At 45.7% G+C, this 61087-nt stretch overlaps 1 protein-coding gene and 1 long non-coding RNA gene across 3 annotated transcripts; one reads left to right on the plus strand and one right to left on the minus strand.

Annotated features, from left to right (window-relative positions):
* Positions 1-30408: 30408 nt before the first annotated feature.
* Positions 30409-35246, minus strand: LOC311605606. The gene is made up of 3 exons (XR_014782026.1): positions 34651-35246; positions 31057-34536; positions 30409-30576 (listed from the first exon to the last, which is right to left on the minus strand). It is a non-coding gene; the product is annotated as an uncharacterized lncRNA (long non-coding RNA).
* Positions 35247-44969: 9723 nt separating this feature from the next.
* LOC311604739 (uncharacterized protein) lies at positions 44970-53777 on the plus strand. Of its 2 annotated transcripts, none has more exons than XM_084794802.1 (5): positions 44970-45009; positions 48350-48435; positions 51671-51763; positions 52204-52494; positions 53673-53777. In XM_084794802.1, the coding sequence occupies exons 1-4, from the start codon at positions 45003-45005 to the stop codon at positions 52456-52458; spliced, it is 441 nt and encodes a 146-aa protein (XP_084650928.1). In that variant the 5' UTR covers positions 44970-45002; the 3' UTR covers positions 52459-52494; positions 53673-53777. The 2 variants fall into 2 exon arrangements, 1 of the variants encoding a protein (XP_084650928.1); XR_014781640.1 differs by lacking the exon at positions 44970-45009 and adding an exon at positions 51337-51416 and having other exon boundaries at positions 48369-48435.
* The last annotated feature ends 7310 nt before the right edge of the window (positions 53778-61087 follow it).

Raw genomic sequence — 61087 nt, forward strand, 5'->3', positions numbered from 1 at the left:
GAAACCCTAAAACAACCCTCCTGGCATGGAGCACAGCTGCAGTCAGGTAGGCATGATGCTGGAGCAGAGCTGAGAGCACATGGTGGGGTGGGGGGGTGGGGGGTGGGGGTGGAGAGTGGGGTGGTGTGGAATGGTGTGGCCTTCTGAAACCTTAAAGCCCCCCCCAATGACACACCTCCTGGGGGTGGGGGAGGAGACCACACCTACAAATCTTTTCCCAGTAGTTTCACCAACATGGCACAAACATTCAATTGAATGAGCGTATAGGAGCCCAACTTTATTCAACCACAGTACTTTTCCATGCCCTGACAAAGAATAATGCATACATGTTCTAATAATAATTTGCTAGCCAGAGAAATTTATAAATGAATATTCATAAATATTGAATACAGCATTCAGATATTACTTGATAAACAATGGTGTTTTAAGTAATTTTTGGTCTCTGAGTCAGTTGGAATCAATTGGTGTCAGTGACTTTATCTCTTATAAAAGTCTTTTAAAGAATTCGGTAAAGTATTGCTCAGTCCTTCCCCATGTGATGCTTTCTATGATGGTCAATAAATACAGAGCAAAGCCCTTTGTTAGGTACATGCACACACACACACATACATGCCCGTGCACACTCACAGAGCAATTTTTCTGTTGCTGCACAAACGTGTGTGTGTGTGTGTGTGTGTGTGTGTGTGTGTGTAGCTTTATGTAAGTGTGTACTGTATGTTGTGCATATTCCCGACCACCCACACAATGCTATTGTTCTCCCTTTTCTCGTCTCTTCTGTTATTTCTTTTTATCCCTCAGGACATTTTTACTTTGTTCATGTCATACAGGCATTCATACTTTTACATATCTGTAAGAAATGTAGAAACACAGACACACACACACACACAGAGTATAAAGAAAATAAAATTTAAAAATAAAAAGCACTTGCAGTCTTTTTGTTCAATACTCATTAGCATATGCTTTTGCTTTGATTTTTTTTTCTACAAATTTTATGTATAATAATTAATGGTTAGTCAGCTTGAAATTTTTTCTTTATGTTGATAATGTCATTTTCAATGATCTTGATACTTTCATAAATGTTATAATATTATCTGCACGTAAAATTGATTTACCTCTGGCTGTTTTTGTCTTATACTTTTATATTAGTAAGTAACAACAAAAACCTTCAATATAATATTGTGTGATAGAACAGGGCTCCTTGTCAACTCGTAGTTTATATTAGTGACAGGAATTAGAACACTATTTTTCTCCATTCCAACCAGAACAGTGTTCTGTGGTCTTTACTTTGTAGGGCGTGGTAGTGGAAACAAAAGAGTGGTGTTGCTGCGACCTCTTCTGGCCAAAGGTGGTCACGCACGTCACCTGAAGAAATGAGAATGTGCAGTACCAGGTGTGGGGCGCCACCTTGTGGAAAGAAGAATGTAGTGCATCTGATCTGTGTCTTCCACAGTTGCCTTGGTCTGCAGCTACTTGATGACATCAGTCATCCTCTCCACAAGCATCTCTTCTCTCTCAAAAACAAACCCAACCTTAGTCATAAAGGAAAGGCACAGGCCTGGAGAGAAGGCTCAGAGGTTGAGAACATCTATGTGACAGTGTGTTCGAGAAGAAACACACAGTAATGTATATTTTTCAAGGCAAAGTCACTATTTTTGTGAAAAAAATGAAAACGCTCAAACCAGAATCGTGACAGATTCTCTCATTAAAACTAAGGTACATCAAAGGTCTGATATCCAAAATATATAAAGAACTCAAGAAATTAAACACCACCAAACCAAATAACCCAACTGAGAAATGGGGCTTGGAACTAAACAGAGAATTCTCAACAGAGGAATATCAAATGGCTGAGAAACACTTAAAGAAATGCTCAACCTCCTTAGTCATCAGGGAAATGCAAATCAGAACAACTCTGAGATTCCATCTTACACTCATAAGAATGGCTAAGATCAAAAATTCAAGCAAAACCACATGCTGGCGAGGATGTGGGGAGAGAGGAACACTCCTTCATTGCTAGTGGGAATGCAAACTAGTACAGCCACTTTGGAAATCTATCTGGTGCTATCTCAGAAAAATGGGAATAGGGCTTCCTCAAGACCCAGCTATTCCACTCCTTGGAATATACCCAGAAGATGCTCCAGCACACAAGAAAATTTGCTCAACCATGTTCATAGCAGCCTTATTCATAATAGCCAGAACCTGGAAACAGCCTAAGTGTCCCTCAGTAGAAGAATGGATAAAGAAACTGTGGTACATTTATACTATGGAATACTACTCAGCTATTAAAAACAAGGAATTCCCAAAATTTGTGGATAAATGGATTGAGCTAGAAATGATCATAATGAGTGAGTTAACCCAGAAGCAGAAAGACTCAAATGGTATATACTCACTTATATCTGCATAGTTGCCCAAGGGGCATGTCCCACGAAAGGCTTCACTTACCAGGAAACTGGGACAGAGGGGAGGACATCCTATTGGGACTCTAGATGAGAGAAGCATGGGGTAGCAAAGTAGAAGGATCCAGAGGGTCCTAGAAGCCTACAAGTAGAACATTATGATAGGCAGATTTGGGCCCAGGGGTCCTGCTCAAACTAAGGCACCAGCCAAGGACAATACAGGCGGTAAACTTTAAACCCCTACCCAGATCTAGCCAATGGTCAGAACAGTCTCCACAGCTGAGTGGAGAGTGGGGTATGACTTTCTCAAGTACTCTGGTGCCTCACATTTGACCATGTCCCCTGGAGGGGGAGACCTGGTGGCACTCAGAGAAAGGACAGCAGGTTAGCAAGAAGAGACTTGATACCCTATGAGCATATACAGGGGGAGGTAATCCCCCTCAGGAACAGTCATAGGGGAGGGGAATAAGGGGAAAATAGGAGGGAGGGAGGAATGGGAGGATACAAGGGATGGGATAACCATTGAGATGTAACAAGAATAAAGAAAGAAAGAAAGAAAGAAGAATAAAATGTCCTTTACAACAAGGTGGATACACCAGTATTGCATATTGTAAAACATCCCTTCAAGGCAAAAATCCTGTTTATCCCGAAATTGAATAATTTCATCCTTCACATTAAGAAGTTGTTTCTTTGGTCAGAAAAATGTGTAAAAACAGTCAGTTTTTGAAGGCACAGTACTTCTACGTGACAGTGTTTTCCAGAAGAAACACACAGTAATGCATATTTTTCAAAGCAATGTCACTATTATTGTGAAAATATGAAAACGCTCAAAACACACCAGACAAAGCTTCTCTCACTAAAACTAAGCTCCTTGATCATGAAAATGTGAGGAAAATGGGAATTTCACTAAGTCCCTAAAAACTGGGTGCATAGACCAAAAATAGTGTATTGTGAAGCACCCCCCTAAGGCAAAAATCCCATTTCTAACGAAGTTGAATAAATTCCTACTTCACCTTAAGAAGTTGTTTCTTTGGTCAGAAAATGTGTAAAAACAGTCAGTTTTTTGAAGGAACTGTACTTCTACGTGACAATATGTTCCAGAAGAAACACACAGTAATGCATATTTTTAAATTGCAAAGGTTACTATTTTTGTGAAAAAATGAAAAAGTTCAAAGCACATCCGTGCGAACTTCTCTCAGTGAAAATAATCTCTCTGATCATGAAAACATGAGAAAAACAGTGATTTCGCCGAGTCCATTACAACTTGGTGGATAGACCAACAAGACTGGATTGTAAAGCATCCCTCTTAGGGAAATATCCCGTTTCTAATGAAATTGAATACATTCTTCCTTCACTTTAATAAGTTGTTGCTTTGGTCAGAAAATATGTAAAAACGGTCAGTATTTGAAGGCTCAGTACTTCTATGTGGCAGTATGATCCTGAAGAAAAACACAGTAAAGCATATTTTACAAGGCAATGTTATTATTTTTGTGAAAAAAATGAAAACGCTCAAAACTCACCTGTGAGAGATTCTCTCACTAAAACTAAGCTCCCTGATCATGAAAAAGTGAGAAAAACAGTGATTTGACTAAGTAACTAAAAACGGGGGGGGGGGGCATGAACCAAAAATAGTGTGTTTGTAAAGCATTCCCCCAAGGCAAAAATCCCTTTTCGAACAAAATTGAATAAATACTTCCTTCAGGTTATGAAGTTGTTTCTTTGGTCAATAAATGTATAAAAACAGTCAGTTTTTCAAGGAACAGTACTTCTATGTGACAGTATATACGAGAAGAAACACACAGTAACGCATATTTTTCAAGGCAAAGTCACTATTTTTGTGAAAAAAAGAAAATGCTTAAAACACACCCGTCAGAGCTTCTTTCACAAAAACTAAGCTCCCTGATCATGAAAAAGTGAGAAAAACAGTGATTTCACTAAGTCCCTAAAAATGGAGGCATAGACCAAAAATACTGTATTGTAAAGCATCCCCCATTCGGCAAAAATCCCCTTTCTAACAAAAGTTAATAAATTCTTACTTCATGTTAAGAAGTTGTTTTTTGGTTAGAAAATGAGTAAAAACAGTCAGTTTTTGAAGGCACAGTACTTCTGTGTGACAGTGTGCTCAAGAAGAAACACACAGTAACACATATTTTTCAAGACAAGTCACTAATTTTGTGAAAAAATGAAAACCCTCAAAACACACCTGTGAGAGATTCTCTCATTAAAACTAAGCTCCCTGATCATGAAGAAGTGAGAAAAACAGTGATTTCACTACATCCCTGAAAATGGGGGGCATAGACCAATAATACTGTATTGTAAAGCATCTCTAGGTCGGCAAAAATCCCGTTTCTAATGAAATTGAATAAATTCTTCCTTCAATTAAAGAAGTTGTCTCTTTGGTCAGAAAATATGTTTTTTTAAAAAGTCAGTTTTTCAAGGCACGTGACAGTATGTTCGAGAAGAAACATGACCCGACCTGTGGGAGGGCAGTTACCTGTTGAGAATGCAAGACACAAGGAAGGAGAGCAAGTCTGATTGATCAAACTCTCAACTTCATTAGGCAGCAGCTTTTATAGTTCAGAAGGCAGGGAAGCATATTGCTATAGCAACCCAGCTGCAGGCTTTTCTCAAAACACAGGGAATTCCAGGCAGGGTCCTAACGTCCTGCCACACAGGGCATCTTGCTCTGTCCTCATCTGGCTTTAGTCTAGCTGCTAAACCACAACAGGGTCACTACATCTCTGGCTTTAGTCTAGCTGCTAAACCACAACAGGGTCAGCTAGTTTCTGGTGAAAGGAAAGCTCTGGGAAAGACAGAGACTTAAAGGTGCAGACTTGGACAAGATGGCTGAACATTGGCCATGTGGCCTATTGTCCCCAACACCCCATCTGCTTTACCACAGAATTAAGCTAATGACCATCAGTGTGTCCCGATGTCTGTCGAGCAATAACTGGGGACTATGACAGCAACACCCGGAACCTTAAACAAAACATGTGTTCAAATTCAGTGGAGAGGATTATGGGGAGGGCTTCCTTTTTTTTTTTTCTTTTTTTTTTTTTTTTGCTGTTTCCTCATTTTTAAGTCATTTTAGCCGTGTATAGTTCATAGGTAATACTTTGGTATAGTTAGAGAAATGGCAAGATGTATTTAATCTGGGGGAAAGAAGTTGCAAGCAGCAGCACCCCAGTTTCATTTGCAAGTAGTGAGCTGGTGTGTGCTTCAGAATCCTGTGAGTTTTCTGTCAAACTGTGAGGACACTAATGTCTCAGGCAATTGCTTCACTTGTACAAGTTAATTTCTACAAAATACAGAGCACAACATCTTGTGTTTAGGACGACACATTTACATACACATCCAGTAGACTTTAAACTCTTTCTATCCTGACATTTTTGTTAAGACTGTAGAGGCCCCTATTCCTCTACCCACAATCCTGGCCTCTAATCCTCACTCTTAGCCCAGCAGCAAGCACATAGCCTTCAGGAAACAAAGCTTGCATGATGCCATATCGCCCGCACCTGTCTCATGTGACAAATCATAAGCCACTAACCCCAGATTAACACCAAGGCATTCGGGAACTGTTATTACACACGCGTGTGGGCAGGGCACTCCAGCATAAATGGAACGTCATCCCTCTGCAGATAGTGCTGAGAACACACAGCATCTGAAATTGGCACACCCCGAGAGCTTGTTTTCACTAGAACAGCTGTTAGTGGGGAAGGGACAGGTACTCAAATAAGTAGCATAAAAAAGGGGATGGTTGTCTTTGATGTCTGTCGCTGTAATCACCTTGTCTGTTTGATTGGCTTGTGGGGTCTTTATTTTTGGAGGCAAGCTCCTGCTATGTAGCTCAGGGTAACCTTGAACTTGTGGCTATCCTGTTGCTTCTGTCCCCAGGGCACACACCATAATGCCTAGCTAGAAATTTGGTGGGGTTTTTTTTGAGACAGAGTTTCTCTGTATAACCACACCAGCTGTCCTGCTACTCGCTTTGTAGCCTCAAACTCTCAAAGATCCATCTGCCTCTGCTTCCCAAGTGCTGGGATTAAAGGCACATGTCACCATGCCTGGCTTATTTGTTTGTTTTTTGAGACTGGGTCTCTTTGCACAGCCTCGGCTACCCTGGGACTCACTCTGTATACCAGGCTGGCTTCCAGCTCCGAGATCTACCATTCTTTGCCCACGGGAAATTTTAAGCTGAAAATCCACAACATATGTAATGGAATATCTCATGCTTACATTCAGAAAAAAATAAATCCATGAAAGAAGAAAAAACATTACTGAGGGAAATGGATAAATTTTAATATGAGTTATTAAAAAATACATTATATCCACATTAAGTTCCCTGGATAATGTAAAATAGCATCTGTATTCTTGGGAAATTCATACTGAAGTATTAAAGGCAGAGTCTCTAATGCCTGCAACTTATTCTCAAGGGTTCTCAGAGAGAAAGCAAATACAACTGTGCACACACATAGGAGGAGAACGTGAGCACCTATGTAACAAGCTGCTAACATATGATCACCTGAGCGAAGAGAACATGGAGTCTCTGTATTCGTCTCAAAGCTCTTAAGTCAATTAAAATAATTTTAAGACAAAGAAATAAAACAAGGCTCAGTGGAGGAGTGTGCGCTTCACAGGAAAAAGGAACAACACAACAGCAAAAACAGCCAGTCATGGTGGAACATTCCTGCGACCCCAGCACTTGGGAATTCAAAACAGGAGGCTCAGCAGTTCACAGTCAGCCTCTAGCTCAAGGTCAGCCTGGGTCAAATGAAAAAGACAGAAACAAAGCAACCAGGCAGATGCGGGGTGCCACTTACAGGCAGATCTGGGGTGCCTCACCTGCCTGCACCTAGCGAAGCAGAGCCCTCACGTGGAGACGGCTGGGAACCCAAACCTCACGGCTTCTGCTCTTCACTCAGATGCACAGATTGACAGAATGCCCCTCCAAGGACTGTGAGGTAGCTCATGGCAAAGCTCACCAGAGAATTATTCATGTACTCTCCAAGTATACGCTGGCAACAGTCCAGCAGATGGAAACGAATGACTGAACGCACTGGTCAGAGTGGTCCACTCTGTTGGAGGAACGGCATTAAGTTGAGGCAGAAGGACAGGAAGGAGGAAGGGCTTGGCAGCTTGGGTGGTAGGACAGCCAGAACAAAAGCCCTGGGGTGGGCAAGTGGCGTGCGTATGCAGGAACCTGCCAACTTCTCTTTGCCTTTAGGAGGGAAAAGGACAGCGCAGCCCCAGGATAGATTGGACATTTGCAGAATGTTTGATGAGGGAACACAGGAACGGCTGGGCTCTGGCTCATCCCCCTCTTTCCCAGCCCTTAGGGTCCACAGTGCTATAGAAAGCACTGCACTTCTCTCCTCAGGGCACAGAGCTGGAACAGAACTCTCCCCACCACCCCCCAAAAAACCGCCATGTCTCCTGTTAGGAAGAAACAGAGCACAGATTCAGGGCAGACTTGCTGAGCCCCTAGGACCCAATGGGGCCTTGTTTTGTGCTTCCCCAGCCCCACAGTCTGCCCTGTTTATTTGTTCAGTTGTTTACTTCAGCCATGGCACAGCCCGTTCCGACTCTGGAACACTTAGGAGATGGGTCCATTTTTAAAAATCACACAAAATAAGTGATTTGTTCTTGGAGCTAAAGGGTGGGGCTGCCAGGGTGGGGGGCAGGTTTCTGGCCAGCTCTGGGCAGGGTTTTGGCTCATCCTTGGATGGATTCTTTCCTCCTCTTGCCCGTGGGAACCAAAGGGACCACAGTGGGATTTCCTGCCACTACTTCTCTAGACTGTGATGTGGAAAGATTGGAACATTCAACTGTAAGATTTCCGGTTCTCAACTCCACCCTCGTTAGTTCCATTCCAAAGCCTGGCTCCACCTCACTGTGCTCAAGCCACAGCCCCCATCTAATTGATCAGCCTCGGGACAGAGATGTCAGAACTAGACCAGGACCATCCCATCCCCTTGGCAGCAGCTTTCTTTCTCCCTCCTCTTATGAATTCTGCCTTCATCCTTCAAAGTCCAACTGTCATCTCATCACCTCCAAATCCTACTGTCTTCCTTGAACTAGCTGGCCAGCTATTAAAAATACTGTTTTCAAAGCCCAACAAGGATTAACAGGACAGCTAAAATGTCAACTTTCTTTGCTTTTTTTTATGACTTGATATTAACTCAGTATAATGATGTCAATTATCTCAGTTAACCTGAAACCTTTATTTGTAGCTATGCAGATATCTTATCACCAAAAGCCTAAAAATAAAAGATCAATTCATTCAATTGGGGGAACAAAAAAAAAAAACACCTTATTCAAACCTTAATTTAATCCCGCCTCTCAAGACTGAGGCAGGAAAACTGAGTGTTCAAGGCTAGCCTGGGCTATTTAGCAAGACTGTCCAAAAACAAAATCAAACAAAAACAAAGAAACAAAAATCCCTAACTAAAAAGCACAGCCATGTGATGAAAAAAATTGTTAAGTACTGTAGAGGATGGATAAGAGGAATCCTTGTGGTGAAAAGAAACGGAGAGGTCCCACCTGGCCTTTTGACACAGGCTTGACTCATTTCCCTAAAAGGCCAGGTGCACAGCAGGTAAGCTCTCTGTCGCCTGGACAGATGCTTGAGGTTGATGACACTCTCTGGTTCCTGGGATCACTGCAGCCTCTGCCAAGTGGCCTATAGTCCCATAAGAACCCTTTTAGGAGCTCACCCAACCTTAGGCCCTGGATGCCTAATTGATGACACAACCTCTTAGCACTCACTCGAGGAGCACAGTGGCTGGTGATGCCAAGAGGACGGGCCAGTGTGTCCTGGACTCCAATGCCCACACCAGCACCCTCTGAGGCAGCCCAGAGCAGCTCCCCCAGAAGCAAATCCTGACCGACCAGCTGTGGGAGCAACTGTTTCTTCTCTTCCAAGACTAGCTCGGACTTCAAACACCAACCCTGGACCTGCTCTCTGTGCCAGTGAAAACAGTATGTCAGGGGCCTGCTTAGGTATCTGGGAGGGCGGCTCCTGCAGCTCCTCCCTTCCTCACATGAGGTCATTGAAATCAGTATGACAAAGCAAACAGTGACCTGTGCTAGGACTTGTTCCCAGAATGATTCCAGGGTGGAAGGTCCTGGACAGACACTAGACTGTGCATTCATCTGAAGCTTCAACAAGCTTTCACACCATTCTAATTTGACGTGAGGTGTGTAGGAATTCCTTACCGACTCCTCAGAGGAGGGATGTAAGGACAACAGTTCAGCATTGCATTGCTTAGGCACACTCAAGCATGTAATTATTTGGTCAGTGGTTTTCTTACATCTTCCAGTCTTACCACACTTTCTTAAAACTCCACACTGGGAACCTCAAACTTCCACTCTTTGCCTTGCTGCATATCAACAACAGTGTCAGTATTTAATGTTTTCCTTTCCTTTTTTTTGAGACAGGATCTTATAGATACTAGGCTGGTCACAAGCTCCCTATCAACAAGGGTCCTCCTGTGTCCACCTCCTGGGTGCTGAGATTATGTGGTGTACTGCTGTGTGTTCCCAGGGTTTTCTGTGTTTCTGGCTGGCATGTCACCACTTGAACAAGCTACGGTTTCCAGACCTGCTCTTAATTGGACCCACACTGAAAGTTAACTTCAGGGACTGAGGGGATAGGGGTGGGGGAGGGGAGGCAGGGTGCACAGCATGTAAGGGCACTTGCTCTACAAACATGAGGACCCAGGTTTGAAGCCCTAACTGGGCACAGCTGCATGTGCCTGTAACCCCAGTATTTTAGGGGGAGGGCAGGAACAACAGATCTAGAGAGCTCATTGGCTAGACAGCTTAAAACAGGGTTTCTGGCTTAGCAAAGCAAACCAGGTGCGCCTTTCACCAAGTCACTTGTTTCCAGTATGTTTTCTTCAGCAGCAATGACAACTGCCCCCTTTTTGTCATTCAGGAATGACATATCTGGTGGAAAGGGGGTGTGAAAATCCCCCTGTAAACCATGAAGTTATAATAGCACTACGGGATGACCCAAATTCTCCCAGAGAGTGGTGTCACTGTAACTGAACAGTGACTCTCGGGGAGAAACTAAAGGCCGAAACAATGGGTTGGAAAGATTTGAGGATCCCTTGGACCTCAGCAATGTCCCTGGCCAGCGTGCTGCGTCCAGGTGTTGAGCTTGGGAAAACACTGCTGAGCTGAAGAAACTTGCTGCCCTTGACTCCTTCAGAATACTGCTTCTCTCATCCTTTTCTTCTGTGGGAATCATTTTTTCCAGACTTCAGGAGGCAGTGGGCTATTAGTGAGTCTCTACTGCCCTCGTGTGGTCGCTCCCTAACATTGCTGCATGGGCTTCTGAAGGGATTTGAGGGACAAAAGCCAACCTGACTTCGGAAGGCAAAGCCAACCCTCCAAATCAGCATTTCCAGGCCCAGCAGTAGACATAGGCCCCTAACTAAAGCCAGTGCTCCTCCATGGGAGGGGGCAGAGCTACTGTAGTGGGGGGTGTTGACAACAGTGAGGCCAGTGCTCCTCCATGGGAGGGGGCGGAGCTACTGTAGTGGGAGGTTTTGACAACAGTGGGGCCAGTGCTCCTCCACGGGAGGGGGTGGAGCTACTGTAGTGGGAGGTTTTGACAACAGTGGGGCCAGTGCTCCTCCACGGGAGGGGGTGGAGCTACTGTAGTGGGGGGTGTTGACAACAGTGAGGCCAGTGCTCCTCCACGGGAGGGGGTGGAGCTACTGTAGTGGGGGGTGTTGACAACAGTGAGGCCAGTGCTCCTCCATGGGAGGGGGCGGAGCTACTGTAGTGAGGGGGTGTTGACAACAGTGGGGCCAGTGCTCTTCCACGGGAGGGGGCGGAGCTACTGTAGTGGGAGGTTTTGACAACAGTGGGGCCAGTGCTCCTCCACGGGAGGGGGCGGAGCTACTGTACTGGGGGGTGTTGACAACAGGGAGGCAGAGGAGACTCTGGCCTATGGTCTGGTTCTTCAACGTTGCTGTGAACTGAAGACTGCTGTAAACATAAACTGTTTTTTAAATGACACTGTGAAAGAAATAATAACAATTTACCAATCCCAGCTGCAATTTTCTACTAATAAATACATCTCTAGATATAGTTGTTCCTTGTTAACTATGCATATCCATGATCCAAATGCACATGCTCAATTCCCTCTATAAAGCAACACTGTGTTCACCTAAGAGAGCCCTAAGAAAACAGTCTAATTCAAAAGAACAGGACTTTGGGAGGGGTGTGTTAGTTATTGAGAGTTTCACCAGGTAGGCCTGGTTGTCTTTGAACTCGCTATGGACACCAGGCTGGCTTCAAATCTGAGATTTACATTATCAGGCATACCAGATTAGATGGTGCAAAAGGCAGGATTTCCTGCATGTTGAGACATGAGGATCCAAAAAGTACAGGGAGCCTGAAAGGGACTTTAACGTCTCAAAAGAATTTCATAGTAGGTGGGAGGATCCAAGATGGCACCAAACATGCAGGGTATCTGACCTGCAGGACAGAGACCAGGGACCCGGCTTGGATCTACAGACTGTAAGACCTGAACAGCCTTAGGTGAGAGGAGTCTTCAAAGTACAGAGCACAGGTGGGTCCAACCTCGGGCCATCCAGCTGGGCCACGGAGGACAGGTGCCCAGTCCCCAGAGTCTGAACCTGTACTGAGAAACTGTAAAATTCCAGCCTTGCTTGCCCAGTGGCCTGAGAACCTCTCCCAGTTCCCGGAACTGCTAATCTCAAGAGTTCCACTCTAATTCCCAGAATATTTACATGCAAATTTGCAGATATCAGATGTCCGCACAAGAGATTCCCCCCAGGCCAGATGTCCTAATGTCCATAAGGATTCCAGTGATAAGCAACCCCACCTGCTTTGTGGTTTTTGCCTTTAAAACTAGCCTGTAACAGCTACTCGGGGTCCTTCACTTCCCGAGTGCTAAGGGACCCTGCCACATCAATAATTGTGACTCCTGGTGTGTCAGTAATAAATTTTACCTATACCTCTCAGCTGGTGTGACTTGAGTGGTCTCTCACGGCGACTCCCCTTTCCGAATTGGACCCCCAGGGTCCAACATTTTGGGCCAGGGTCCAACAGTACCTGCAGTATGCTATATCAGGGACTCGGTTTCTGAGACTGAACTGTGGGGTGGTGAAACACAAGCCTGGAGCAGCTGGCCTGGGGAAAACGGTTGGTTCTGACCTCAGACTGACCTGTGAGTCCATAGAAAGCCCCAGGATCTGGCGACCACAGGGGCATAGTACCCAACGCCCAGCGCAGCAGAGCATACATGCCTCACCTGCACCCTCTCTCCCCCTCTCTAGCTGGTTTGTGGGTCACACAGTAACAGCATCAGAGCCAGCAGGGCCAGGGAAACCCAAGAGGGTGGATCTGGGATAGATCTGACCACAGATCTCCCCACCAGACCACAGAAGGACCCAGTGTCCTGTCCCACGGGACAAATGGAACCAGGGTTCACCTGAAGGAGGGAGTGGGGATTGAAAGTAGGGTACAGAGACGTGGGAAATAACAAATCAAGTCACGAAATTTCTGATCAAGATTCTCTTTAATGTGGACAAGTAAGACTTTATATAGCAAGGTCAATAGGATCTATTCTGATGCCTCTCTCCCTAGCTCCCAAAGCAAGAAGACCGCAATAGCTCTCTGTAAGAACTTCCTATTACTGAGTAGCTCTCTGAAAGGGTTTCCTTAATCCTCCAGATGTTTCTCAGTAGGGGCTTCCCTACTTCTTTCAAAGGTAAATAGCCCAAGGATGGCCTGGAACACAAAGACCTTCTCTGGCAGAGCTCAGCAGCTGGAATATAAGGCGCAGCCGCACCTGTTAATAGTGCCAAGTATTCGCTGTGCGTAAAATAGTTGCTCCTGCGCATGCGCTAGAACCAGAGCCAGCCTGCATGCCCCTCCCGAGCAGGGACATGCTAATGAGCTATCGTGAATTGGCGATCCCTATCCAATACATTCCTATTTGCTAATGAAGCATCTAGCTGCAACCCATGAGAGGTCGATATGCCACACAAAGACGGTACTTAAGCACGGGCCCCCGGGCGGTCTTTTGTCTTTTCTCACCAAGTTTACAAAGGACGCTCCCATCCTTTGTGTCCTGCATTTTTCCTGCCGGTGGGAAAAGACGCGCCACTGGAAGGTCACAGCGTGCAACCTAAGCACAGGATTTCTGCCATGGGCCTGGACAGATAAGGCAGAATCCTAAACCCCCACAAGGCAGCAGGGGTTCCAGCACTCTAGGGTGGACTGAGCCTAGGCCCCCCAAAAAGCCCCAGTGCCCAAGAGCAGGGTTTTCAAAGCCCAGCCAAAGGTTGGATAACTGGCTTTATCTACACTACCCTGAACTGATCCTTGGGCTGCAGAGCACCAGCACCAGTCTCTGCTGACCCAGTGGGGAGCCCAGGGTGTAGAGTAAAGTACCCTGGAGCTGAAATCAGGCCACCTGCCTAACCCAGAGAAGGATACCAGAAACTATTCCCTATCTAGCTATTGTCCATCTAGCTAATGGACAGGACGTTCTCCAAAGTTATGTCGAGAGCAGGGACTGACTCTGACATGAATTCTGGTACATGCTATTTGACTATTCCCTCTTGGTGGGGAGGCTTGGTGGCACTCAGAGGAAGGGTAAGCAGGCTACCAGGATAAGACCTGATAGGCTGTGACCGTATGGTGGGGGAGAAAGTTCCCTTCTGTCATAGACCTAGGAGAGGGGAATAGGGTGAAAGTCGGAGGGGGCAATGGGAAGATAAAATTGAGGGGATAACAGTTGAGATCTAGTCTGAATAAATTACTTAAACAAAAATAAAGGCAAACAACAAAAAGAGAATTCAATACTGGAGAAGCTTCAGGTTTCAGAGAACTCTGCTTAAGGATGTATCTGACGTATGAACAGAGACGCAGAGCAGACAAACGAAACCTGGGAAAAGCCACCAGCTGAGGGCCATATTGTCCCGTCCAACAGGACCAGTAATTACGGGGTCACAAGGGGAGCCATACCTGAAAGACGGGACGGAAAAGAAGGAGGCAAGACCAAGTAGCGTTCCTATCAAGGTCTGTTTATTGAATCAAAAGCAAAAGCTTATATGGGGTGGAGGCAGGGGCCAAGCAGCAGGGATGGGGGCCCGAGAATGCCTCCAGATGATGCCAGCAGGGGAACATCCTGTGGTTCATCTCAGAACAATTCCTATCTTATCTTAGCTAACTATCTCTTGGAAAATCCCAAGCTAACCTGCTAAATAACATCTGCAGGGGGGTGAAAGGAGGAAGTTAGCTAACCTGCTAAACAACATCTGCAGAGGCTGAAAGGAGGAAGTTAGCTTTGGAATGGGGCATCAGTATCTTGCTAGTAGATTCTTTTGGCCTTGAATGACCCTGGGTTGGCACCAAACACCATATGAAGCCTTTGCATGAACAATCTAAATCGGGTGTGAGGGATGAAGAAGCTGCCCTCAGTGGGAGCCGCTTCCCCCTCATGACATGCTGGGTTGGTTAGCTATTCTCATGACGCCAAGTACTATGGAGGAGAAAGGTTTCTAACCTTCCAGCTCGGTCCCACCAGGAGGCACAGTGTCCCAAACCCCTAACCCCAAAGCGGGGCAGGGTCTGCTTAGGGACCAGAGAAATCTTGAAAATTTTTCTCAATGCCACATCAAATGAGGAATCTCAGGATGAGAGAGTGGTTAGTCACGAAAGGAGACCATGACAGCTTTATGCCTCACCCTACCCGCAAAGGTCAAGGTGCTTTATGTAATTTCCCTGAAGTTTAGCATCTGGTTGGACCAAATCCTGTATGGGAACTCAGCCCCAACTCCCCCAGCCCCGCCTGCAGGCTTTGATTCCTGCCATAGAGCTGCCAGCTGCCCTCTGCCTTTGATTCTTTCAGGAAGGCAGCTACAGCTCCTGGCCCCTGTCACATCCTATGAGGTGGGTGCAGCAGCATTTCAACAGATTTCGGGTTCTGCTAAGGGCTTCAAAGTAGTTCAGAAATGTGTTGTATTTACAAAGAGGGCTATTCCCTCCGGTTCTAGCAATGTAGTGATGGGTAAGGCCTTAGACTTCAAGGGGACTAGCTGCCCTCCAATTCCTATTTGTTTTGGAACAATTCTAGGAAGAATGCTCATGGCAAGTGATCAGCAAACACTACCAGAATGTGCTAGGTGCTTTATGTAGCAAGAACTCTGTTCTAAGAGTTTTGATCCCAAGAACAGGAGACTTGTCTTGTGTCAGTACCTCTTTACTCCACTTTTTTCTTCCCAAAGCTTTGCTGATACCCATCTACTTCACTGTCCTGTCATTTCTGCTATTAGATGCTACTGCCCTGAAGTAACACCAAGCTACTCACTGGGCTGAAGCAAACAAAACAAAATGTGGACATAAGCATGGGGCGGTGTGGCTCAGCAGTTAAGAGCACTCACTGCTCTTCTAGAGGGTAGGAGTTGAGTTCCCAGCAGCCACACTGAGCAGCTCACAACAGTCCAGAATCCCAGGTCCAGGGGATGCAACGCCCTCTCCTGACCTGTGCAGGCACCTGCACATGTGGCATACACTCACACAGAACAGATACACAAACCATACCTTTTGTTTGTTTTGGTTTTTTTTTTTTCTTTTGAGACAGGGTCTCTCTGTGTAGCCTTGGCTGTCCTGGACTCGCTTTGTAGACCAGGCTGGCCTTGAACTCACAGAGATCTGCCTGCCTCTGCCTCCCAAATGCTGGTATGCATTTTCTAAAGTGACCTTCCAAAGAGAATGTGCCTTCTAGGGACTAGCTGTAAGGGAAAATGGTCTTCATCAAGGCCTGCCCCCCCCCCAAAAAATACTATGTAGGCAGTTCATCTGTCTCTATACAAGTACATTGTAATCAGAGGAGCCACCCTAGCTGGAATATGGAGACACCTATGAAACAGATATAGTAACCCTGACCCTGCCATCTGGGAGACCAAGACATTGGGAAAATCGCTTCACTCCTTGGATGGAGATGGGATGGGGGTGGGGAAAGGTGTGAATACAGGAGGGAAGCACCAAAGAGGGGAGGAGGAAGGAACACAGCGCACAGATAACACCTCAGCACTTTATACAAACTGTGGTTTTCAAGGCATCTTCATGGACACTCTATGGTCTCTCAACCATCCTCGGGGACAGGAGGGGCATATATTTTTATATCGTTTCCAGTTGAAGGGAATCCTACCGTGTACCAACACTTACTGTCATGACCCTTCAGAGACAGGTGATGACTGGACTGGTGAGCTACAATTTGGCAAAGCTCAGGTTTCTACACCTGAGGAGACAGGAGGGCTGGCTGAGGGATCCTGATGATGCCCTCTGTCATGACAGCATGTCCTCTTTGTTTGTGGTTTCCAGGCTTGGTGCTTCAGTCTCACAAAGCAAGCCTCTGGACTTAGGGAGGCTGCTCTTTCCTTTATAACACACCGACAAGGCCTGTGCTAATGATAATGGAGGTGTTGCCCTGACATGAGCGTGAAGCTCTAACGCCCACGTGAAATGAGCAGAATTTTTGACAACTGGCAGGTTGTGATGACACTAAGGCTTCTGACGTCGCACAAGCAGGTGAGAAACTGTAAAATTATAAAATGTAAGATGCCTGTTTGCTTGTCCAGCCTTAGAGGCTTCTCCCTGTTCAAGAGTTCCACCCTAGTTCCCAGAATAGGAACGCAAGCTTCCAAATATCAGACGTCCCCAAACGGTTTCCAGGAACCGCCCTAGGGACCCACACCCAAGTCCCCACAAGAGGTCTCCCAACACCAGATGTCCTAATGTCCATATGGTTTAACTTGATAAGCAACCCCACCTGCTTTGAGGTTTTTGCCTTTAAAACTAGCCTGTAACAGTCACACGGGGTCCTTTACCTCCCGAGTGCTGAGGGACCCTGACGTGTCAGAAATAAACCTTTGCTTTTGCATCAGCGCTCCGTGTTTCGTGCCGTCTCTCGCAGCGACCCCCTTCCCGAGTTGGGCGTGAGGGTCCAACACATGCCACGGCACATGCGTAAGTCAGAGGACTACCCATGGAAGTCAGATCTCCACTTCTACCGTGAGCCCCTGGGGTTGAACCCAGGTGGTCAGGCCTGGTGGCGAGTGCCGTTCCACACTGAGCCATCTTGCCCACCCTTTCTTACCTTGAGACATGGTATCTACCTGCAGCTCACAGATGCAGCCAGGGTGGCTGGCTAATAAGCTTCAGGGACACATCTGTCTCTGCCTCCCCAAGGCTGGCATCACAGGCACAGTGCTGCTGCCTCACCAGGTGTGACACACACCAGGTGGGACTTGAGTGTTAACTGTCAACTGCACAGGAGACCAGCCTTTAGGCACATCTGTGAGAGACCATGTGAGTTGAGGTGGGAAGACACACTAAAGCAAGTGCCACCATTTCCTGAACATGGGTTCTAGACCATATGAAAAGAGAACATGGCACTGGTGAGACAGTTCAGTGTGTGAATACGCTCGCCGCCAAGCCTGAGATTAAGAACTGAGTCTCTCAAATTGTCTCCTGACCTTCACACCCATAAGAGTCTCTGCTCAGTTACAAATTCCCAACGGCCACCTTCACCTTTTTCTGTTTTTCAGCTGGTGCTCTGATGCCGGACAACTTAGCTTCTATTGTTTCTTGGCAACAAAATTTAAAAAAAAAAGAAAGAAAGAAATTTCTCCAATGAAATTCATGGTGATATACTTACATGAACGGATCAGATAGAGAGATTCCAGCCTACATTACAAATGGGAAGCCAGACATCTTAGCTTATGTGGGCTAGGACCTGGCACCCTCAACTACATCAAAATCAGAGGATAATTTGTGGGGAGGTGTGTTCTCTCCCTCAACCATGTGGGTGCCAGGGAGGAACTCAGGTTTATAGACTCACTGAGCCATCTCACCAGCTGATCCTCTCAGTCATGGAACTGAATTAGCTCTGTATCCATATGGATGTCCGCTGTGTATATCTGTCCTCATTATAAGGAGTAGATCCTCTTACCCTTGGTTTGACAGCTCGAGTTTAACGACCCACAAGATCACATCCTCCACACATTAACTCTCTGACTCACAGTCAGTCTGAGAACTCAGGTCCATTCCAGGGGAGTGTCACAAGGGTAAATCACTCATCTGGAAATACTCATCCTAAGATACTCTGAGATCTGCTGTGATAAACGCTCTGGAGGAAAATTTTCCTGTATAGGAACAGAACACACGACACAAAGAAGTGAAAGACCCCCGAAGGGAGACCCTCACTCAAGCCTCGGGATGGCGCGCACCCAAAGATACACAAACGACTGTCTTGCTGTAAACGCACGAGGTAGTTTATTGGCGGAGCTCCGGGTCGACACGTATCTCACGCAAGAGACAGAGGGGTTTGGGGTTTATATAGGCAAGGGTCGGGGGGAGTGGGAAGTTTTGGCGCGGCCACACACGATTGGTTGTTTCAAACATTTGAACATCAGCAAATTGCGTAGGCAGATCTGGGGTAAGCTCAGACTTAATCATATGGGAACAGTCCTTGGTTCCTGTTTTTCTTGAAACCTGAGGGTAGATGTTTTATCTGAGCTGATAACACATCTGGTTAAACTCAAACCCCAAGGGTAGATGTTTTATCTGAGCTGACAACACATCTGGTTAAACTCAAACCTGGAACATTGTGTGCGGGCCTCAAGGAGGATTAAGCAAACACCATAAGATTGGATGAGGGGTCTTGGCTCATTACTCACTCGACCATGTTCGGTACCTGCTTCTCTCAGGAATTTGTCCTTGTGTATCCTCCCTATCTTTTATGGCCAGCTGGTCCCTGGAACACTCAGTAGGCCTTTGTCTCTTATCTCTGTATTCTTTGTGACTTATCATCTGGGACCTTGGGCTAGCATACCTGTCGACCTGCACTTATGAGTTAGAGAGCTCTGCTGTTCTGGTTGCTTTAATGCTAATTAAAATTTTCCCTTTCAGAAGGGGGCAAGTCTGGATTCTGATCAAACCCTGTTTATTGAGAAATTTCACAGAATTTTTATAAGGCAGAGGGCAGGGAAGCATATTGCTACGGCAACCCAGCAGTAGGCTATCTCAAGATGCGAGGAATTCCAAGCAGGCCACAACTTCCTGCCACACCAAATATTCTGCTATCTTTATCTAATCTAACTGTTAAACTACAACAGGGTGGCTCCGTCTAAATCTTATCTTTAGTCTAACTGCCAAACCACGACAGGGTCAGCTGGTGTCTGGTAAATGGCAGACTGCAGGAGAAATAAGAATCTAGGCTCTGACAAGATGGCTGAACACTGGCTATATAGCCCGTCCCCTGCAGTAAAACAGCAGCATGAACCATCCCTCTCCCTTCCTAGCCTTACACACACATGCCCTGCACCAGGCCCGTGTGACCTCTGCTGCAGGCTCCACCCACTGCAGCTAGTCAGAAGATTCTTCTCAACACTGCCAGCTGGAATATCAAGAGGGAGTCCTTACCACACCTCCCCCCCCCCCCCAGGGTCCTCTCAATTGTGCATTTGATCAGAGGGGCCTATGCTGCGTTGTTATCCAGGGTGAGACGTGAGAGCACTGCTCCAACCCTGGCAGTAAGAGACACTGAGGCACGTTACTGAATCCGTGAATGTCATGCCTCAATGCCTGGCAGCCTAAGGCAATTAGCATGACTACCTCATGGATGTGTCCCTACAAGTCTCAAGGAACGTCTCTCTTTTGTTGGACCCAACTAATACGGTACACAAGAATAGAAGGACAAAGGTCAAGTGCAGGGCCGGGAGAGACTGCTCATCTCTTTGGAACATTTGTTTCTCAGAGGACCCACAAGGCTGCTAACAAGCTTCTGTAACTTCAGTTCCAGGTGGAATCTACTGCCCTCTTCTGGTCTCTTGGGGAATTGCATGTATGTAGTCCACAGCCCTAAGAGGGCAAGACACCCATACGAATAAAAGAAAGACAATATTTAAAAACCCAAAAACAAAGCTGGGCGTAGTGGCGCACGCCTTTAATCCCAGCACTCGGAAGGCAGAGGCAGGCGGATCGCTGTGAGTTCGAGGCCAGTCTGGTCTACAAAGTGAGTCCAGGAGAGCCAAGGCTACACAGAGAAACCCTGTCTCAAAAAAGCAGTAACAAAAAAGGCGCCAAATACATAGTCAATGCCAATGGCACAAAAAATCAACAAAACAAAAACAAACAAACAAAACCCCATGACTTAACAGGTCTTGGAATTCATTGTCTCTGCAGGGCAGTTATCACATTTCCAGGAGACCAGAGGCAGGTAGTTCTGGGTTCCTCACTTCTTTTTTTTTTTTTTGGTTTTTCGAGACAGGGTCTCTCTGTGTTAGCCTTGGCTGTCCTGGACTCACTTTGTAGACCAGGCTGGCCTCGAACTCACAGCGATCCGCCTGCCTCTACCTCCCGAGTGCTGGGATTAAAGGCGTGCGCCACCACACCCGGCTTCCTCGCTTCTTTTATACTTCCTCAAGGAACATTTCCTGAGAGGCATTAGAGCAATACTGTTGTGTTTTTCACTAATTTGGCCCACATGATCACCCACAGAGCACCATATTTTAGCGGTGGCCAAATATTGGCCACAAGGATACAGTTTCCATCATGAGGCAGGTATCCACAGTGTTGAGCACAGTATGCAAATTGAAAACCCAATCCCCCTGTGAATCCCTGGCTGGCTGGGAATTCACTATGTAGCCCAAGCAACAAGCAATTTGCAGATATCCTTCTCTGCCTGTGAGTTCTGGGGTTCCAGGATGGCAACACCTGATTAAAGAAAGGTGTTTAGAATGAAAAGCTATAGATGACTTTTTTATTCATTAAAATGTGTTCATTTAACTCAATAGAAGCTAAAGGAGGGGAAGTCATTATATATAGTGTATAGCCTTAGCAAACTAATAAATCAATAAGAACAACAATTAACAAATAACAAAAACCTCAAACAAAAACCAAGAAAACCAAAAACTCAGAGCAAACAAATTCAATCAAAAAAGAAATGAAAAAATTAAGCTAATCATCAGTTTAGTGCTGCAGATTTGGCAGCACAGACCTACAGATTTTGGCTGGTCTTGGAAACATGGTGTAAAGTCAGTCACCGATTGTAATAACCATTTCAAGATGAGTGTAGTCATACCTCTTTGGGGCTTGGTACAAGTCATGTTACAGGCTTTGGCTCAAGGTCTTTCCAATGTTCTTGACTGATCTCCATTAACATATCCTTGATGACCCATCAGGACAAGCACCAATTTATACTCTCAGACTTCTCCGGAATGTCCAGCAACTCTTGATGTGCCTCAGCACTTCTGTGAAGTCCTCCCAGGAGCACAGTCAGCATGAGGGCGTCCCAGTGTGAGGCCCTCCCAGGAGCACAATCAGCATGAGGGCATCCCAGTGTGAAGCCCTCCCAGGAGCACAGTCAGCATGAGGGCGTCCCAGTGTGAGGCCCTCCCAGGAGCACAGTCAGCATGAGGGCATCCCAGTGTGAAGCCTTTCCAGGAGCACAGTCAGCATGAGGGCATTCCAGTGTGAAGCCCTCCCAGGAGCACAGTCAGCACAAGGGCATTCCAGTGTGAAGCCCTCCCAGGAGCACAGTCAGCACAAGGGCATTCCAGTGTGAAGCACTCCCAGGAGCACAATCAGCACGAGGGCATTCCAGTGTGAAGCCCTCCCAGGAGCACAGTCAACATGAGGGCATCCCAGTCTCTGTGTGGAAACCCTTCCCTCGTCTCCCAGGGCCACAGCATATCCTCAGCTCAAGTCTTTCCATCCCAGATGAGGTAAACATTTCAAAGTTCATCTTTTTGATGTCATTTCATAGCATACAATCTCTAGCAGGCAAAGGCTTTTTCTCAGAAACCCACAGTTTTGTTTTGTTTTACAGATGCATCCTGCATATAGCAGTGCTTGTGTGGATACAGTGTTGCTTCCTCCACTCTGAACTGGCTCCTCAGTGTTCTGCACTTTATACTTTTTTTCCATTCACAAGTCTGTGCTGTTCACATTAAGCTGCTGACAGTGAAGTTTCTTAGGTCCTTAGCTTGAAGAACTGTCAAAGATCTTACGGCCCTGGCACAATTATGTCCAATAATGACCTGGACCAAACCCACAAGCTTGAGAACTGAGCAACTGCAGCCACACGGGGTCAAAATTGAGCCAGTAGAATTCTCTGAAGTGCTCTTTTACATCTGGACTCACTTGTTGCTGTTTTCAGGTCAGTCAGCTTAAACTTTACAATGTAAGCATCCATCCTTCACAGAATGCTTTATGGAGAAAGGAATAGGAATCCTGAATTCCGTGACATTCGGTTTAACTTGTTTGTGGAGGATAAACTTCGTATCCTGGATAAACCCTGCATGCCGCACACAACGCAGAGCCAGTCACGGATGTATAGGCTATGTGTGGGAGTCTAGAGTAGTTCCTGGCACCTCAAGCTCCACGTTTTTGCAGCACACATCTTCAAAGATAGCATGACCTCCTCTCTTTTTACACGCTTCTTAAGCAAACCTAATTACTTAAAATCCCACCATGTGATAACACCACTGAGGAACAGATTAACCACATAATATCCACTATTGTTCTCTCCGCTGGGACTCAGTGGATAATCTGTGGGGCCCTCACTTTTTTTTTTTTTTTTTTTTTTTTTTTTTTTTTGCCAAAAACTCCCCAAGTGTTGATTGCTCTGAAAACTCAAATTTATCTTTGATCTTGATGTTTTGGCCATCTGAGTTTCATGTCCAATCCTCATCGGCTGCAGGCACAGCACTGGTGGCAGCTCAGGCCACGCTCCCTGAAGGGTCTATTTGATGCCACCACCTAGTTATTGTACCGTCATATGATGCACAGTGATTCCCATGTATCTTTCCTTTATACCCAGCTGGATCTGATCAGAGTCTACGGAGCTTGGAGTCAACCACTTTGTATTCAATGTAGGCTGCCACACTGCCTCTGGGTAATTTTGGAATGGCATCTTTTAAATGATTTTTTTTTAATGACTTCACATTATCTGGCAATGGTGGACATAGCTCTAGAGTACCATATTATCTGAAGTTTCCCAGCCAAATGATTGTTAGAATCTTCTGGGCATGAGCTCTTTGTGACCCACCGCTGATGCACCTATGATACACAGCGTTTTACCTGTAAAAAAGGATAAAGTCTGGAGCAAGCTGACTCTGTAATGTGTTGGTCACTGTTTGACTATTTCAGACAACAGAGGCCTGTGAGTGTTTGAGACCCAAATAGGGCACGGGGAGCATTTGTCTGCCCCAAACTGCCAGCCGTCTATTGTCAGAGCCAGGCACTTGAGTCCAGGCTTAAAACAGAAGAAAACAGCCATTTTCCTTATTGGAGGAAAAAATGACTAACATGACCAACAAGGCACTGCCATCATCTCTGAAGAGCACTAACGTCAGCATCACATGTGTGTGACATGGAGTAGTTTCAACACTCTCCTGGGGAAAGAATATGATGCCTTGGGGTGTGGTATGTCTGGATAACCATGTGGCATCAACACAGTCTTCCACGACAGATTTCTTCCCACATGAGGAGGGTTGAGGACTCAGTCAGCTTGCCCCAGCCCCTGATAGAGTGACTATTGCTCATCAGCATATCCTGTCTGGTCTTGTGCCCCTCACTGAGACCACTTGCTGGTGAGTGTCAGGGTTCTGAGTAATCCTTGTATCGGGTTTTCTGACTTTCTAGATTATTTTTATGCTTTCTTTTCTCCTGTTATAGTGAGCCAACAGACACATTGATAAGACTGTGGCTGCATCACCTGGAGGGTGGTTGGGTTTTGCCTCATTTGGTGAAATCACAATTCCAAGTAGGTGTTTTTCTGAGGAGGCCTTGACTCTAGTTAGAGAATGCTGTGTTCAAGTTGTCTGTGGCTATTTTGGCCTCCTCAGTTTTTTCAAAGGTGCTGTCAGAAAAGAAAATGACAGTCAACAAGACCTGGAAGTACTCTTGCTGGGCCACTTGCTAGATAAATCAGGGCCCATGTACAGTAAGGAAACCAAAGTCAAGGCAGAGAGTCCACCCCAGGATTGCCATAGCTGCTGAGGATGGCATGTGGTGGTGGCTGACTTGCCTGGCACACCCAGTGCCCCCCGCTGCAGCACCTCTGTTTGCAGGGAGCTCTCATCCTGGGCTGTGGCCTGTTTCACATTACACTGGAGTATTTCAGACCTAGGGGAGGAAGGAAGACAGGCCTGGTGAGGGCCTGCCATGTCAGCAGGTCTGCCCATACCAGATCTTTTCACCTCAACAATCCAGCATGATAATTCAGTGGAGGTCATTCCTTCCAGCATCGGGACATGGGTGTACACTGCAGAGAGCCTGTAATCACCAGGAGTGTGCTGCATGCTAATCTGCCCAAGGGTAGGAACTGACCTCTAAAGGTGATGTTTCCTTAGGGAAAAGACAGTGGCACTGAACTCACTGTCTTCCACAAGTGATGCTCTCCCTGGTAGGTATGGGACTAAGAGTATTCGTGGGGAGACCTAGGGAACAAGGTACTCAGAGCATACTTACCAGAGAGGTCAGAAGGGAGGAGGGGTGCACAATCCCCAGAAACACTGAAGATCACTGTTTCCTGAACAGAAGTTCCTGGTGACTGGACCAGCGCAGTACTCTGAGTTGTTCCTTCCCTGGCTGTGCCTGAGTGGCACACAGATGGCCGGGAGCCCAGAAAGACAGAGACACAGGTACAGGGAGCCCACCTGGCTCCAACCCTCCTCCCAGCCTGGTCTCCTACCTCACCTCAGAGACATCACAGTGATGCTGCATATTTTCTGCCGAGCCCCTTTGCTGGATGCCCAACGTGTTCTGCTTCGGCTGCAGGAAGGTCTTGCAGTCCTTCCTGTGCCTGCTCATTAGAATAAGGGTTCTCAGTGGTGTGGTGAATGTGCACACACAAAAACTCCTGAACACATAGAAGTAAATGTTTGCACACATGCAAGCATACTGCATTGCAGAAACATTTAGTTTCCCACTTAATAATAATGTTAGAGATCACCAGGGATACTATAGAGAAGAAAGCCAACTTTCCTTGGATGGGATAAGAATATAGTGGACATGTGACGTAGACAGCTCAGTCAATGCAGTGTTTGTCCTGTAACTTTAATGGAGAGACAGGTAGGCTGCTGGGGTCTTGGCCTATTGGCTAAGCCTGCTTCACCAGTTCGCAAGGCTGTCAGTGTTTTCTTGGTCCCCTGCACATGACCACTGGATCACGGTGGACCAGCTTCTAGCTCTTTCTTCCAAGGTGAACAGTTTCTCCAAATGGAGCTCCCTTAACTATAGGCTGTCTCATTTTGGGCCCAAAACAGTGAGCTCAGAAAACTAGAAGAGCTCCGTAACCAGGGATTTTTTTTTTTTTTTTTTGAGTAAAAAGAAGCTGACTAAAAGAAGGCCAGATTATCGCATGTATTAGTTCATGAGGAACAATATTCCACTGAAGGACTGGACCACATTGGACTTTTTTACTCATCTACTGATGGACATCTGGGTAGTGTAGGCTCTGTGTCTTAACAATTAAACTTATTTTACAACACAACTAGCTTACACAAGAGGGAAAAAAGGTTAAAGAGAAAAAAGAGTGAACCTTCTGGTATCCATTCCATGGGACAGGTCCCTAGGTGTCTCTGGCCTGTGTGCTGGTCCGGCCTGTTCGCTGATCCACGTGTGCTCAAGCCCCTTCTGAACCTGCTGCTGCTCTCTCCTCTCTGCCTCTCTGTGTCACGTGCGAAGGACAGTCTCCTTCTCCCACTGAGGGATGATTGGAAAAACAATAGTCCAGGTGGAATTCCCAGGTCCACTTCCTGAATTCCAGGCCCAGGATGGCTCCACCCAGTCTATCTCAGGGAATATCCATGCTGTATCCAAGGGTAAAGCCCACCAAGACTGCTTTCACCTGTGACAAAGCTTTCAGTCTTTCCCACAGGATAGGTTCTACTTTGTGGAAGTTCTGAAGAGTCCTGCTGCAGTCCCGATGTCCCCTGGTTTCTCTGTCTACACCCACCACTTGCTTTGGAATGGCTGGGCCACCTGAAGATCATCGCTCAGCTTTCTGAAAAAGTGTCCATGGCTTCTCACAAGGCTAGCCCGTTTTATAGCATGAGCAATGTCTCAGGGTCCTCACTTCTCCCAACACTCCTTGAGGTTGATTTTAACTCAAGAGTCAATGGCTTTGAACACAAGCAGATGCTGAGTGCTACAGACACAGTGCAGGGTGAATGCTTTAGAGCGCCATGAGCCTAAGGGGGCTGCACTGAAACAGCCCTGTTCTCACACCTCAGCATGGTTGTGGGCTTCTGCTGAACTGAGACGCAGCTGCAAGCAGCTCAGAATCTCCCAGAAAATAAAACCCATGCCCAACTCCAAGGCCATGGTTTACTGAGCCAGGTTCAGCAAAGGTGGAAAGAAAGTGGCTGAAGGTGATGAAGATAACAGCAGGATGCAGGGAGACAAAGCAGGTCACTTGAAGATCCAGTGTGCAGTCAGTATTCACCAAGAGCAGAGAGGGGCACAGACCCTTAGCCAGCCTTTCTTTTCTCTCAGGCACCATGATTTGCCACAGCAGCCTCCTCCTCACATTCACGTGCCCTACTCCTTTGCTTTCCTCCAAAGGATATTTTGCAGATAAATAGTTTTGTCTCTACAAACACCTGAAACTGATTTGAATTTACATCAGTTTTTTGTGTCCTTTAGTTCTAGGAAGTCAGATGGGAATACAGAAAAATTGTCAGCTGCATGTGATGTTTGATCCGTGCAAAGTGAGCTGACCCAGTGCTTTCTCCTTTTAGTTGGTCGCTATCCTTGTTTAGGAAGATCCATGAGCAAGTGAGCATACATATATGCAGAAAAAAAACACATGGATGCACATATGCACATGCACACACACACATGCACATACAACAACGCACACCCACAAGCTCACAGAAACACTTACCCCTATTCAAACATGCAATGAAGGCACACACATGCTCAAGCAAACCTAGGCACATGCACACACATGCACACACTCACTCACACACACACACACACACGCATACGCACAAAACACTCATTTGGCATTTGTACTGGACTCTAATCCTGCAAGTCGCTCATACCTGTGACCTCACATGACCCCTGCAAAGCAAATGAGCTACAGACCCCTGACCTCATCCCTCAGAGCTCTGTGCTACTCCCTAAGTGGCTCTGCACACAACGCCCCTCCTATCATTGTGGCGTGTGGGTGTGTAATGTGGTGTGATGAACCAGACTTTCTCAATGGACTGCAACATCTGGCAGAGCAGGAGGGTTTGCATGTCAATTATCAATTTCTCAAAAGCATCTAACTCTGCTCAGTGATTTGGAAATGACCATAGAAATGAACAATTACATGAGATGTAGGTGAATGGCAGGATGGGTGGACGGTTACATGGGTGTGTCTGCTCATGGTGTGACAGGTGGGCAGCTTGCCCCTGCTGCTTCAGTCTACCTGCTGCTGCTTGGCAGAGTGGCCACAGAACTCCTCACAGGCCTGTGGCAGCACAATCTGTTCCCTCTGCATCGTTCTGTTCTCCACCCTTGAAGTGTCAATTTCCTGCTTCAGCTGAGTCCATTCCTCAGGCACCAACTGTGAAGGATTCTGAAGCACAACCAAAATCTGGTGAACACCAGCCAACCTTTATCTGCCTTCCCCATCCAAGGACCATCATCCCTGCAAGGTCCAGAATCCCCAGAGACTTGGGCCCGTAGTCGCCATGCCAGCATCACCTAGATGGAGGCCAAATTCTGAGAACAGCCAAATACCAGAAAGACTCAAAGTCCCTCTGAAAATCTTGACACCAAAGGGATCCATGTGCCTTCCAGAAATGGATAGACACTTTATTTTTCGTGATTCTATACCAATTAGGACACAAGGTATGAGAGGAATGGAGGGGCACTGCTATCATGGGACCATACTTTTATACAAACTCCCTGGCTCTTCCCCTTCCCCACATCTGTGAATAGCGATACTTTGACTCCTTCCTTTCCAATACGTATCCCCGTGATTCCTCGCATTCGACCCTGCACTAGGTCTCTAGCTTGTCCTAGAGATGCTCCCCCTTGGTTTGTGTGCTCCCTCTCCCAGCCCTGTCGCCTCCCACCCATGCCCTCCCCACATCTGATCCCCACCCTCGTTTCACCCCGTTCCACTTCATCCACTTCCAATGTCTATTCTATTTCCCCTTCTGAGTGGGATTCAAGCATGTACCTTGGTCCTTCCTTGTTACCGTAGCTTCTGTGTGTTGTAGTATGTTTATTCTGCACTATGTGGTTAATAACCACTTAGGAGTGCATCCCGTGTGTATCTTGCTGGGTCCATATGCCTGACTCCTTGTTTTTAATAGCTGATAGCATTCTATTGTGTAAATGTACCACATTTTCTTTATCCATTGTTCGGTTGATGGACATCTGGGTCTTTTACAGTTTCTGGCTATTACAAATAAAGTTGCCAATGAACATAGTTGAGCAAGTATGAAACTTTAATGACTGCTTCTATTTCCTGAGGGGGTTGTATGTCTCTTTAGATTGTTTACCTGACCTTGATTTAACTTTGGTAAGTGGAATCTATCAAGAAAGTCATCCATTTCATTTAATTTCCAGTTTTGTGGAATATAGGTTTTTAAAGTAAGATTTAAGTATTCTTTTATTTCTTCCTTGTCTGTTCCTCCTTCTCATTTCTGATTTTTTGACTTGGATATTGTCTCTCTGCCTTTTGATCAGTTTGACTAAGGGCTTCTCTATGTTTTTTATTTTCTTAAAGAACCAGCTCTTGGTTTCATTAATTCTTTGTATTTTTTTGTTTCTAATTATTGATATCAGCCCTGAGTTAGATTATTTCCTGCCATCTATACTCCAACCTGTTTATCCTTTACATATAGGAGGGCTACTGATTTTTTTGTCTTCCACTCAATTCAATAAAAATCTGAAAATGCATCTTTTCATTGAAAGAAGATCTTCCCTGTGTGGAACCCTCCATGTACATGTGCAGGAGCACACATTATACACCATGTCTGCTCCTGCTCAGCACAGTGGCCATACTTTTTTCCACACTGGATTGGAACTCTCTTCCCTCAGAGGTCCTACTGCATTCTTATTTTCCCCCAGGAAGAAACCATTATCCATTCTCAGGTCCTGTGCAACAGCACTGTGTAACTGACACTGAACAACCCGGCTTCTGACAAAACTCATCACAGAAAATGATCCCGTGGAACGGCAAGATGACCAAGGCACAAAGAGTGCCAACTGTAATTGCAGAGGACCTGAGTTTGCTTCTCGACACCCATATCAGACAGGTCACATTTGCCCCCAACTCTAGCTGCAGGGGATTTGACAGCCTCCTCTAGACTCCATGGGCACCTGCATGCTAATAAAAATAATTTTTAAAAAAGCTCTAATCTCTGCCACTAACCTGAAGCCACCTCAGAGCCCCTCCCTTGCTACCTCCCCCAGTACCTCCAGTCTGCCCTCCCGACATCTTCCCATCCTTTCTCTCACCATCCCATCCTGAACCAGCCATACTCTCCCCACAGATGGCTCCAGTTCTGCACCTATCACCTTCGTACCTTCCCTCCTAGTGAGAAAGTTTTTAGGAGCTACACTAGTTATTCACTGGCTATGTGCCAACGCTGTTTACTTACCTTTCCTCAGTCTCCAGTTCTATACTACGCTTGGATGTACAAATCACTCTTTAGGAAAATTAAGTGATAGCACTTCTACAAAGGCCTTTACAAGGCCCAGCAGGCACAGAGAACTCGCTAACACAGCCCTCACACAACAACCTCTGCTGCTCAAGGGGCTTGATTGAGAGGTTGGCTTTGCAGTACACCAGCAAGGTGATGTTGTGTAGCCCTCTGTGCCTCAGTTCTCTTGTGAGCAAAACAGAAGTGACAACAAGACTACTATCCGACCACATCTCAGTCTAAGATGGCTGCTCTTCCAGCCTTCCTCTGAGAGACAGACCGCACAGCTTCAGGTGGTGAAAGACTGTCCGGAGCCAGCCCAGGGTCATTCAAGGCTAAAAGAATCTACTGGCTGAGGCAAAATTCTGATGCCCCATTCCAAAGCTAAACTTCCTTATTTCAGCCTCTGCATAACTTCCTTATTTCAGCCTCTGCATAACTTCCTCATTTCAGCCTCTGCATAACCTCCTCCTTTCAACCTCTGCATAACCTCCTCCTTTCGACCTCTGCAGATGTTGTTTAGCCCGGTTGGCTCGGGACTTTCCAAGAGATAGTTAGCTAAAGTAAGATAGGAATTGTTTCAAGATGAACCACAGGATGTTCCCCTGCTGAGATCACCTGGAGGCATTCTCAGACCCCTCCCCTACTGCTTGGCTCCTGCTTCCACCCCATATAAGCTTTTGCTTTTGATTCAATAAATAGACCTTGATAGGAGTTCTACTTGGTCTCGTCTCCTTCTTTCTCGTCCCATCTTTTCAGGTATGGCTCCCCTCGCGACCCCGTAATTACTGGTCCTGCTGGACGGGACAAGTGGCGCCCAACGTGGCCACGAGGTACGAGCCCTCTACCACGACAGAGACCCTTCATGGGAAATCATTCAGAAACGCCGCGGTCAAGTATCTCGCCGAGGTCAAAAGTACCTCCGATCGTCTCGGGTGCGGGCCTGCTGCTCACAGGACCTCTCCGCACTTAGGTAAGTGTTCATCTCTGTCAATAAGATGGGTTAAAGTCTCTCAAAGGAGGCGTAATTTATTCGCCACCTTAAAATTTTTCTCAGGGAAAGAGGAGTTAGAGTTTAAAAAACCCCTTGTAAGCATTAGCTTTTCTTACAGAGATTCAAACAGTCCTTCAGGACACAGGGAACTGGGGTATTGCTTTATAATCGTCATGTCAAATTTTATGTCTATGTCTGTAAATTTGTTTACTTTTTAAAATACTGTTTCATTTTTCTATGTCTTGATAGAGGGCTAAGCTTTACTCGCTGGCCAATTTTCTAAAACAGTGCAGCACAACATGGCACACACAGCCTATGAGACAGTAAGAGTATTGCCTCTGAGGCAGGAACAGGCCTGCCCTATCCAGGGCCTGAACCCAGGCACAGTGGCTGCCTGTGGGGCTTGCCTCTTACAGAACAGGCATGGCTGCAAACATGTGACAAGTTGAAAAAGCACAATCTAAGAAATAGAGTTTATTGCCTAAAACTTAGAATTTTCTTGCTTAATTTTTTTGCTTGTAAGTGACTAACAGTTTTTCAAATTGGTCTAGCAAATAGAGTTAATTCCAAATTCCTTAGCTACAAGGAGTTTATAATTTTCTTGTTTATTTGCTTAATGTTTACTTGAAATATTTCTAAAAATTTTTAGATTCTCAAATAAGAGATATAAAGAAGTTTCGTCCTTGGAAACAAACATTTACAGCTGAGAGTTTCCAGCTTTGATCCAACTAACTAAATAAGTCCAGGGCTAATATTTCCTTGAGCCAGATAATTTTACAGACACTGCTCCTAGTTATCTGTGGGCTTGACTCCTACAGAGCAGAGATGGCTACAGACACGTGGCTAGTTGGAGAGGCGGAACTAGGAGGCTGATAGATTTCTAAACTAGGCTAGGGAATGTAGTTAACTACCTAGGACTTAGAATTTTCTTGTTTTCCTGATTAATTTTTGTTTGAGATGTTTAAAATTTTTTTTAATAAATTAGAATAAAACAATTAAGCAAGTCATGGTGGCACATGCCTTTAATCCCAGCACTCGGGAGACAGAGACAAGCAGATCTCTGTGACAGGGCATGGTGGTGCACACCTTTAATCCTAACACTTGGACATTAACAGAGACAGAACTCTTAAATTTCAACCTGATCTCCACAGAGCGTGATCTGCTGATAAGCTAATTTTCTTACAAAGATGTAAGTTTTTAAACTTATATTAGACTTAAGGATTGTTTTTTCACTGTATCCCCTGCACCCCAGGCAGATAAGATCTCTTGGAGAAGTGATGCCCCTGTCTGGGTAGACCAGTGGCCTCTGACACCCCCTAAATTACAGGCTGCCCTAGCTCGCGTTGAGTCTGCCATTAACAACCAAACTATCTCCTTTTTTGACCCTACTAAACCCTTACAATTCATTGTCCTTCCCACCCCTTTTACGCCCACGGAGGTGTTTTGGCAGGGCGCCCCCCTTTACTGGGTACACCTCCCTTCGGAATCGTCTAAAGTTCTTGCCACCTACCCATCTCTGGTGGCCCAGCTCATAAAGGATGGCCGCTTACAATTGAGAAAAACCTTTGGAAAAGACCCCGACATTTTGATCCTCCCCTATACCCCAGCTCAGATTAATTGGCTATTTATCAATTCTGATATCTGGGCCATTAATTGCATAGATTTTCAAGGCAAAATCGATAACCATTATCCCCCCGATAGGTTGCTTCAATTCCTTTACAAAATGCCTATTATTTTCCCTAAAAGGACGAAATTGTCCCCTATCTCCCAGGCTAGTTTAGTTTTTACGGATGGATCTTCTAATGGTATAGCAGCTTATTCCATTGATGGAGTAACCACTCGTGTGTCTTCCCCTTTTCTTTCGGCACAGCTAGTTGAGTTATATGCTATAATACAGGTATTTACAGCCCTCCCAGACCATTCCTTTAACCTATATACCGACAGCGCCTACATTGCCTGTTCGGTCCCCTTGCTAGAAACAGTGCCTCACATAAAACCTACCACTAATGCTGCCCCATTATTTGCGGCATTACAAAGCCTTATCCATCGGCGCACCAAACCCTTTTTTGTTGGACATATTAGGGCTCATTCTGGACTCCCTGGACCTCTTGCCGAGGGAAACCGGTTAGTCGATGCCGCCACCCAGATGGTCGGGTCAATTCAGGTTCAAGATTATCCCTCTGATCTAATTTCCCAAGCCCAACAGGCCCACAAGCTCCACCATCTTAATGCCCACACCCTTAGTTTGTGGTTCAAAATTACCAGAGAACAGGCTAGACAGATAGTTCGTAATTGTAAGAGTTGTTTGACTTTTCTCCCCGAAGCCCACTTCGGGGTCAACCCTCGAGGACTGGTCCCAGGCGAATTGTGGCAAATGGACGTTACCCATGTTGCCTCTTTTGGAAAACAAAAATATGTCCATGTTACCATTGATACGTATAGTGGCTTTCTTTACGCCTTCCTTCAAACAGGAGAGGCCACTAAAAATGTCATCAACCATGTAATGACCTGCCTCTCTGTCATGGGACAGCCTAGAACTATCAAAACAGACAATGGACCTGGATATACCAGCGCCAATTTTAAACAATTTTGTGCCCAATTAAACATCAAACATATTACTGGCATTTCCTACAACCCGCAGGGACAGGGAATTGTTGAGCGAGCTCACCAAACGCTTAAAAATATGCTGCTGAAATTACAAGGTACAGGGGGAACACTCTTCCCCACATTGGGCAATAACAAAACCCTTCTGTGCCATGCACTTTTTGTCTTAAATTTCCTTACCCTAGACAAAAATCACAGATCAGCAGCGGATCGCTTATGGCACGCTACAACCTCTCAGACTTATGCTCAAGCCTTATGGAAAGATCCATTCACCTCCCGGTGGCAGGGTCCTGACCCTATTCTTATTTGAGGAAAGGGACATCGTTAACTCCTCTTCCTCTTTCACTCATCAAACACCGTGGCCTACTTTGGAAGTGGACTTATGTATGCTGGCCTTGGGAGCCAGCGAGGCCTGGGGAACCCCCTCCTATTATATGCCCCAAGATAAGCCACTGGATCTTTGGCCTGAGGGTGTCCAAGCAGGATGTGATGGACAAGTGCCCAGGTACTTTTTGGGAGAAATACCCATTTATGTGTGTCCCGGGGGACACAGAGATCGCTCCCTTGGTCACAAATGCGGCTTCTCTAGTGACTTTTACTGTGCCGCTTGGGGATGTGAGACTACGGGAGATACCTATTGGAAACCTTCATCTTCTTGGGATTATATAACTGTTAAGAGAAAGGATCTCCCAGAGACAGTTGGCCCCTCTGGCACGCGTGACTGTAGTAATTGGTGCAACCCCCTTGTGATTACCTTCACTGACAAAGGAAAGAAAGCCACATGGGAGAATCGAGGCCTAGAGTGGGGACTTAGGTTATATACAATTGGATATGATCCTGGCTTTACTTTTAAAATTAAACTACTCAAGACCATTCCCAATTCAAAACCGGTGGCCATTGGCCCAAATCAGGTCTTACAGAACCTGCGGTCTGATTTACGCCACCCAACAGCCACTGGTACACCCCATACCACCCTGTTTCAACCCACCGTACCTCCCGGTCCCTCACCTTCTGTTAATATTATCCTGACCATGGTTAATGAATCCTGGTCTGCCCTGCACGCTGTTCGTCCCAACCTTGCAGATGATTGTTGGTTATGTTATCATGCTTCCCCACCCTTTTATGAGGGTGTTGCTATCCTTAACAATCTTACTGCTACTAACGACTCCTCCCTGGTTCGCTGGAACCCAGAGGCCAGGGAAGGCATGACCCTGGCCCAAGTCTCAGGCCTGGGGCTCTGCATCAGGGGGCCCAGGATGCGTTTACCCTCCGTTATTTCTCCTCTGTGTAATCAGACCCTTGAGGTCAGTGGTGGCTCCACCTACCTGGTAGTCCCAAATGATACATATTTGGCATGTTCCACTGGCCTAACCCTGTTTATCGTGGTACAGCCTTTCCTACAACAATATGATTACTGTGTGCTTGTTCAGCTACTTCCTCGATTAACAGTTTATTCTACAGATGAATTTCTCAACTTCTGGACTCCTCCGGGTACACCATCCAGAGTCAAACGCGAGCCCATTACAGCCGCAACTATCGCGGTTCTACTGGGGCTCGGGGCTGTCGGAGCCGGGACGGGTATTTCATCTTTAGTGATCTCCAATCAAAACTATCATCAGCTTAGTGCAGCCATAGATAAGGATATTGCTAAAATACAGGTTGCTATGTCAGCTTTAAAAGATTCGCTTTCCTCCCTTGCAGAAGTGGTACTGCAAAATAGGAAAGGGCTAGATTTGTTGTTTTTACAACAAGGGGGATTATGCGCAGCACTCAAAGAAGAATGCTGTTTCTATACCGATAAAACCGGGATCGTAGAAGATAGCATGAGGAAGGTCAGAGAAAGTCTAGAAAATCGCAAGCGGGAGCGAGATAGAGCTGAATCCTGGTATAAAAACTGGTTTTCTGCTTCTCCTCTTCTGACCACCCTCCTTCCTTCATTGCTGGGACCTCTTATAGGGTTCTTGTTACTAATATCTTTTGGACCGTGGGCTTTCAGAAAGATTACTGACTTTGTCAAACGCCAAATAGACTCTGCCATACAGGGACCCACCCATGTGGAAGTTCATTACCACAGGCTCGAACCACCTGACCCTGAGGCAGAAGACTGTGCCGTCCTTGATAATGCGGCTAAAAGTGGCCTCGACTTCAACAAGCTGAGACCTAAGGGCTTGAGTCGATTGTTCACTTGAGAGGGTGCGAGGCTAAGCACTGCAGGGAACCATGCCAGACACCTCGGTAGGTTCCTGAGGAGCACGCCTGACTGCATACAGGCTGATGCGCATAAAGGATGTTACTATCCTTTTCCTGTCCTCCGCAAACGCGTCTGGGAGGTTGGGGACATGTGTGACCTGAAAAAATGGCCATGCAGTGACCTCTTAACGCAACGCCCATCTTCAGGAGGGTCAGGCCTCTACTCCCCCCCCCTCTCTCTCTCTGCTTCTATTTAATAAAGAAGGGGCAGATGTCCGGAGCCAGCCCAGGGTCATTCAAGGCTAAATGAATCTACTGGCTGAGGCAAAATTCTGATGCCCCATTCCAAAGCTAAACTTCCTTATTTCAGCCTCTGCATAACTTCCTTATTTCAGCCTCTGCATAACTTCCTCATTTCAGCCTCTGCATAACCTCCTCCTTTCGACCTCTGCAGATGTTGTTTAGCCCGGTTGGCTCGGGACTTTCCAAGAGATAGTTAGCTAAAGTAAGATAGGAATTGTTTCAAGATGAACCACAGGATGTTCCCCTGCTGAGATCACCTGGAGGCATTCTCAGACCCCTCCCCTACTGCTTGGCTCCTGCTTCCACCCCATATAAGCTTTTGCTTTTGATTCAATAAACAGACCTTGATAGGAGTTCTACTTGGTCTCGTCTCCTTCTTTCTCGTCCCATCTTTTCAGGTATGGCTCCCCTCGCCACCCCGTAATTACTGGTCCTGCTGGACGGGACAAAAGACCCCTGAAGGGAGACCCTCACTCAAGCCTCGGGATGGAGTGCACCCAAAGACACACAAACGACCATCTTGCTGTAAACACATGAGGCAGTTTATTGGCGGAGCTCCGGGTCGACACGTATCTCACACAGGAGACAGAGGGGTCGACCCAGAAGCCCAAGGGTTGGGGGGAGTGGGAAGTTTTGGCGTGGCCACACACAATTGGTTGTTTCAAACATTTGAACATCAGCAAATTGCATAGGCAGATCTGGGGTAAGCTCAGACTTAATCACATGGGTACAGTCCTTGGTTCCTGTCTTTCTTGGAACCTGAGGGTAGATGTTTATCTGAGCTAACGACACATCTGGTTAAACTCAAACCTGGAACATTGTGTGTGGGCCTCAAGCGGGGGAATTAAGCAGACACCATAAGATCGGTTGAGGGGTCTTGGCTCATTACTCATTTGACCATGTCCGGTACCTGTTTCTCTCAGGAATTTGTCCTTGTGTATTCTCCCTATCTTTTATGGCCAGCCGGTCCCTGGAACACTCAGTAGGCCTTTGTCTCCTATCTCCGCATTCTTTGTGACTTATCATCTGGGACCTTGGGCTAGCATACCTGTCGACCTGCACTTATGAGTTAGAAAGCTCTGCTGTTCTGGTTGCTTTAATGCTAATTAAAAATTTTCCCTTTCAGTGACATGTAGCAAAGATTTTGCAAACATGGTTTCAGTTTCATGAGTGAAAAGGATTCCATTTAACTTATTTTTCAGAGGGTTGGTGTGTCCATAGGGACCTTTTGCCTTCTTCTCTGCCCTGGGTCTGATTCCCAGCACAGTGAAGAAACAGCAATGATAATAAATATAGTTATCAATTAAGCCAATACAGGAAAGGAAACCACCAGCAAAGGGAGAATCAGATGAGGGGAGCTAGGCCATCCCCAAGCTTTCTCAGAATCCCTGATAACGGACAGACAGAACTTTTGTTCTGTGTCCTTGTCCAGGAGTGCCCTCGGTGAGAATGTTCTAGAGCTGGAGCCAAGGCCTCCAAGGAGTCAAGTTTGTGCTTTGGGGGGGAGGGGGAGGTCCTGACACTTCCACTTGGGCTGTGGCTCTCAGGACTTGGGCAGCTGTGTCTGTGCTCTTCCACATTATCTTTGCGACCCTTGTCAGACTCAGCTCTGCTGACTGATTATTTCCCCCTGTAAATAATCTACATGATGCTGTACTTCTTAATAAACTTGTTGGGTCTGAGACAAAGTTTGTGCAAGACCCACCTGATCAGCTTTTATCTTTTTCTATCCTTCGAACCCCCTAGCACCTCCTATCCTGCCCCGGTCACTAAAGAGTGACCTATTGGTCCAGGTCAATCCGAAACAATGGGAGAGAGGTTCAAAACCTCTCTCGGATGTCCCAGGAAGTAGTGGCAGGTTAGAGGCTTGCTATGGCTCCAATAATTATGCCTGCCTCAAATCTGCTGCCCCCTGGGGTTCAACCAGAGCAGCTGCACTCCCCTTCCCTACCTCCCAATGCAGATGATGATGGTGGCTGATGAGTCCCTAGCTAGCTAGTGCTGTGAAGAGACAACATCACCAAGGCAGTCCCTAGGAAAGACAGTATGTAATTGGCGGGCTTGCTTACATTTTGGCGGGTTAGTCTCATGATACACATGACAGAAAGCCTGTAGAAGGCATAGTGGGGGAGAAATAGCTGAGTGCTGCAGTATCAGAGAGCTGTTGAAACCTCAAAGGCCACCTGCTGTGACGATGCACTTCCTGCAGGAAGGATGCTTTGTCTCCAACAAGCCACACCTCACAATCCTACTAATAGTGCACTTTCTAACAAGCATTCAGATGTATGAGCCCATGGAGGAGATATTTTTATTTAAATAACCACAATGTTCCTGTTCAGAGTGCTGGCCAGATGTGAGCCTCTGCAGAAGCATCCAGGCATTGCTGTATGGCTCAGGTGTCTTCTCTGGGAAATAGGAGGATAATTCTGAGCATAAATCCTCTAGTACAAAGATGCCTTGGGTAATTGGGGAGCCACCTGGTTTTTTTTTTTCCCAATCCCCAGGTCTCACCTCAGTTCAGCTGCCATATAACCCACTTCCTCTTACTATTGGCATCTCTAGGTTCTGATTTCTTCCCTTTTTATTCAAGGAAGGAGCCTAGAATGAAGGCAGGAAACGTATTTGCTTATTCGAAGAGGGCTTCTCCAGAGGTCTCTAAGAAAACAGATTTGGTCTGAGCTTTTCTCCCTCCTGGATGGCCAGAGGCGAAAACTCAGGAACCTTTAGGGAAATTCTGACATTGCTTCTTAGCCCTGTGATGGGCAGCAAAGGGATCAGAGGCCTGCAGCTGCTTGGTCACTGGGCTTCTGTGTCGTTTGATTCCTCTAGTTTCAAGGCTTGTGAGCAGCACCCTACCTGAGCATCCTGCATTTCCGGTGGCCTCTTTTCTCTCTCTGGCATGACTTCTACGTAAAACTGCCCTCCTCTTCCCCACCAGACCGGAGCAAAGGTCCTCAACTCTCAGCATGTGGCCCAGTGCAATCACTCTTCCAAGTTGCCTTTCAGTCTGCTTGCCATGCTCTGAGGTATGTACTATTATCAGTCTGTTTACTGAACAAATAAGGAAAACTGAGTCATGGGGAGTTCAACCTTGTTGATGAGAAGGATTAAATTTGACCCATGATAGAGTTGTTGTATAACATTCTCAAGGCCCTAGGTCCAACTCTGGGAACTGAAAATGAATTCAATCCAAGTACACGCTCACACACACACACACACACACACACACACACACACACTTGTATGAGCCACAAAGATTCAAAAGCTCAAAGTCAGCTTTTTCTGCCAACACTGTACCTTCCTGAAATGTTTCTAAAGGAATATCCAAACTGTGTTACAATGTCCATGTGCATGTCTGAGGAATGGTAGATTCTCCCTTATTCTATTCTGAGTCCATTTTGTTCTTACAAATATTTAGAGTTTCCCAGACAATGAGATACAGCTTTCTTGAGCCCAGAGCAGATATATTCCTGTACTATGCATGTGCCACTAAACGGTCTTGATACATCCAGACTCCTGGGCTTTGGCCCAGACTCTCTGGCCTCGCCCATGTGAATACTTCATGTGCTTTTACACAATTCTCAATCTTACCAAGAACTCCAGTGAGCCAAGCCTCATGACGAGCCCTCCAGGACGCACCAAAGGTGCTTTTGATTGCTTGCAGTTAAGGGAAGAGAGCTGTCCCTGTCTTATACCTAATGCCCTCTTGTCGCCTGGCCTAGATGTCTCCGTGGCATTGAATCTGGTGAGTGATGAGGGAGGGGGCTGCCTGCTCTAGGAAACCTAGGCTGGGCTGTCAGACGGAACCAACTTCCACCTTCCCTACTGCTATTTCTTTTGGGAACCAGGCCCTTAGGTCCACACAGGACCAAGCCAGGCTATGTTCACAGATTTTACTCTAAACCATCTCAACACTGTCAAGTCAGACTCTGTTTATTTTATTTATATTAATTTTTTATATGTTCTCATGTTGCTCAGGCATGCCTCAGACTCCTGATCCTTCTGCCACTATGTCCATGGTATTGGATATCAGGCATGTCACCCCACTGCCATCCCAAGTGTCTCCTCTTTTTGGGATAATCCTGTCAATAATGTCCTCTCCTGCCTGATGACACTTTGGGAACATTTCGTAACTGTCAGGTGAATGAACAAATTAAGGGCAGAGGAAGACAGACTTGTGCGCACCTTCCAAGCAGAAAGGAATGAATGCTAAGTGCTCCCATAATGAGCTGCAGAAAGCAATGAAGGAAACAGGGGGAGACATTGTATCCCTGCTGTCACAACAGTGTCAATGCTCTCTCCCTTCGGCCTATGTCCATTCAGAAGTCATTAGAATGGGGTGTGTATACAGTCAGACACTGACCCTTCCAGAACCTCCAAAGCCCTCTGTAGTCTCCCCTCTAGCAGCACGGCGTTCGCTTGCCTACTCTGATCAACCTCTATCTTGAATCTGGTGGGAACCTTGCCTTTCCTACAGCCTTTGGCCATAAATGCCTTAATCACTAGACAATAGTGTTGAGAGGTTCCTGGTTTTGAAATATGTTCTCAAAGTTCTTAAGACATTTATTTATTTGTGTATGTGTTGGACCCTAAAGTCCAATTCAGGAAGGGGGGGTCGCCACGAGAGACCACTCAAATCACACCAGCTGAGAGGTATAGGTAAAATTTATTGCTGACACATCAGAAGTCCCAATTGTCGATGTGTCAAGGTCCCTCAGCACTCGGGAGGTGAAGGACCCTGAGTAGCTGTTACAGGCTAGTTTTAAAGGCTAAAACCGCAAAGCAGGTGGGGTTGCTTATCAAGTTAGACCATATGGACATTAGGACATCTGGCATTGGGAAGCTCCTTGTGGAGGCTTGGGTGTGGGTCTCTAGAGCGGTTACTGAAAGCCGTATGGGGACATCTGATATATGGAATCTTACATGTAACTATTCTGGGAACTAGGGTGGAACTTTTGAAGTTAGCAATAACGAGAACTGGGAGAGGCGAGCAAGGCTGGACAAGCGAACAAGCATCTTGTATTTTACAACTTTACAGTTTCTCATATGTATGTGTGGGGAGGGGCAAGCTTACACTGGGGCATGTGCATGGGACCGAGGACAACTTGCAGGACATGAATCTTTCAACCTACCATGCCCATCCCTGATGTCCAACCCAGGCTGTCAATCCTGACAGCCCCTTCACTCACTGAGTCACATCGACAACTCTTGGGTTTGAATGTCAAGCATGTACTTTCCTTTCTGTGTTTAGGTTTGTGTGTGTGTGTAACATGTTTGGTTGTTTCTGTGTTGTAGAGTTTTACCCATGTGGCTGTTTCTGGTGCCTTGCACACTCATTCTATTGTACAAATACATCACACCTTTCTTAGCAATTCTCCTAATGACAGTCATTTGAATTGAGCTCCATTTTTTTTAATTTTTAATTTTTTAATTTTAATTTTATTAATTTATTCAGATTACAACTCACTTGTTATCCTGTCATTTGTATCCTCCCTCTCCTCCCTCCCTCCTGCTTTCACCCTATTCCCCTCCCCTAGGTCTAAGTCCGAGGAGGACCTCCTCGCCCACTATGTGGTCATAGGCTATCAAGTCTCATCTCAGTAACCTGCTTATTCTTTCTTTGAGTGTCCTCAGGCCTCCCCACCAAGGGGAGGTGGTCAAATATGCAGCGCCAGAGTTCATGTCAGAGTCAGTCTCTGCTCTCCACATAACTGTCCATTGGCTAAATCAGAGTAGGGGTTTGATGTTTAATACTTGCATTGTCCTTGGTTAGTGCAATAGTTGGACCAGACTCCCCTGAGCCCTGATCCACCTATCACGGTGTTCTTATTGTAGGTTTCTAGGAAACTCTGGGTCCCTCTATTTCCCCATCTCCTATATTTCTCTTACCCAGAGTCTCAGTAGGATGTCCTCACATCTATTCCAATCTCCTGGTAAGTGAAGATTTTTGTGAGACATGCCTTTTGAGCTAGTGCCCAATTATAAGTGAGTATATACCATGTGAGTCTTTCTGCTTCTGGGTTAAGTCACTCATTATGATCATTTCTAGTCCCATCCATTTGTCCACAAATTTTGGAATTTCCTTATTTTTAGTAGCTAAGTAGTATTCCATAGTGTAAATGCACCACAGTTTCTTTATCCATTCTTCAACTGAGGGACATTTAGGCTGTTTCCAGTTCTGGCTATTATGAATAAGGCTGCTATGAACATGGTTGAACAAATGTTCTTGTTGTGTGCTGGAGCATCTTCTGGTTATGTTCCAAGTAATGGAATAGCTGGGTCTTGAGGAAGCTCTATTCCCAGTTTTCTGAGAAAGCGCCAGCTAGATTTCCAAAGTGGTTGCACAAGTTTGCATTCCCATCAGCAATGAAGGAGTGTTCCTCTTTCTCCACATCCTAGCCAGCATGTGCTGTCACTTGAATTTTTGATCTTAGCCATTCTGATGGGTGTAAGATGGAATCTCAGAGTTGTTTTGATTTGCATTTCCCTGATGACTAAGGAGGTTGAGCATTTCTTTAAGTGTTTCTTAGCCATTCAATATTCCTCTGTTAAGAATTCTCTGTTTATTTCTGAGCCCTGTTTCTCAATTGGGTTATTTGGTTTGGTGGTGTTTAATTTCTTGAGTTCTTTATATATTTTGGATATTAGACCTTTGTCAGATGTAGGGTTGATGAAGATAATTTCCCAGTCTGTAGGCTGTCACTTTGTTCTGTTGACACTGTCTCCTGCCTTACAGAAGCTTCTCAGCCTCATGAGGTCCCATTTATTAATTGTTGACCTTAAGGCCTGGGCTGTTGGTGTTCTGTTCAGGATGTTGCCTCTTGTTGGGCTCCATCTTTAGTTATGACTAACTGTTTTGCCCTAAATGACTTCTTGACACACTCTAGAATATTTTAGAGCAACTCCTTAGTCAAAGCATTGATGAGTTTCATTTTTCCACTTAATGCCTCCCTGTTTTCTTAAGGGACTGTGTCTGCATCTGGGAATTTTCATCTGGAGTTCATCTTTTCCCTGGCATTGGAGGCATCTGTTTTAACAGGGCTGTAACATCACCTGACTCCTTTACCTTCATCACTGTGGTTCAAAATGGAGCAGCGAGGCTGCAGAGAGGAGCTAGTTCAAAGTTTAGTTGCCACTGCTACTGTTAAATTATGTTCTGTTTGAGTGAGGGAAACCCCCATGTAGTAAAACATAAGTACATTCTTTTCCCTATGTAAGTGAAATCCAGGCGTCAGCTCCCCAGGCTACTCTAATCATCCAAAGCTAAAGCATCCTTCATCTTTGTCTCTGTCCTCTGTGCACAAGGTGAGCGGCTTCAGCTCCAGATGACAGAGGCGTGTTCTTGATCACCGCGGGAGTCAACAGGCTGGACCATTGGCTCACAACCTGTATCACTGTACTCATGAGTCTAGGGTAGTCTGATGAAGTCTAGGCTAGCCTGGGCTATAATGGGAGACCCTGTGTTAAAAACAGAAAGGAGAGAAAGAAAAAAAAGTGTTTTTTTTTTAATTTTTGATCTTTGAGGGCTTGAAAGACAGGTCTAGAGTTAAGATCGTGCTTCCGGAGGACCTGGGTTAGGTTGGCAGCACCGATATGGCAGCACACAGCCTCTGTGACTCTAATTCCAGGGGACCCAAAGCCTTCTCCAGGCCTCTGCGTGCGCCAGGCACACACTTGATGCACACATAGACATGCGAGCAAAGTGCCCTAATATAAAGTAAAATAAATGAACCTTAAAGTTTTGTCACTTGTATACATTTTCAGAATGTAACCACAATGATCTTTCCCCTCTGTCTCTTCTCACTCTCTTCTCTTCCCTCTCCTTTTCTTCTTTCCAGACTCTCCTCTCCCTCTTCTCTCTCCCATCACTTCTATTTTTCTATTTCCCGTCTCTTCTCTCTTCTCACTTCACTCACCCCTCCTTCTCTCTCTACCTTTTCTTTCTCTCTCCTTCTCTGTCTTTCCCTCATTTCACATCTTCACCTCCCTTATCTTCTTCTTCCCTTTCCTTTGCTTAATGAGAAAAAGAAGAATATTCTTTTTTCATGGCGGTAAATTAACACTTACCTCAAAATAGAGAAGCAACCTGTGAGAAATTTTTGCTTAATTCGAGTAGAAGTAACATAGATGATGTAAGTTGAACATACACAGAGATATGTACCATACTCTACATGCATGTACACACCATCCTCACATATACATAAAATACACTTATACATACAAACACACACACAGAGTCAGAGACAGACAGACAGACAGAGACAGAGAGATCAATCCCCACTGATGGAGGGATTCTATTTATTGCAAATCTGTGACTGTCACCATGGTATTCTGGATGATGACGTGAGTACAGTCCTGCATATGAAGAAAAGATAAAAAGCTCTTAGCTATGCTGCAGGGGTATGACATGACATCACGGCCTGACACTGAAACAGTAAAAGCAAGCTACCAATTAAATGCTTTCTGTTCAAAGAGTTGCCTTGGTCATAGTGGCTCTTCATAGGAATAAAAGAGTAAATAAAGCACTCACTAAAGACACATATGTGCTCCTAACATATTCTAATGATATGTTGAAATGTGAAAAATCACATGTAAATGACACATGACTTTATTAATGACCACTTGTAAGAAACAGGTGACTCTCCTCCTGAACTAAGATTCTTAAAGACAGAAATGGTCGTCTATGGTTGTGTGCTTTCAGCTGCCTAGATTGCAGCCATGTAGGGTGTTCTCGCCTTCCTTTCTAGCCGAGTTTCCACTTTGTCCCTTTTCAGTCCCAGATCCTACACCTTTCCTGGCACTCCTTTCTCATCCATGTCAGGTAGGAAAAGAAACTTTAATGTTTACTTAATTGGACAGCCCCCTAAATCAGGAAACATCGAAGCAATGTGGGATTAAGGGAAAAAGTACTGAATGACAAGATGGTGTCTAATGTGGACTTAGCTCTGACAGTTCTTTGTGTCGTGCCTTTGGACTGAGCATTTAGTCACCTACTCAATAAATGTATCTTCACCTTTCTTGGTGATGTAACAGGCTGCCATGTTCTAGGGCTCCCATGGGGATTTAGCCTTTAGGAGCGCAGTACAGAAAAGGAAAAAAGTAGATTCCTGGAATGGTTTTGGCTGAAACAGAGAGAGATCAGGTACATAGGCAGGAGAGCTGAGTGACATGAAGCTTCCCTACACACAGTTTTCACAATAGTACCTGACAGTTGTTTCTGTTCCACAGCAGTGTTTAGTTCTGAGGGCACTCAGTAACACATCTACCACTGTTCATTCATCAGCTTCTATTGGCAGACACTTTCCATCCAGGCAGATGTTTCTTCCTCCTCTGTAACTGCACATGTGTGTTCTCTGATGCTGTGTAGCCAACGAAATTCTCTCACTGACAGAGCAGGACTTTTAGTTGCAGTCAAGGGCACAGGAGCAGCTGTGCTCTTTCTGGCTCTGTTCAACGGGTCAAGAAAGATGGGCACCTTACTGATAGAGGGAGTTGTCATCTATTTTTGGTAAACTATTTACAGATAGCTATAAAACCATGACCAACACTTCAAACCAACTGCTAATGTGATTAGTCAAAACATGGTGTCATTTTCCTGTAAATTCAGTCCATGGAAGACAGAGTCAAGGACTCAAGGAGATCATGTCAGTCTCTGACTAGACAGTGACTTCAAGGACAGACTGGGTGTATACACTCATTGAGTTTCTAAGACCATGCCTCAAGAAATAAATTAAATGAATGAAATTTTAAGATTAGCATCCCCCAATGTTTGGAGTTTTCTGTCTACTTAAGAGAGCTAAGAGAGAAGAGAGGAGCAGAATAAGGAGGCTGACGCTCTGGGAAGGCCATGTTTGTGGTTATTTACAAAAATATCAGGCTACCTGGGTACGTAGTGAGTGGAAAAAATAGAAAAATGGAATAAGAGTGGGCGAGGAGAGGAAATAGAAGAGTGAAAAAAAGGGAGAGTATAGGATGTGGAGGTGCTAACCATGGTGATACGGGAAGCTTGGGGCTGAAAGCTGAAGACAGTGAAAAGATTTTATTGAAAAATAAATTTAAAGGGAGACTCCAAGTAGAACATGTTTAGCATAGGGCAAACAGAGGAAGATTTAGTGAAAATATAGGTAGGTTAAGAGACCAGGAAATAAACTGAGGCCGGCACAGGTGTGACTAGGAGGACCACCTTGTCAGAAAAGACAAGTATGCTGTTTATGTTTCTGTACTGAGTCCTTGAACACTGTTGGTGCTTGAAAGTCACGAAAATGGACATTGTATGAATACAGTGTAGTGACAAATGTAGGCCGAGTGTCAGGGCTCAAGTGAAATGTCAGCACCCAGGTGACTGAGGCAGAAACATTGGTGCTCGTTCATGGCAACTGTAAGATGAGTTGTGAATTCTGCACCAGCTCTGGCCACAAAGTCAAAATTTTTCTTGGGAAAAAAATAGATTTCTTCTGGAGCACATGCTGCTGAAGGGACTCAGTGGGCTGAGGGACAGTGCTGGGGCCTTTATTCTGCTCTGAGCTTTGGAGAACACATGAGTTGTAGAAAGCATGGTGACCCTGAGTCTCTGCAGGATTGGCTTTCAAGCTGAAGCTGCTGTGTCATCTTCACTGTCGTTTTCTTCACTGGACACAGGACAAATATTATAACTGTAAGGGATTATAAAGCTATAGAAAACAGGGCCCAACTCAAGTCAGCCCTGCATCTCTAATTTATAAGAACTTTTTTTAAAGTAGCTTTATGATACCATTGTATCTCCTGGCTGATCAATAACTGAATGGCCTTCAGTTCCTTATGATGCCAACCAAACTGGTTTCCCTCAGTTTCCAATATCTCTGATTCTGGACATGTTGGGTTTTGTTTCTTGTTTGTTTCTAACATCTGAGATGGTTCACATCCCTTTAACTGACTCTCATTACTGTGTAAATATGACCAGCACCACAGCTTCTGGTAAGGAAAGAAATGCAAAGAATTCTTCCATTCAATTTTCCCATATATATTAAGCAGTCCCGTCAGCGCGGAATTACTGAATTAGAATCTGGTGCCCTAACGTCAGTCTTAGCCCTGATGTATCTGGGCTTATGATTTTGCACAGAGCATTTCCTCTCTCAGTAAATGGATGCTCACAGTCCACAGTGGGATAACCGGCAGGCTGGGCTCTGGGCTCACTGAGATAGTGAGTATATAGGAGAGGACGGCGTAGATCGATCACACAAGCAGTTCCTGAGATCTCTTCCGCAGAAGCAGAGACAGAGCTGGGTGTGCTGACAGGAGCATGGAGGCAGGATGCTTCACTGTGGCAGCCACCCTCCACTCTGGTGTCACATTAGCATTTGAATGTCAGTGCTGTTCAGCAGGAGTGTTGGGGGGAGGGGAACTGGCTGCCACATCTGCCAACTCTCCTTGAGCAGTGTCGCCGTGACTGACCTGGATGGATAGGAAGCTGTGTCCTACTCAGGGCTCCGTGTATCCATGCTGGACCTAGGGTTTACAGTTAGAACTGCAGGACACAGAAATGGGTCCCTGTATCATGTCTAGGACATAGGAGCAACTGTGTTCCCTTCTGTGGTCCTCCCCAAAAAACTCTCTAATCTAGTGTTAGTGCTGGGACTCCCTGTTCAGGGCTGAGCACCTGGGGGCTGAGCTCACCTCTAGTTCATGGCCAGCGCTGTTTGCTGCATAATGAATTCCTGGAAAACTTGTCCTACATATAAATCCATGCCCTGTTTTTTTGTTTTTTTGGGTTTTTTTGTTTTTGTTTTTTTTTTTTTGTTGTTGTTGTTGTTGTTGTTTTGTTTTGTTTTGTATTTTTGGTTTTTTGAGACAAGGTCTCTCTGTGTAGCCCTGGCTGTCCTGGACTCACTTTGTAGACCAGGCTGGCCTGGAACTCACAGTGATCCGCCTGCCTCTGCCTCCCGAGCGCTGGGATTAAAGGCGTGCGCCACCACGCCCGGCTTTGAAACTGTTTTTAATATTCACTCTGTAATGGAGGTTTTTGACTACCATCCTGCCACCACCACATTTGCAGGATTAAAAGCCTGTAACTTGCTGCCCATGGTGGTCATTATCTTAGCAGTGCACATATGAATATAAATTAACACCAAGTCACTGAGGAGCAAAGGATCTCCTTTCCTAACTACTTATTTATATGGTGACAAGAGGGAGCCTTGAGACACCCAAGCCCTCGGGCCACCAGAAGTGTCCAGATAATAAAGGATCCAACACTAGTGGAGGAACAAATGTGGTAAGTCTCATTGCAGTGGCCAAAAAAAAAAAAAAAAAAAAGGTAATTTGCATGGAATCACACCTGGAATATTTTTAAAAGCTAGTGTCTTTTTCCTTGTTAAACTAGAGAACCCAAGTGGGCACATATTAATTTTTCTTTACGTTGTCAGAGGGATCAGAATCAACAGGTCAATACTGCGACCAGTCAGTGTTTAGATTGCACTGCAGTTCAGCTCTCAAACACCCTGGTTCCCAGGAAGCATTCATGACAAGCCTGTACGATGCTGTGGTCCAAGCTGCTCACAGTTCTCAGAGGTTCATTTCCTTCTGCAGCTTCTCAATTTTAGTCCCTGAAGTCCTTCAGCAGCAGGGACTGAGTTTTCTTTTCCCATTGTTACTCAAATGCTCTTGAGGGCTTGAGGATCATAAATACTAATGAAGTTTATGAAGGCACCCCATCACTCAGCCTTGTGCCTCTAGCAGGGACTGCACTGTGGAAGACATGAATAGAGGTTCCTCCCAGCTGAGGGGTTCCCTAATTGCCTTAGTGATATCAAGAGACACTTCTGTGGCCAATGCTGGATTTGTGCTTATGCACAACCCTCCAATGTGACACACCCACTCGTAGCTATGTGAAGTCTTCGTGTGCTGATCTCACTAGCTAGGCCACGTGTAAGGACCTCTCCTGAAGTTAAATGTGAGCTCCTTTGATTATGTTTTCAAGGGGCACAAACATCCCTAGTTCTGACTCTATCATTTTACCACCATAGTAACGGGGATCCCCTGGTGGGATTGGGCACTAAATTTATTTGCTCTAATTTTTTAAAGTAGAGGTTTGTCACGAAAGTATGAATGTGCTTACACATGAGTGCTGGGACACCCCCGCTACACACACACACACACACACACACAAAACAATGTGCTAGCTGGCTAAAAAAGCAGCATGGCAGGATGGCAGGGGGTGGGATTTAATGGTTCCCGTCTTCTCTTTTTGGCGTAGAAAATCTGCCAACACAATGATGTCAGTGTGCCTCCACATGAGCAGTTCCAAGTCTTAAGTGCTCTAGGACAGAGTATTGAAATGAACACCAATTTTTCCAAGGCTTCTTACATGAGCCTGAGAAGATACTTCATTAAAACAGCAGCAGACCTGGATAAACGTGGAGGACAAGAAGAAGCCTTTATTCTGCACCGTAAATTCCTTACGTGAGAACCTTCAGTTTCTATCTCCTTTCCTGGGACTGTTCCCTCACTCATGCTGCTCTCCTGTTCATGTTTCCGACATTTGCTGACAGTCACTGAACTTGACAATGTCCCCCCTAACCAGATTTCTGGAAGCTCATAAGTGTGCTTTTCCTCGCTATTCAAAGACGTGAGGACCAAAGGTGATAGTACCACAAAAACAGAATTTCATGAGTAGGAGATTTATTTTTTTGATCCTTTGCCCACATGGCTCAGCTTTAAAAAAAAAAAACCACACACACACACACACACACACACACACACACACACACACACACCTTGACAGAGAGAGAAGCAGGGTGTGTCCATATTGCTGCGCACCTTGGCCTCCCCATTTTCTCTCAGGCAGCCAGTCACAGGGATATCTTTGATGTGCGGCCAAGCCTAGATCCCTCTTCTGCTCACCTGTAGCCTCATGATTTTTATAAGAAAGAGGTCGGCCTTCCCCATAACTACACAGTCACCAGAAGACTGTAGAGCCCCTGGAGTCAGCGTGGCTCATCACAGTAAAGCCTTTTTCAAAGCTGATCATCATACATGGGTAGGCACAATGAACAAAAGATTGCAGAGCCGCCATCAAATAATGACTCTCACAGCCTCGGTGAGAAGAGTGCTGCGCGTTCTATGAAATGAACGATGGTAAAATCCCACCACTCATGTGCATCCTCAAGTTGAGAGAAACTGAACCTGAAGAGATGCGCATGACTCTGAGGGGCTCAGGCACTTGGGAAATGACTTCCCGGAACTTCAGATGACTGCGTGTCCTGGGAATGTACATCACCTTCCTGTTTCACAGAGAAGGGGAAAAGCTCAGATTTAGCGATGATCTCAAGGGTGACATTGTTCAGGTTTGCGTTTCCCAGGTTGTTGTGCAACTCCTAGTACAGAGCTTCTTTTTTTTTTTTTCAACAGGAGGTCTTCTAAAAGTGAAGGCATTCTCTTGAGGTCATTATAAACTTCCCTCTCACTTCCTCCTCCTTCCCCAGACAAATCGCTCTCACCTTGAACTCACTTGTCTTCCCTGGTATCATCTTGTCATGCTGGGTCTCTGATCACACCGTCCTCTCCAGCCAAGTTTCTGACAAGATCATGAACCTTTCTTGATTCTTAGACTGATGTGAGGGTTGGGGCAGCTTAGCAGCATCCATGGGTTACAACATCCCAAGAGGTACCCAGAGCACTCCTCCTCCTCCAAGCTCTCAGAACCCTTAGTGTCTTCCATCATTACGTCATGACCTCTGAGGTGAGGTTGTCCCCTGCTGGCTAACAATACACAAAGGTGCTGTATGAGCAAAGATCCATATTGTCATGGGTAATGGAAGGAAGAGAGCGATGCTTTTATTTTCTGACTTAATGTTCAAGAGGAAGACCTGTTTCCTGGGGGCTCCTTGGGTCTACTAATTCCATCTGCTGCCTCCTGAGTGCAGGGATAACAAGCATGCACCATGGTAGCTTAGCTACACTTCTTGATAGGAGCAGATTTTCTGTTTAATAGAAGAGTGATGATAATTCACACCCAGGCACTGGGACGGAAACAGATGCAGTATCTCAGGCAGTGCCTCTTTAAACTGCAGGACCTGCTGAAACTGTGCCTGCAGAGGCCACATTTTCCTCAGGGCATCGTTTAGGCATGTGGAATTTTCCTGCACAGCTTAGTCACTCTGCTCTGTTTCTTTAGCCTCTACCTGGGAAAAATCAACAATGACAGCCCCACCCAGGGAAACGGGCACTGCTGAGAGAAGATCCAGATTCATCAGGGTGGGTCCTTGTTGTCTGTGTGTCTGACCGAATATCTCCAGAGCAGAGCAGAGCTACTCCAAGAAAAGCCACCGCCCTGACACTGGGTGGAAGGGTAGCTGATGCCGCCTCAGCAGAGCAGGGCAGAGAAGAGGGATGTCAGGGAATGGGGTTCAGGCTGTACAGGAGCTGATGTCACCTCTCCCAACTTGTTTTCTCTCCATCTTCTCTGACATTAGAACTGCTCTGATTCTCCACTCCGGGTTTTATTGCAGACTATCAATAGGGTGTTGAAGAGGGCTGCGGCTCTGAGGAGGGATCTCCTGAAGAAATACAGCATAGAATACGAGCAGCACCTGGCTGAGAAAGTCAGAGTAAAGAGCACGGAGACAGGGGGATTGTGTGCCAGCTCCTCAGCCTGTTCCAGGGACTGTATTGTGTCGTGTCATTGGAGTCTGTCATTCAATGAAAAGGCTCCTCACTCACTTGAACATAAATGCACTTGTATTCATACAAGCCACCCCTCACACACACACACACACACACACACACACACACACACACACACACACACACCAGAACACACACACAGAAGATGGGGTGGGTGCTGGTAGACTGAGACTTGGCTGTTGCTCAAGAGCCATACTGCAACTGAGTATGCCAGTGCTGGCAGTTTTCCACCACACCACGCTTATGGAACCCTTGCTGAAACCTGAACAAAACTACACTTTGTTCATCTCTGTGCTGACAAGCCTTTTCTTCTGAGATTTGAAATATCAGCCTAACTCCTTTTCTCTTCCTGTAAAAGAAGAAGAAGAAGAAAGAGGAGCTAGCACAGCAGGCGGCCTTCTGGCAGGACATAGGAGACATCCTGAAAACAGCTGGATGTCCTAATTGGGGCTCCCTTCCATTTGGGCCAGAGGACAGTACTAAAGAAAACAAATGTGAGGATGTGGGCCCCAGTACACCACTAACACCAGGAGAACCTCTGCCTTCCTCAATACCAATCGAAACCTCCAGCCCACCACGTGCAGCAGAGGAAGCCTCAGAGGACGTAGTCTGAAGAGCGCCGTCTGCCAAGCAGCCTGGGGAAGACCAGGTACATCACCAGAGGTTCCTCACACGGAAGAGTCTTGTGCAGAAGTTATCCCTGTTGCCTCTAGTTCAGACACAGGTGTTACATTGCAGCCCAGCAGGAAGGCACAGTTCCTGAAGTCTGCAGCACTGAGCACCACCCCTCCTTTTCCATGTCCTCTGATTTTGCTCACATGGCTCCACTTACTCTGCTGTGGTAAAAGAACCTTGTGTGAGGAGCGCTGTCTTTTTCTGTCCTGCTTCCCTGACTGTCCAGGAATAGTGGCCTTTGACGTCAGCTAAGCCATGTCAGTTTCCTCAAAGCTTGTTGGACCTCATCATATAAGAGCTCTGTAGAGATTCAAAGCTTTATGTTAAGCACATTAAGAAAATACTGATTTCTCTCCTCTCAGATAAAGTCTGTGGTGTAAGCTGTTATTTTCTGAAAGGCAGAGTCTCAGGTAAACGTATGACACAATGGAGAGATGTGAATCAAGAGGTTGTTTTTCCAGCCAAGGACAATACAGGCGGTAAACCTTAAACCCCTACCCAGATCTAGCCAATGGACGGAACACTCTCCACAGTAGAGTGGAGAGTGGGATATGACTTTCTCACATACTCTGGTGCCTCACCTTTGACCATGTCCCCTGGAGGGGGAGACCTGGTGGCACTCAGAGGAAGGACAGCAGGTTACCAAGAAGAGACTTGATACCCTATGAGCATATATAGGGGGAGGTAATCCCCCTCAGGAACAGTCATAGGGGAGGGGAATAAGGGGAAAATGGGAGGGAGGGAAGAATGGGAGGATACAAGGGATGGGATAACCATTGAGATGTAACAAGAATAAATTAATAAAGGAAGAAAAAAAGGGAAAAAAAAGAAACCCCTCCCCAAAAAACGAGGTTTTTTTGTTGTTGTTGTTGTTGTTGTTTGTTTTTTTACAATCACCTCACAGCCACATCCAGAGATATTGTTCCATCTACTCAAGCTGACAGTAAAGTTCATAATCACAGCTCCTAGTCAGCTGTAGCCAGAGCTTGGAGGAAAAAAAACACTCTGCTCACTTTGTGGTTCCATCATAGGGAGGGGGGGTTAAGGCGGGATCCCAGTGACTTTGCATTTCTTTCCCAGGCTGCCACACTGAGTTCTGCTCAGGGACACTGAGCTCTGTCACCTCAGACTTTTCCTTCTTTTCCATTGCAGTTCAGAAATTCAGAGGACTGCGCCAAGTGGTCCTTCCTCAGGATTTTTTTTCTTCCTCAAGATTTGTGTGAGAAGTTCCTGAAGTCAGCCAAAAAGAACACCAAGAAAGGCCTCGAGACCTGTGGTGTCTTGTGCGGATCCCTGGTAAAGATGTAAAACTTCTTTCTGATCTGAGGCTGTTTCTTCTCCCTTAGCACATATGGTCTGTGTCCATACACACCACCCTACAGAAGGAAAGGTGTGTGTCCAGACCTGCATACCTTGAATTTGATGGGTTTGTATTTGGTTGCTTTTCAGAGTCCCTTGAACAGTTGGCTTCAATGCGATAGTTAAATATTAACATTCTAGTGGAGGCTAATGCTGATGATTCCATTTACTTGCAAACTGAGGCTGGAGGCTTCCTACAAGTTCACAACACCTCACAGACAGAGTGAGGCCTGTCTTGAAAAAAAAAAAAGAAGGCAGGCCTGGAGGCAGACAGGGAGATAGGCAGGCATGAGGCATCAATTCCTTTTGGGTCCTGGTCTAAGCAACTACTGTGGTAAGACTTGGAAAATAAATTAACAAAACACCTTGAGACTCCTGAGCAGACCCAGGATGTGCCAAGACAGACATCACAGGTTCCTCCCAGCATCTGTTCCTTTATACAGTACTCCAGAAAACATTAGAGCACCAAGGTTGTAAAACACTGAGAAGAAGCAGAAAAATGAGAGGCATTCATTGAGGTGAAGTGAGGGCTCCATTTACTTGTATTGTGAGAGATTGGGACAGAAACCTCCAGAGAACTGTGACAGGTTGTTTTCTCTTGGCAGGTGGGAGAGGAATGCCGGAATGCCACGTTACACACATAATCGTTCCTCTGCAGAAAGGAGGCCCTGACTTTTGCTACTCCCTGAAGGAAGAAGAGCTCTTTTTCATACAGGAAGAACTGGGGGCTTCTCACCTTAGGGTGGATTCACGTAAGCAAACTGACGTCCCTGATGAAGGGCACTCTTGTCTGTCTCTTTAAAACATGCCTTCTAAATCTTTCTCTGCACAGTGTCAATATTGCCATTCCAGATCATTCTTTTCTGAGCACATGCAGTCAATAGTGTTCCAGTGTGAGTCAAGGAGCATGTCCTAACGTTCTTACAGCTTTTCCAATTTTGTCTTTCTCAAAACAATTCTGAAAAGCTCCAGTACCCTTGGAGTCTGGGTGGAGAACTATATCTTGACTAGGATGTATGAAAACATGGTGTTGTGACCACGTACCTAAAAGTTGTATAAATTAAACTATTTTAAATAAGCCAAGGTAGTCATTTCTAATGATTTCGCTCTTCAAGGAAAAACAATAACTTTCCTAGAGAGTTCTTCTAAATGATTCCCTCTTGCCAACGATGGAGGCTCACAGAACAAACGGCTTTTCTTGGAATGTTGAGAGGTGTAAGCTACAATCACATGGTTTCTTTTCTGGGTTTTGAGGGACTGAACATACTTGCACTCAGAGCTTGGGAAGTGCAGATCTGTGAGGCACTCTCCTGTGACCTCGTGCTTCCCGTTCAATTGCATAAATTCTTACAGCTTTGCCTAACTCAATAATATGCTACGTCCAATCAAAATTTGGCCTTTTTTTGTCTGGGGACACAAATGGGAGATCACATGTAAAATGAGTAGCAGTCCACATGGGGCAGTGTGCACTGCATTCTTCGGGGAGGACATGCTGGCCACTATGGGTTCCAGACAAAGAGGAATCACACTTAAGGTCACTTATGAGAGTTGTAAAGCAGCACAAAAGAGATTTATGGGATAGGAGTCAGCATGAGAGAGCCACACTGTGCTCCTGCATGTGTGAGCAATTCTGTTGGCTGGAATTTGTGGTTGGTATCAGAAAAGAACGGCAGATGTGTGTAGATATGACCCATCAGAACCATGGTCTCCACTGTCTGGTGTGGTCAGGGAAAAAAAATCGTGGTGATTTTGAGTAGAGAGAGGACTGTTCGGGTTATTCAGGGTCAAACAATGATGGGGCCAAAGCCATAGTCCAGAAGTTAAAATAATGGAACAATAAGGCTCAAAGAGATGGGGAGGTCAGCTAAGGTTTGGGAGCTACTAACACATAACGATGAGGAGACAGTGATAGCAGGGTGTATGTGGGGGGGGTAGAATCTCAGAGATCCAGGGAATGAGGGCTAGATGTTGACCATTCTGGGACAGGGCAGGCTTTCAGCTGGGCTCATGGGGATGACAGTGATCCTCTCATGAGTATGAGCAGGGCTTCTAGAGGAGGATTGAGTTTGGAAGTGGGCTTCAGTCTCAATCTGTGGAATATAAGCTCTGTATGGCCATTAGAAGAACATTCCCAGCAGTCAGGAAAACCAGGAGAGGAACCAAGAAGGGTCCTGCATAGAGGTGGCCCAGGAAACTAGCTAAATGGGGGGAGAGTTGGCTACAAGAAAAGCCATTCCCTGGCAGCTGTGGAGATCTAATAACGAGAGCACGAAACACATTGGAGGATGAAGGAGCAACAAGGCTGAAGGGGGAACTTGTGAGGAAGTTCTCAGATGTCACACAGCAGCGTAGTGCAAGAAGGAATTCAGGATGTGACCCAGTGACAGGATCCAGCGGGAAGAGCATTCAGATCTCCACTCTTGGCTGCGTTCCGAGGACGTTGGCTGTGTTCCGAGGATGTTGGCTTAATGACTTTTATGACATGGTGAGCAAAGACTGCAAGGTTTAAAGAAGTCATTGAAAGCTGGTGTACTGGCACACTCCTGCAATCCTAGCACTCAGCAGGGTGAGAACGCGACGTGGTGACGTTAGCGCCAACCTGTGCTAAAATGAAGACCATGCCTGGAAGGAAAAAGTCGCCTGATGAAGGTTATGGCTACTGTGGAGTCTGCCCTTGTTGTAAGACCTCATGACCACTCAACCACAAAAATAAAGATACCAAGACCCTTTTAATATTTCAGGGCTTAGGCCTTAGGTGGGCAGACACTCAACTAGCTCATGTAAGTTGTCCTGGCCACCTAGCCCCTTCCAGCCAAGTGGCTAGCTATACCCTCCAGGCCGATAGTCACTTCCATCTCCTCTCCTGTCCCCTGAATGAAGGCTTTCTACTTATTCTTCCCTCCAAGGAAGTCCCACCTTCTATTTCCTGCCCAGCTAATTCAACATCAGATTTTTAGTAAAGCCAATCAGAGAATGCCTCACGTAGGTGAGGAAGGACAGAGACACAACTTCACTAGTGTACCCCAGCATGTCCTGACTGTCATACTGAGGCTTGGATCTAGGCCCTAGAGGCTAGGGGAAAGACAGTGAGGAGGCTGCGTTTGCAGAACTGGATGAACAGAGTACTGATGTGTGAACTGTGAGATGGTATGGGCATGGTTTTGTCTTATTTGATTTTTTTATTTTACTTTTTCTTTGACTTCATTTTCATTTTTGAAATGCTTGATACTTTAAAATACAGCTTACTTGTCAGTTTACATCTATGAGGTGTGCAGTTGAGTGGCTCACTGAAGAAACCTATACATACATATACCACTTAGAGAAGGAAACAGGAAACTGCCAGGAGCCTGGTCCAAATGCCTCACTTGCTTCTTCTGAGATTGCACCATCTCTTACTCTCACCATCTCTTCTTGGATTTTTTTTTGGAGTTCACATTGTATATGTGCCTCCCTCCATGCTACCAGTACTTGAAACGCAATGGTTAGGGATGTAACTTTTACCTCTGGGTTGTTTGATTTAACATCTGCAAGATTCATCCCCAACATGGCATTCAGTTGTGCGATATGTTTTCACACCTGGTGGTCCAGTGAAAGAGGGGAAGGAAGGAAAGGAAAGAGGGTAATCATGACAGTAGTGCAGTACCACATCAGATGGACAGAAGGGGCTCCTGTAGTATGATTGGTTTTGTGTGCCTGGCCTTTAAAATGGCCCTATGCCCTACGCTGTTAATTGGCTCTTGGACATCTGGGAAGAGCAGAGGATATAAAAAGCCAGTAGATACTCAGAACAGGGAGGTTGTAGTAGGAGAGAGAGAGGGGGGAGGAGGAGGAAAAAGTATTAGGATTAGGGAGTAGGCAGGAGTAGGATCCAGGAGACAGATGAGTAAGGTCAGAGAAAACAGTTGATACAAGAAGGAGATTGAGCATGACTAAAGAGAAGAAGAGACTGAGCAAAGTGAGAATAAGAGAGAGTCCGGTTGAAAGTGAATTGTGCTAGTTGAGAGAGAAGGGAAGATAGTTGGTGACAGTTGAGCTAGGAGAAGCTGAACTGAGCCAGAGAAGATATTGTTAAGAGGCAGGAGAAAGACCCACAAAGAAACCACAGACAACCTATCAATGTAGCTGAGATAAAAGTAACGACTAAAGCTACAGGATCCTCTTCACTTAGGACGAAATCACACGGGTCTCAGAGGCCAGAGTGAAGGTAGACAGCTGAAGACCCAGAGAGATTGTTGAGCTGATGTTTGAAGTAGTCATGAGAAATCTTGGTGAAGCCGGAATCAGTGTGCTATTGGCAGAAGGGAAGCAGAGCAGGATTAGAAGCTGAGGGCATAACTTGAAATGGTTCCTGTTTAGACATCAGCTCTCACTAAGCATGGATGAGTAAAGGAGTTTTATTCTCTGTGAGGGACAAGCTAAAAAGTAATAGAGAGAAACCCATGTAATTTTGACCTTTATGTGTCAGGAGGACAAAGCAGTTTGTCCTTCCTTCTTTCTCCACCTAGCAGATGAGTGTTTGCCTGGAATGGTTTGGGGGAATCATTGTGAGAGGCAGTTGTTGAAGCTCCCTGGGCCTGCCTTCCTAGGTGGAACAGGCATGGCTGGATGTGCTCATTTTAATCTTGGCTTCTTTTGTCCTCTCAGGCTCACCCAATCCAGACAGCCCTCTTGTCAAGTGTGGACCTTTATACCCATTTTGGCTACCAGAGGATGCTGCCTGAGGCCATTGCAGTGGTGTGTGCCCCCAAATACAAACAGTGAGTATGTGAGATTCAGGTCTGGAATGCAGAAGTACAAAACATTCTATGGCTCAAAAAATTTAAAAAACTTATCTGCAGAGTGCCTTAATTGAGTACTATAGAAGCCTTCCTTTAAGGTGCACATTCTGACTAATACCAGCTGCTCATATAATATAAGGTGACATCACTGTTCGTTTTCTAAGAGAAATCCTCAAGAAGTAACCTCAAGAGCTGGAGGTTGAAGAACTTGAACACCAAACACTGTATATGAGTGCCTTCTCTTGTCATTCCAAATGTCAAGTCATTCTGAATTCCTCAGCAAAGCTACTGTTGAGAACTCAATGAATCATCCTGCTTTCTTTTGTAATAAATTTTTGTGCCCTGGATGTTGTCCCATGGCATTAGAAGACCCAGATTTTAGCATTTTTATCCGTGTTTCTCACGTTGATGAATATAAACTGAAAATTTTGCTTGTATTGTTCTTCTTCCTACTCGTTTCCCCTATTGAGTTCCTCTGCCCCCTTAGTCATTGTGCAAGAAAGCTATCCAGAGAGAGACAGAGTGGCATGCAGAGAGAGACAGAGTGGCACGCAGAGAGAGACAGAGTGGCATGCAGAGAGAGACAGAGTGGCACGCAGAGAGAGACAGAGTGGCATGCAGAGAGAGACAGAGTGGCACACAGAGAGAGACATAGTGGCACGCAGAGAGAGACAGAGTGGCACGCAGAGAGAGACAGAGTGGCATGCAGAGAGAGACAGAGTGGCATGCAGAGAGAGACATAGTGGCATGCAGAGAGAGACAAAGACAAGAGAGACTGAGACAGAGAGACAGAGTGGTAGAAGTATATAGATAGTTGTTCTTCCTATACTTTTCTACTGATGAGTTTCTCTGCCTCTGCCCCCTTCATTATTGTGCAAGAAAGGCAAAGAGAGAGAGAGAGAGAGAGAGAGAGAGAGAGAGAGAGAGAGAGAGAGATAGCAGGGCAAGAGAAGATGGAGAACAAGGAAGAATAGGAAGATGAAAATGAAGAAAGAGAGAGAGAAAGAAAAAAGAAAGAAAGAAAGAAAAGAATGAAGAAAGAAGAAAGGAAGAGGAGGCTTATTAGGACTAAGAAAAGGAGGATGAGATCAAGGAAGAGGACAAAGATAAGAATGGTGACTAAGAATAAAAGGAGGATGTCCACAGGTTCTAGAATAGGAAGGGATGGAGGACGTACTGTGCAGAGAAAAGAAGAAATGGGAGGCCAGATCTAGGTCGAGGGCCAAGAATACAGTGATGACTAGGGATTGGAGGGGGAGGATAGCCACAGATTCTAGAAGGGAGAAGAGTGTACAGAGAAAAGAAGAAAGTCAAGAGGAGGAGAGGGAAGTAGAGATAGAGTGAAGAAGAAAGCTGTAGAGTGGTCTAAAAAAGGAGAGGAGGAAAAGGAAAGAAAGATGAAAGAATGAAGGTGGAGAAACAAGAGGGAGGAGACATGGGAGACTGTCTGCTTGACTGTGAGCCTGCTTTTACTCATTTCAGAACTGGAATTTTTACACTGACACCTAATGGATTAAAAGAAATTTCCATCTGACCCAGGAGGGGATTCCATCCCCATAAAAAGGGCATAGCCCTCTTCTGTGTATGTATCTTTGTACAAGAAGTCAAGCCCATGGTCTTGGTCAGGACATAGAGCTGATAAGATTTCTCATCTTTTGTGACTGATTTGGAAGCTCAGCCTCATCAGTCACCATTCTAAAAACTTATACTAACCATGTATTTAGGAAGCAGTGGGCATTAGAAATAAATTTTCTTGCATTTGCTTCCTTGTCATTTACTGTCCTCGATGGTGCTGACCCTTTCTGCCCCTTTTACCTGACATCTGGGGATACTATTACTATGTACTTTACATTACTCTTAAGAAAATAAAGGAAATGGGACTGTGGTGTGCCTCAGGGTCAGAGTGTGAGCTCCGCATGCTGGGGGCCCTGGATTCTATCCCTAGTAAACACAGGGAAAAGAAGTAACAGACAAGGATGCTGTCTCAATTATTATTCTGTGTTACTATGTTCCTCATCAATATCAGTTACTAAGTTTCTGTCAGCCTCTGAAAACAAAGGCAAAAGCAATGTAAGATAGGTAAATTAGCACCTTTAATTCTGGAGTTTTGCCTAAAAAGTAGGGTTTTCACCTGCTTAGGGAGATGGTTTCTTTTCCCAAGTTTTCTTCAGTGAGAACAAGCTTAGTATGATCACATAGATCCAGTGTATCAGATCACTGACAAATCAATGAGATTCTGTCACCTCACATCAGCCTGGAAACTTCCGCTGAGTTTGGATTCAAAGAAAATACATCAACATAGTGGAAGGCCAAGATCTTGACCCATAAGTTATATAAGAGCCATAGATGCAGCCATAGAAATCCAAGGAAATATTAGATCCTGGGATGAGATTTCTAATGCTAATTCTAATGCTCTCTCTCTCTCTCTCT

This window comes from Acomys minous, assembly GCF_964271855.1.
Source record: "Acomys minous genome assembly, chromosome: 9".
In the NCBI taxonomy this organism is placed as follows: Eukaryota; Metazoa; Chordata; class Mammalia; order Rodentia; family Muridae; genus Acomys; species Acomys minous.

What these genes read in the sequence shown, in the direction of transcription:
- LOC311604739 (XM_084794802.1), top strand. An exon ending in CTAGTGGAGGAACAAATGTG is followed by an intron (nt 48,436 to 51,670) that starts GTAAGTCTCATT and finishes GTTTTATTGCAG; the next exon opens with ACTATCAATAGGGTGTTGAA. An exon ending in AGCAGCACCTGGCTGAGAAA is followed by an intron (nt 51,764 to 52,203) that starts GTCAGAGTAAAG and finishes TTCCTGTAAAAG; the next exon opens with AAGAAGAAGAAGAAAGAGGA.